The sequence below is a fragment of the Acanthochromis polyacanthus genome, chromosome 1 (genome assembly GCF_021347895.1).
Source record: "Acanthochromis polyacanthus isolate Apoly-LR-REF ecotype Palm Island chromosome 1, KAUST_Apoly_ChrSc, whole genome shotgun sequence".
NCBI classification, from domain to species: Eukaryota; Metazoa; Chordata; class Actinopteri; family Pomacentridae; genus Acanthochromis; species Acanthochromis polyacanthus.
Window position 1 is genome coordinate 45,529,225 of NC_067113.1, and position 72,089 is coordinate 45,601,313.

A 72,089-nucleotide genomic window follows, 5' to 3' on the forward strand; every position below is an offset into this window, starting at 1 on the left:
CTAAAATGTTAACTCTGAGAGGAATAATTGAAAAATGGGCCTCTGATGAAAACCAAAGAAAGTCTTTATAATGAAGTGAATACTATTTTTTTAGCTACTTGGATGATGCAAAAAAAAAAGCCCTATCAGATTGCTAATGTGTTAGCATTAACGTCCACAGTGCAGCATCAAATTACACTTGTATTTTCACCTTTAGCTAACTGAGCTCACACTGAAATCCCCACCTATACCACCCCAGTTACTTCACTCAAATTTCCACCTTTAAAACTTTACTAAACCACACTGGAAACTTGTGAACTCTGTCAAAATGCCCACGACTGAGAGCTTTCCATCTTGTACGGATGAAAAAAGACAATGATCTCAGCAGAACAAGTGTCAAAGGTTCCCACAAAAGGGCTGCATGTGCATCAGTACGCATCAGACTGTGGTTTATCTCAGTTTACGTCAATGACGGGAAGAACACAACATCTGTAATCGCCTTCAAAGATGACAAAACTATCCAGTAAACAATGACTGATACTATTGATAAAAAGACAGCTGTGATGACACTGACAGGTGCTGATGTTATAGTCTACGGTAAGAGTGTGTGGGAGAAGATTGCAACACAACACCCAAACATCCCAGCTTCACCTCAGCTTGTGGAGGAGATGTGAACAATGAGGCGTGGTTTTCTCAGTGTTGCTCTTTGTTGAATATTCAAGGTTTCATGGCACTTATCCAGGTCGTTTATTCCTGACTAGATCCTTTGTTGTGTTGTGTCTACTCTCAGATGTCCGTCACTTTGGAGAAAATCTTCTGCTATGTGAAACTGTACAATTGTAGAAAACAAAAGTGGTCATAACTTGGAAGTTATGTAGACACGCAATGTTGCTTTCTCAACATTTTAGCAAGACATTTTCTTTAAGTTGTGGTTTGTTTCCTTTGTTTTCCAGGAGCTTGAGATCCAGGCCCGAGCACATGGACTTCCAAACATGGCCACAGCTTTGGGAACAGTTGAACTGTCCTCTCACCTCCTTAAACAACAACAACAGCAGCAGCAGCAGCAACAACAACAGCAGCAATCACCTCCCCAGGCCCAGCAGCCGCAGCAGCCGCCTCTCTACCAGGAGGACCCCAACGGCGACTACCTTCAGAGGATAGCCGTGGTGACCGGAGTGCCGTCCATCGCCACCGTCAGCGGGCCACAGGACCACATCGCTGGCGCCGACGCCTGCACCACGTTCTCCGACCCATTGTCCCATTTCACAGACTTCTTCACCGCCACTCTCAAGGAGGAGCACCCGCTGGACGAGATCCTGATGGATGACCCGCTGTCGCCGTTCGGCACCGATCCGCTGCTCTCGGCCGGTTCCCCTGGAGCTGCATCCAAAGACAGCAGCCGCAGGAGCAGCTTCAGCTCAGCCGAGGGTGATGACCTATAAGGGTGCCACTCAGGCTCTTGTTATCGCCTCATGACAACCCGGGCTGTAATCCCCAGCGGTAAAGGGCATACACAGAGCCTTAAAAAAGACTGACTGATGGCTCCAGGCGTACACTTATGACCACTGCCGGGGGGGTGGGGGTGGGGTGCAAATCATTTAAATGACAGCTGACAGCATCCCTCAAAGTGCCACCTGTGTATAAAGTGTGTAGTTCTTGTTGATCAGGTCCAAAAGCTGACGTCCTCCAAAGCTAAGCGGGACCAGATTCACCCCGTGGACCTCCTGCTCTTTTTATCTTCACTATAGACAATTATATTTCTCTGCCTCCCAGACAGAGCACACTTGTAAGAAAAAAAGGGAGACATTTATCAGTACATAATGTAAATGACTACTGTATTCTAGCAAACACTGTGGTGGCTTTACACTGAAATGTATGCAAAATAATCACTAAAAACATTCCAGAACTATCCTTTGTGAATTTAAAACTACCAAACCAGACATTTGCATTGTATGATGTGCCTTATTTGAAGTCCCAGTTTTGTCGAACATATAATTAATGTACTCTCCTCGATGCCTAACATGTCCTCTGCCTTGTCTGCGTCTTTTAAATGTTAATGTTTAATAAGAGTCTTTGTATTTATACATGTTTTAATCCATGTATTCATAAAAAAAGATATATATTGTTATCTAACATGTTGCCTTTTTTATTCTTAGGAGGGGGGGGAAACTATAATAAACCCCTTTTTTGATATTTGTAACTTCCTGTTGTCATCACAAAATACAGCAAAAACTAACACCTACATGCTATATTCACCAAATTTAGTCACTAGTTTTCAGAAAATAGGAGAAATGAATCATTTTGTTCAGCTATTGGGTACCAATCACAAATATATCGCACACTTTTCCCACACTTCGACACTCATGATACAAGATACAAAGTGACCGGTTGTAAACTGAGCGCATTAAAGTGATATTAGCTGAGAAGAGGAGTGAACAAAGCATGAAAAGTTTACTAGAAGGTGAAGGGCTGCCTTAGAACGTGGCTGATTGGAAATGAGTGGCAGAAAGATAGAGAGAGAGGAGAGAAATTGGATAATAAAGTAGAGGAGTAATAATTCTGATGAGCCCTTGAGGACGGATAATGACGAGGGGCTATGAGTGCTGTTAACCGAGAGCTAAGAAAGTTTCCTTTGAGGTAAGCAAGATGCGTAGAGGAGTGCGATCACAAGCGGTTGTTCACAAAGTTAGAACAAGAAAGTTTGCTTGTGATGATAAAAATCTGATTATGATCACAAACCCTAAAACATACTGCTCTAAGTATCAGAAAAACCATTCATCAACACGCAGCTTTCTAATCTTGACGTTAATAATACAACAAACAGACGAGTCTAAAAACAATACGCCAATACTTCCACTCATCAAAGCTGCTCTGAATTAATGCTTCAGAGCGTTATTAGTGTATGTTTCTCTGCGCTGGAATCGAAACATTCCTCACTTGCATCTCCTCTTTAGCCGCAAATAAGACTGAACCAATCAATCACTATGGAGCACAACCACTCCAACTACAAAGTGGCGAGTGATGTTTATGGGTAATTGGCCAAAGCAGTTATGGAAGGTAAATATAGATTTTCATTATGCTTTAAAAAAAAAGAAAAAAGATGAACATCTATGAAAGAGTCAGCATGACTAAAATTAAATTTCAAACGGCTCAATTTACATTTCGATTTTTCTGTCTTCCTTATCCTTCTTTCTTGTATGACTAAAGTGGGGGAGAATATACAAATTCAATTAGTCTTGCACATGAATTGATGAAAGTAGGGCAAAGAGTGGCCTTTACTGTAACGAAAGTATTGACAGAATACATAAAAAGGAAAACAATAAAGCACCTAAAAGTCATGTAACATTCACATGAGTCAAGAGACAAAGTTATGCGCTGAGAACAGAAAGTCAGATTATACTTCCTAACTAATTCATTCCCTCCATATCAAAAGTTATCATGGGCAAAGTTCAAGGCCAGTTATGCAGAGGCTTCAAAAGGAAATGTGGTCGGATGAGGCAACAGTGACATCAGAACAAGTGACTTTTTATTTGGAATATCACAGTTCATCAGCCCACGGTTCGGAAACTCACAGGAACTGATGTGTCTGCGTCGCCGGATCGAGAAAACACGCACGTTAGAGAGATTAGCCGCACACGGTAAGAGGAGAACGTAAATTTGAACATGTAAAACAAATACAGGAGAATTTGTAATCGTTCAAACCTCCCCTTCCCTTTCCTCTCACATCCTCTTGCACTAATCTCCTCATAAGAAGCAGATGGGATTCTAGCTTCTTGCGACATCTGCAAAAAAAGCGTAGTAAAATCATCTTTCCACTCCTTTTTTGTATTACTACTGCATGCACAGGAACATGGTCTCCCTCAATGAATTACCTCACTCCCTTGATTTGAAAAAAAAAGAAAAGAAGAAAAAAGGGGTTGCTAGTGCACATTTCCAACAGCAGGTGGCACCAATGAGCTGCGTTTTATTTTGTGCAGTAATGACGAATTGGAGCAAGACTGTGGCACAACAGAGGACATTTGTGCTGGATTTTTTTTTTTAAACCTACAAAGACAAATCATTTAATTGCATATGAATTGTTGGTAAACAGCACTTTCACATATGGAAGTGGCAGTATATGGGGCTGCAGTTACTGCCTATACTTCCCAGGTGTAAACTGACAAATCTAAAGGAGGCAAGTGATGTCGTGAACCTCACAGGGAAGTCGTTCTGTCACCAAAACAACGTTGTCAGACCTCCTGCCACCCACCAACACTGACACCAACCACTGAGCGGGAGAAGCTGTCACCTGTGCAGATGCCACAGCTGCCAACGTGCTACAATGCGCTCACCTGTCGAGCCTGCCATTGGCAACTCTTAATCACCTCCCGCCGAGGTGACTCACTTCGCAGCAAGCAAACACACACACACACACACACACACACCACACACACACACACACACACACACTCACACTCGCGCACACAAACAAGCCTAATCAAATGCGCTTGTGTGCAAACCCAGCAACAAACACACACCTATGCATCCAGCACAGGTGTGTAGTGAGGAAGAGGAAGGAGGGTAGAGAAGAAAAAAAAAAACACCTAAAAGCCTTCATCAGGATCTGGACTGTGACAAGACTTGTGCACAAATTAGGTGAAATTTGAGTGGGAATAACAATATGACAGCCGGCAGTGAGGCACCAAACATCAAGTGTCAAATCTATTTTCAGCCATGACTCAGAGCTGTGTGACAAACAACACCATGCAGCTTCTCAATCAGTCAGCCCCGTCGACTGGAAATGTGGCAAACTAGGCCCCCCGAATGAGTTTTCCCTTTAGGAAAAATAGGAAATGATCTGAGGCGGAGGTCAAAAACTAAAAGTGAAATTAGAAAAACTTCGCCAAAGTCGGAGCGTTGTACACGGAACGCTTAGAAACTCCTGTGCAACACGATAATTCATCCCATGATTCCTCGGTGTGTTCGCCTCAATGCTGCTTTTATTAAAGGACCACACCCTGACCAGCGCTTGACAAACTCCCACGTCACCAGACCAGTGAGGCCCCCACGCACATTAACAATGGAACGCAAGAGAAAGATGAAAAAAAAAAGAAAAGAAAGGGTCCTTCTCGAGATGCTATAAAATTAATGCGATTTCCAGAGTTTTTATGAATCGAGCCAGATGCCAAATACATAACTTCAAACAAATTGACTTCCAATTATTGGTGCCGCACACCACTTCCAGATGTGCAACAGATGGAGTCGGGGCGACCAAAGGTGTCTCGGTCCGCGCTTTGTGTTATTCCCGCAGTAAAAACAGCAGTGCAGTTGTATGTGTTTTAAATCACAGTGGGCTGTGGGCTGGAGGTGAAGGGAAGGACATGGGGGATAGTGGAGGAAGAATGAAAAGCACATCATTAGGAAAATGTAAATCTGCACAGCACAGACAGTGGAGAGCCATATGTAGCATTAATACGGCTTGATATTATGTAAAGGCAGATGAGATGCTGGGGCTGAAAGCTGGAGCCGTATCAAGGAGGTGGGGGGATTCAGAAATGTAAATGTTAATGTGATCTCTCCTGTATCTTCCAGTGCTGGGATTAAATGGTAAAAAGGAACAATTATGGGCCTTGCTTTTTTTGGTGCATATGTTAATAGCTTACAATATCCTTGCATACATAAGGAACATTAGATATGATTAGAAGATATCCACAGTACATAGTTTTATACACTAGAAGGTTTTACAAAAGTCATAAGAAGCGGTGCACTCTGTTCAATTGTTAATAAAGTCTCTGCTTAGAAACTTTAAATAATTTGATTAGTCACTGTTAAGGCTACATAAAAGTAAAACAAATGTGATTCGGAGCGAGAAAAGTAGCTGAGCACGGAGTTCTTTTCACTGCAGAGGAAACTAATAGAATATCCAATAGCGGTACGGTGTCCTGGGAGGGTCATGGCTCTGATCCCATTATTACCACATTCTCGGGCCCGGAGGGAACCAAAATGGCTGTGTATTTTTCCCAGAGCCCATAGTGAAGCGGTCTGCTGGGGCCCTATCTACTTCACTAGCAGTCTGCTCCAGCACCACAGGTCCTCCCCCTCTGATCCTCGGGGCCAAAGGAGCTTCTCCTCGCTCCTTCGCTCTGTTTTCACGTATCTTAGGCTGTCTATTCAAATACAGCAGAGAGAGAGAGCAGGAAGGGGACCGTTTTTTTCCCCCTTTCTGCTTGGCCATCGTACCTCTGTGCTGCCTTTAATTCCCTTCGCTCTGCCAGGGTTGTATGCTAATCCAACCAGTGACTCCTCCACCCACCCCTGGGTCTCGCTGCATGCACCCACGTTCAGAACACACACACTTTAACCTTGTGTAAACTGGTGACCTTGGACTGAATGGGGAGCGGCATAAGTCCCTGATTGATTTGTAATTCAAAAGAGGAGCGATGGCCACTGTGTCCCCTCAAACCACCAACATCCTGTCGACCTCTTCGACTCCCAAAAAAAAAAAAAAAACTAAACAAGAAAATGGTCGCACAAACAAAGATGGAGCGTAACATTTACTTGCATCTCTGTTTCCTCATGTTGGGCAGCAGGATGCTCGGTGAGGTGCAGGAGCAGCTGGGTAAATGTCAGATTTAGGCATGGGGATTGAGGGAGGCTGATGGGGGAGAGCATCAAGATGATCATCATTAGCAGGGGAAGATAATTGGCACTGCGTTTTGGGTGCTCTGATGGGCAACTTTGCTGCATTATTCATTCACCTTCCCTCTCTCCTGTTCTCTCCCTCTCTCGACCCGGGCCGGCACTGGGCCATAGGAGCCGGACTCATCTATTATAGATGGGTAATTGTTTATTAAATGCAGGCCTGACCCTATTATGCCTATTACCCATGTGCTGCACACCAGTGTGGCTGGCAAGTGTCTGCATTTTTCCATATTCTAGAAGATCTGACAATCCCCTGTCGAGAATGTGAGGCCGCTTCAGTTGAGAGTTAGCAGCAACGGACGAGGAAAGGGAGAAAAAAAAGCTCGGAAAAGAAGAGGAAGAAGGAGGAGAGGATGATGAAAAATAAAGCAAATGCCTGTGTGGCTGCCACCGGCCAGAAAAGTATCTCCTTCTCCTCCAAGGCTCGATGGAAGGAGGCAAAGACAAAGGGTGAGCTAAAGAGATGCTTTGCCTCTCATTACACTGACTCCTAATCTACCTCTGCCCTGTCCTGGACAATCCCTGCTGCAGGCGTTTGGAGGCTAAAGCTTCAAACTAGGCAGTTTGTCCAAAGCGGATTCATTACCTTAGATAGGACTACCAATGAGCCTTTTGCTAAAATGTCACATTTCAAACTCAAACAGCAGCCAGAGCTCAGCCAAACTGACACTAGAGGTCAGTATTGTCACAGAGTTCAGATGCCACACTTAGGCGGGCAAACAACAGCGAGCTTAAGGCAGACACAGACGTTACAAAAGATAGGGGAGACAGGAAAAATAATTCAGGTAATGGAAATGAATTGAAATGAAATGATTAAGTTCAGTTAATTACTCGGTAGCTTAGGCAAATCAGCTTAACTTATATCAAAATCATTATTTCAGCCAGAACGGCAGATTCACCGAGAAGATATTTAGCCAACATGCACTTAAACCAGTCTATGTAAAGTAGGATCAGGCTAATGGATTAGATCTAATACATGTGGCACTCAGTATGGTAACAAAAATAAATGTGCTATTAGAAATTCTCGTGCTGCGGGGAAACATACAGGATCAATTTAAAGCCACAGATGGTTCAGAAGTGTGCAGGGTTGGTGGTGGTGGTGGTGGTGATATGTTTCTTTGTCACTGTTTGAGTATTTATATCACCTCGCTATCACTTTTTTTTAAAATGACAGTCCTGCTAAACAGAAACTTCCTGCTTGGAGAAAAACAGATAAAACAGTTTTCTCTCATCCTGTGAAAGAAGTCAAAATACTTACTGAGATGTCTCTGGTACACAACAGCGAGAAGGAAGGGAAAAGTATCGCCTTGGCTTGGGTGTGCTGCTGTGCTGTGCCATGATGAAGTGATCTGCATGATGGCATGTCACTGGTTATTGGCTGGGTTGAGAGTGATTAACATGGGGTGTTAATTAGTGGGTCGTCAGGAGTGTGTGTGTGTGTGTGTGTGTGTGTGTGTGTGTGTGTGTGTGTGTGTGTGTGTGTGTGTGTGTGTGTGTGTGTGTGTGTGTGTGTGTGTGTGGCTAACAACACGGCACCGAGCAGCTCAGTCACACATAAACACACAGCACAGTTCAGGCCTGCTTTTATACAATTAAAATGAATTCAACAATTAGCACGGAGTAAAAAGTCAAAAATAAATAAACAGTGTAAATCACATATGTCAGCTTTAATCAAATGCAAGCAAACAAACAAACAAAAAAAAACACTGACACACAATCAGAGGAAGAAAATTCCAGGAATAATGTCTAATTATGACTATTATTAATATAAAAGGATCTGAATTGTCAAATCATACATTTTCAGCAACAAACATAAAAGAATATGAAGAACAATGCACCTTTTTTAAGCTTTCAGGAGGTGCAAAACTGCTAATTCAAGAGTATTATCACTGTAGTTTTTATATTGGGTGAACTACTAAAAACAAATATCAATACTGTGCTTTTCATACGTCATCAAATGCAAATCAGCAACACATTATTTGCAACCTTTTCTAATTTAATAACACAGAACGAGAGGCGGCCAGCAGGAATTCCAGCTGCAGATTCGCCGTAACGCTGCTGAGTTGATTAGAAGAGTGAGAGCAGAGTGACGGAGACAGCGAGTAAGAAGAGAGGAGGGAGTGAGTGGCTCGAACCGCCCCTCTTTCCCAAAGATTTATTTATTCCTTCGGCATCCAGCCCACTGATTAGACAGTTCTTTAACGCTTCGGCACAATGAAACGGGCTGCAGCAAATTTTCAATGGGCTTATCTGTCGTTCGGTAAATAATGCTGTCGGTGGCCCTCAAACGCATCATCCACGTTGCTAATGCTACGTTGGGATTAGCTGTGTTGAATGAAGGCTTGTCACCGAGCAAAAGGGGGAAGCCGTGCCAAGCAGCCAAACAGTTTACAGGACCCTCCGCCCCAAGTGGAACAAACAGAATGTAATTAAGGCGAGATGAGAGCATGGAGGAGGCGTAGTTAGACATGGATGCACACACACTGGCATTTGCAGACACATTCACTCTTTCCTGCCAATGCAAATGCTTCTTTGTTAGTTGCTTTTTAATACCCAGAGACAGCAAAATACCTTTTTTTTGGCATATTATGGAATTTGTCATGTTCAGTTGGAGCTGTCATAGCTAGAACAGTGTGCGCTAATGTGTGTAATCTGCTTTGCAACACATCAATTATGATGGATATTGCTCCGCCGCCATGCTTCCAGGGTTTTTATACAAGCCTGCAGGGGAATCCGTCTTTTCTTGTTAGGCAACCTGTTTAGTAAATAATGATCCACTTTGAGCCCGGCTGATGTCGTATAATGTGATGTGCGCGCTTGTGTGTTCACATGTGTGCGCAAAGTATGGCGCGTGTGTGTTAGCGGTGCTTTGGTGCACAAGGAGCAGAGCCGACTAGATCAAAAAACACTTAGGTGCAGGTTGGAATTCAATCATTCCCGTGCCGTGTGAAAACCGACGTCACAGAGAAACCCAAGCTGTTTCTGTTATGAGCCCATATGTAAAAACTATAAATATTATCAATGACTGGTAGGAGTATTTCCAGAGCTGTCTGAGCTTAAAGGAGACAGAAATCTAAACATTTAGATCTGTGTCTAACAAAATCCAAATTTTTTCCAAGTCCGATTTTTACCAATCTCTGTTTTGTGTCTAATTGTCTGTTTTTCTCCCTTCATTTCCACTCTTTTCCGTGCACATTCTCTGTTTTGCACTTCAACATCAGTTCATAAATTCCCATCGCTCACCTTATAAATTATGTTCCATACTTCACACTCTCTCTCCACCATGCTGTCTCCAGGACAGGGCAGCAGAGAACATGGAGAGAGTGGCACAGATTTAATCTTACTTACTCTGAAAACCACCGAGTGCACAGAGAAAGCCCTATTTTTGATGTGTGTAAGTGTGTGTCGACCGCACTCTCGAAGAAGGCCCGTCCACTTCAAACAATTCCTAACTTTTCCTTGGCTTTGAATCGTTCACCTCCCGGCTCGCTCCCCATCGCAGACGCGGAGGAAAAGGGCAGCAGCATTTAGTTACCTTATCCAAAGAAACCTCCCATGACCCAAACTGGAGGGATAATGGTGTTTCTTTTTGCCGAAGTACATTTTTACAAAACACGCGAGTACTTTTTTGGACTTTTCAAAGTGAAGGGACGAGGCTGTCTAAACGCTGGGCCACCCTGAGCGCTGGCTCTGCTAAGCGGGAGCAGTGTTTTGCCAATATGCTCAGGAAAGGCTTTAGCTGCGGGTCCTCTGGGAGCTCCAGCGGATCACGTTGAGATCCCTGTCAGATCCCCCACTACACTACACTTCATTCAGTCAGTCAGTCAGTCAGTCAGTCTGTCGGCAGGTAACAGACAGGAGAGAGAGGCCCTTCACTCCAAGATGAACACATTCTTCAGTGTCAGCATAAAACCCCCTGAGCTGCACTGGGACCTGCTCACAAACACTGCTGTCTGTATGGTCTTTTTGTTGATGTTTTTCTGCATGTTGAAAGTGTGAAAATGTAGACATTTGGTGGCTTAACCCGAGATCGTGTCTGGATATTCTATTTACTCCACGCAAGCCGGTCCCCGATGTCCCATAAAGCCCCCTGGACTCTGAACTAAGCCGGTCAGGGTTTCAGGGTTAAAGCTCTCCAGCGACGACAGCCCAGAGTACCTGCCCGGAGTGTGCTGTCAGCTTGTTTATGTGCGTCTGTCTGCGTGAACACACAAGTCCTGTCCCCCTGCCTCTCCCCGGGTGTAATGGCTTTATTTATGAAGTGGCACCGGCAGTAACAGACAGGTGATAAAGGGGGAGATGAAGTGAAGCCGCATGCCATGTCGGGGTCTGCAGCCCCGCTATCTTTTATGGCTTTTAAAAATGTGATACTATTTGATATCGTGTGGTCATCATGAGAGTGATATGGGGGAGAAATGACGTAAATAATGCTCCTGGAGAGACAGGAGGAGGTAAAGGAGGTCGTAACTCTCTCTCTGGAGGCATCAGTTTAACTCAAATGCTGACAGTTGAGGGATTTTTCAATAGAAAGGAGGTTGATATAAATACACTGTTACATGACACTGAATGCATGAACCTATGGAAAGAGGCTGAAATAGCTAAAAACCTTAGTTTTTGCTTACTGAAATGACCTGTTCTGCTCATTTTCAGGCTTTTCTGCTTCCATTCTTAATCATCTCAAACAGGCATGTGTGACGAAATAGCTACAAATTGACTGATAATCATTTTTTTCGGTGCTTTAAGCTTTGTAAAACGACTAAAAGTAATTAAAACAACTTCAGCTTGTGTGAGGAAAAACTCACACATTGTTCTTATGAATGGAAGACGTCACATTTTTCAATGCATAAATCTATGTAAACAGGGAAAGATAGCTGAACTGACTTGTTCTGCTCATTTTCAGGCTTTTTAAAAAATTTTACATGAAGAATTCTGCAAAAAAATCTCCCCAATTTCTCTGTAAATATGCTCCATACTAATAGTGTAAAACAGCTGCAGATTTCCTCACATTTAGCCAGAGAGATTGCGTGGGATTTAAGCTAATCTGCCACAAAAAGGTTTATCCACCAACATATGGCATGCAACATAAGCACACTCTACCGCAGTGCCCATAAAGGCTCCATTTTAATGTATAAGCAATCATATAAATACTAGTTTTATATGATTATGTTTACCAGAAAGCATGGTGATAAATGTCAGACTATACAGATCTCTTTAAAGCTGTCACAGTAACCATTTAAAACCTACTAAATAACACGCTGCTATTCTTATTTATTCCAAACAACACAATCAGGCTAGTGTGCGGAAAAGGTCACAAATTGGTCAAGATTTTCTTAAAAACCCCACCTGCACCTGGGGTACTTTGCGAACACATGCACATGCACTGAGGTGTGCCTCCAAAAACAGAAAATGAGGACATTTCCTCAGTATTCCCCGCGGCGGCGGCCTGCTGGCCAACGAGACCAGCAGGTTTCCTCGAGATGCAGAAACCTGTTGGAACACACAGAGCTCGTTTCAAACTCGTCTGCCTGTCCTCTTCCTCTTCCCTTTTCTTCTCTTTCCAAACACTCTTCCCCCTCCTGCCCGCCGCACTTAAAGTGGGTGCGGGTGACTGAGAGCATTGAACTCTTTACCACGACCTCTGCTTCAGCGCACCTGTGCGGCGGGTAAACCCGTCATTAAAATTTACTTGACTTGCCATTAAATGAGCACATTGGCCGTGTTTTTCTTTCTCGTCGTGCCATTGCGAGGAAAACTGCTTAGAGAACTCAACAGTTCTCTGGGGTACCATTCCTGAGTTGTTTACCTGAATAACTAATGTGATTTACTGTTTCTTTCAGGCCCAAAGACACTGAATTGATGGCGTCTGACTGCGGCCAACAGTGCATGACAGCAGAAACAGCGATGCATTCACAAGCACAATGTTAAGCCTGGGTTAATGTAAACCAAATGCCCTACACGAGCACCGCTTCTGAGCAAAATACCTCCTTGAAAAGTAGATTTGCGAAGCCAGGTTGCTGTCATCACAATCGCCCGGTGTGTGTATCAGAATAGACAGACGGAGTAAAGAGAAGACGAGGTGAAGACACTTTCTCTCTTCTCATGACTCCTCAAAGGCTAAATATAGCGTCTGGCTTTTGTAGCCACTGTTAGAGCCCATATTTCAGTCTGACCCCAATCGGAAGACAAAGCAGGAGCTCGCTGTTTCTCCTCTTGTCTCTTTTTGTTAAATGAACTGAATCGGTGCCCGAATTTACAGTTAAGACAACAGAGCGCTTTCAGACATGCCATCTCAGTAAACAGCTCGTTTGTTAGCGGGGATGTTAAACTCGCTGTCACACCGGGGTCCCATCTTGTTTTGCCAGGTGGACGGAGGCCGCTCGGTTTTGATCCGAAGCAGCTGGTAGGACGCGATACCCCGTTTAGTCTGAGAAATCAGCTTGTACAAACAAACACCTCGCTCACTCCGCAGCCCAGTGCATCTGCCAGCCATTATAACCTCATATCTGCCTCGTATCAGCCTCCTTCTGCAAAATAAGCCACATCCTGTTTCCAGTCCGACAAATAAACAAAAGAGACCACAGGCATGATTTTTCATTATTAAAGATGATTCGGTGGGGAGGGTGGCAGTTTACAAGGTACACCTGCAACACCCACAGAATTCCTGAGTGACCCAGTCTGCCTACACTAACTCACATGGGAAATGCCAAATGTTGCTCAGGTGCATCTTGGTTTTCCATGCCACAGCTAACAGGGAGGTTAAGAAGGCATGTCTTTAAGATATGCCATTACCTCATATAGAATTCATTCATTTTTATTCATTTATTCATCAAAAACAAAACTGAAAGTTAGCGTAAGGTGAGCATAACCTGTGAAAACTCCAACTTAAGGAGAACTCTTGTAGTCTTCCTGACACATACAAGATACAAACATGCAGCTGATGGCTGTATGTTGTCAGTCATTCCAATGCAAAACTGCCAGGCTGATGAAAAAAAGTGCTGCGTTAAGCAACTCCGGAGTGTCACGGCGGTTGAAGTTAACTTGTAGGCCTACTGAGCACTTCTCCCCGGAGTACAAAATTGTTACAAAGTAAAGGAAGCGCTTTTGTGTTGATGGAGGGAAACTGAAAGCCACTGCGGTTGGTTACGAGAAACTCGGAGCTTGAAGAGACCTTTGCTGCACTGCCGGGAAGAAAAAAAGAGGGAGCAAGAAAGCAAGAAGGAGGGCAGATTGAAAGATAAAGAACGTGGAGAAAGAAGGGAAAGAGGCACAATGTTAGACACGGAATGGGGAGAAGAAGTGTGCAAATTAATGTGGATGTGTTTGAACGGGTGAAGGGGAGGGAGGGTAATTTTGGCATGTTTTCCTTGGCACACCTGCCCGGAGAAGCAGCCATGAACAGGAAGGTCTAAAAGTTAATTACATCAGTTGTCCGAGCCAAAATAAATGTCAGCCCCTGATGGACGCTGCAACACCTCCTCAACTCTTGTTTGCTTCTCTGCAGGAACTCCACCTGCTTTAAGTTAAATACCTGACCTCAGAACTGATCTTTGCAAAACACACTATCTCCCAGAGTCCCTGTATATAAGCTACATACGCCAAAACATGCATTTTTTTTAAAGCAGAATGCCCCTGTCTTAAAACTCTGCATGTTTTGTCCATTTCTGTTCATTTGCCTGCATCTGTTTCTCAGAGTGCCCTTTTGCATGCATGTGAATCTTCTACCGAGTCTCTGCAGCGCTCTTTTACCCCGCTAGCCATGTTCATTAAGTAAGCCTTGCTCCAAAGCACCGCTCCTGGTCCTTCTCCCTTCGTAATCATTCTTAATTTCACATAGCACCTAAGGGTTCCTCCTTGCTTGCCCACTTGCTTTCACCATTTCAGTCCCTCTGGCCTCCCCTCGTCCTGGTCATCAAGCCTCAGCTCCTCGAAAAGGCCGCCAGTGCCAATCCAACCCCAAAGCCCTCCACACCATCCGACCCTCCCAGCGATGTGGACTTTTTAAAACGCGTTATCTCCCAGTACACTCTGATGATCCCTGTAACATTAACATAACTTAACCCGGCACCTCTGGTCAGCCTTTATAAGTCACTACAGAGACAGAGAATGCTTTGACACTTGGCAGAATATAATGCACTCAACTGAGGGATGATAATGTAGAGAAATATTTGAAAAACTCTGATGGAAATAACATGTATTTGGTGCGTAAGTGTACTGGGTGCATTCCAAGACATGATATATCCCACAACAGATTAATAATGATCTCCTTTACCCTTTGATACACAAATATGGTGTCAGAAGTGACCCAAATCCAATGGAAAATGGGTATCTCCTGACCCATACCGTGCATCAAACGGTTAATACTGATTTGAAGTAACTACATTTCTACTTTCATGCAAAGAGATTGGATCAAAAGTAGCAATGCACTGGACTGGTCAAGCACATACATACTGTTAGTCTACTTAGTTTGCACTTAAAACATGTTGCACCCCACAATCATCACAACGTCAAGCTACCAAAGCTTTAAAAAAAGTGTCTCATAAACCACCTATTTGGGCCTCTGGCAGCTTTCAAGCTCATAAATGTATCACTCAACCTTACAAAGACTTATTTCATCTTCTCAGCTGTGCTTGGAGCAACAAGACATGGCATGATTTCATCCTTTCTCTTTAGTTAAGAATTATGAACATCATTGCCTTATTTCACATTTTAGCAAGCATGCTAATTGAAAATGCTAATAACAAGGGAAAAACTTGGGCTCTAAAAGTCCTTCCTATGCAACGAAGGAGAGGTGAAATGCTGTTTTGCATCTGGCACATTGAAGGAAGTGTGGGTGGGCAGACGATGGAAGGCGGCACATCTTCCTCGTGCTGTCACTTCTAGCATCTTCCTTCCTTCCTTTTCCCGTCGTCTCTAGTCTCTCCTCTTTCCACTCTTGGCGGGAGCAGTGCGTGGGAGTTGCTCAGGAGACATCATCATGAGCCACTTCACTCGAGTGCTGCCTTCAATCAGCCCTTGAATTAATATTAATCATTTCTCCATCCTCTTCCCCACCACACCTCCCACACACACACACAACAACAAGCCCTTGGTCTCGCTGGCTGCTGATAAATACTGATGTTAGAAGAAAGCAGCAAATAAAGCGTTTACGGCCGCGCGTGGACATATGTCGACGATCACGCCTCGGCAACAGGCGAAAACCATTTGTCTCTTTCTTCCTATGTGTTTCTGTGCCAGTGGCTTTATGGTTCAAACTGGTGCTCAACACTTAATTGTCCCTAATCACAGCTGAAGGTCATGGCTACTCAGCAATTCATCTCCCTCCCCTCTTTTCTCTTACCAGCACCCCCTTCCTACATTCCTGCCTTTCTGTTTTCCAGACACCGGAACCAGCTGTCCATTAAAAGAAACAAAACAAAGGGCTAAAAAATGTGATTACAACCTTTGTTCTTTGGACTTTTTCCCCCTTCCACAATAAAAGAGGATGAGTTATCAGCTTGGAAACATCTACAGCTTCGCTATTACCGACACGCTGCCTCACGGAAAGAAAAAAAACTGGAGAGAGAAAGAATGAGAGATGGGAGGAAAATATGAGGCCCAAAATCAGAAGTGATAGTCCGGAGGAATGTTTGTGCGAGAGCGAGCGAGAGAGCTGAAGATGGCTGAAGGTCGGGGAGACATTGAGGCAATCACACTAATGAAAACAAACGAGGGATGGAGTTGGAGAAGGAAAGAGGGGAAGGGATATAGGGAGAGATAGACACAAAAAAGGAGAGAAAGTACAGTGTGTGAGAGGAGATAGCCTGCCTTGCCTCAGCCTAATCAAACACAACACAGTGCTACAAAAGCCTGGTGAGAATGTACAGATACATAAGCAAACTCTGAGAGGCTGCCATGTACTGTTCTTTTATTTACATGCCCCCCCTAACCTTTAGTGAGGCTTGAGGACACACACACATATACTGTACAGACGCACAAACACATGGCAGTAGCAATATGTGAAGGTTATTCCTGCAGAGGGATGACAGTGTTTATTCAGGGCTAGCAGGCAGACTCTGTGACATTCAGCTTGGAGAAAATGATTAATGCTACAATATACATAGGCACGAGGAAAAAAGAAGAAGAAAAGTGTTGCACTGTTCCTTCATAGAGAGCAGAGGCCTTTGCAGCCTCACATGCACCCAGTTGTCTTTTCTTAGCGGACTTGTGCTACGTTCCTGCAAGAAAAGGTTGAAATTATAGTGATTATGAAAAAAAACTAATCTTGTCCAACATGTTTACTATAAAGCGACAAGAAGAGATGGAAATACAAAAGGAAACAAAAGTTTAAATCTGAAGAAGAGACACGGAAGGAGAGACGTTACATGAGATGTAAGTGAATAAAACCTCGATTACCAAACTGAATGTAAAGGAAGTGGGCTTTTAATTAACATCACTGCTAATTAACGAGTGGTTACAGATCAAAGCGAGGGAGATACAGAAGCGCACGAGGATGGAGCGAGACGCAGACACTCAAACGCAACCATGAAAATTGCCTCAAATATGTAATCAAGTTTGAATGGTTCACCTAATCACACGGCATCCGAGTGATCAGTTAGCATGTGGACCCAGCGGCTTCCCACCAATAACAGGAGGTGGAGATCATTGAGACATTAGCGGGGATCAATAAGGAGAGTAAACCTTCCCAGAGGAAAGGCACTGCCTCAGGCAAAGAGGCGCTGCACAACAAACCATGGCTAAAAACTGGGAAAACCTAGATCCCCAGTGCACAGAAGTTGCTATCAAGAACTGTTTTGAATCCAGATGCATCTATTCATGAGAGCATCTTTTGTAGATAACGTTTAGATCATTTGATTAAGTAGAGTATTCACAGCTTTCTAGAAAAAGTTACATAAATATGCACACTATGCTCTTGTCTTGTTTATTGATGTTTTCTAAAAAAAAAAAAACTTGCAGAGAAGAGAATCCAGACCCAGCAGTACAGCATGCACAGGAGTGTGCAACTGAAACCTGAAAAATTATGACGTCTCCAGGGTTGAGTGTAAAAGGGGAGTGATTTTAGGAGTGAAACACAGCGGTGGTTTATTGTAAATCGCGTTGAAAGGGTGAAAAGGACAGAGAGGAATTAGTGGAGCAGTTAGCTACATTCCTCTCCATGCAGTTAAGATGTTTTTATTTTGGTCCCTGGAACAATTCGGCGCATTACAAAAAGCTTGATTCTATTGCAGCGCAAATTCATTACATTTTGGGAATACAGTGCAGAAAAAAATATGACAAACTAGAAACATTATTCCACCAATAAACAGAAAGTCACTTGAAAAATCCTGAAAAGTTCAGAAACAGGTTACTTTTAATGAGAAACAGCTGACAGTTTTGTCACTTGTTCCAAGAAAACACAAAAACTAAGGCTCTAAATTAATCATTTAGGATGATAAATGCAGGACTTATTTGGCTGATTGGCCCAGTCAAACAAACCAACCGGTCCCAGTCGGTTACTCAGTCAATCCAGCAGTCAACAAACCATTCATCCTGTGAGCGAGTCGCCCGGGCGGCCAAACACACTGACTCAGCAGCTCTCAGACAGCATCCTGGCTTAGCTGCGCTGCTCTGCTCTGGCCTATTCCACTTCAGAGGAAGCCCTCTGGTTTATTTTTTCGCTGAAAGGGGATTTGGCTGCTATCAAGTGGTAGCAGCCCAGTATCAAACGCACGTCTGGCTTGTAAACAGGCAGCTGGCAGCGCTCCAAGCTCCCCGCAGCGTGCAGCAGGGCCGAGCCGAGCGGAGTGGAGTTGTGACACTGATCCCACCCCTATCACTCCCCGACAGCCTGCACTAATAGACCCTTCAAATACTCTTACCTCTATCTATATTTTATTTGAGACAAGTCTGTTGTGTGTTTGTGTGTGTGTGTTTGCGACTCCGGACGTGCATCGGGTTGTGTATGTGCAGCCTCCTCCGTATCTCTCTGGATGAGGCATCTTCTTTATTGCTTGTTGTTGACATGGATCCCTTTAGCCCTTAACAGGAGTCAGCGGGAGGGTTAAGCTGCTAACCACCCACTCTGAGGCACACAAACACACACACATACACGTGCAGACACTCACACATTGCACTGCTCCACCAGTCTAAAAGCATTATTCAGCAGGTCAACAGCCACTCTCACTGCTAGGGAGTGTGAGGGTGTGTGTATACAGTATGTGCGTGTCTGCTGGATTTGTGTGTGTGTGTGTGTGTGTGTGTGTGTGTGTGTGTGTGTGTGTGTGTTCAGCGCTTCAGGCTAAGGCACTCAGAGTGAAATTATGTTCTCAGACTGGCTCCGTGTTGCCCTCTTTATCCTGACAGGTGAGGAAACAGCCACAAATAAATAAGCAGAGAGCTCTCTCTCCCCAGACGTGACCGCCATGGCATACTAGCACTCCAGAAGGCGGCGTGAAGAAAACAGAATTGTATTTTATTGCCGGGGTGGCAGAGGACTGTGACTTGATAAGCATGGTGTATTTGTTGTATTTGTGCCACTTAAAGCAAAGCTGCTTCTGTGGGGAAGGGAAAAAGATGTTAAAGGGGTGTGTGAGGACAACAAGCGTGGAGGAATTTGTTCCTCCAACCATTTATTGCTCCAGGCAGTTATTTTTAAGGCAATAAAATGACTAAGATTATGACATATTATAAAAATGGGATTTAGAATTGATTTAATGCATTGAAAGGGAGGTTTAAATGATTTTCTTTTTCAATCTTCAACTGATTTCAAAGCTGAAATCTGCAATACTTTTGATGCCTTTTTGTGTATGGTGGCTAAATGGTAGCTAAATGCTAAATATTAAGGAAGTGTTCTCACTTATTCTGGCTAATTAGTCCATTGCTCTGGTTGAAGTTGGGTGGAGTTACACGAGGTCACCAAACTCCATGAAAAGTGCAACTTTAAATCCACTATTTGAATCGTTACAAAGTTGACATCTGCAATACTTTTGAAGCTGTTTTGCATATGGTGGCTAAATGTGAGCTAATTGCTAAATATTAAGGACTGTAACCATAAACTACTTATTCTGGCAATGCTAGATGAAGTTGGGTAGAGGTTAGGAAACTCCCTGAACCAATAAGAACAATGAAAATGAAACTTCACATACTATATTTCAGTAATTCCAAAGCTAAAATCTGCAATTAAGTCTTTATCAAACCTGACTATGATGGTTAAATGTGAGCTAATTGGTAAATATTAAAGGACGGCAGTGCACAACTACAAAGGTGTTTTCACTTATTCTGAAGTTGAGTGGAGTCACATGAGGTCACTAAACTCCAAAACCAATCAGGACAACTTTAAGTCCAGTATTTACCTCATCTCAAAGCTGACATCTGCAGTACATTTGAAGCTTTTTTGTATTCTGCGGCTAAATACGAGCTAATTGCTAAACATTAAGGGCTGTGCATAACCACAAAGGTGTTTTCACTTATTCTGGCTACGATGGTTGAAGTTGGGTGGAGTTACTCAAGGTCACCAAATTCCATGAACCAATAAGAACAATAAAAGTGCAACTTCTGGGGCCCTAATAGGTGCAGCAAACAAAAAGGGGCACCTTTGAGCTGTCGATCAAGCACGCAGAGGTCTAATTACTAGAGGTAAGTGAAAACATTTGTGTGGGTGCAGTGGTTTTAAACCTGCGTAGTTTTCTAAAAGGTCAGGTCAAAGCCTTAAAGCCTGTCAGAGTCAAACTTTTATCTACAAATAATTCAATATTTTCTGATTTCTATCCAAATACAGTAAATCCTGACCCAGAGCTGGTATCAATACTGTATTAAAGTCAAACCTTCATCTTTACCCAAAGGGGTTTCCAACTCATCATGGCTCTAAACAGCAATAAGCTAATGTGATGGCAGACCTTAGTGGTTATGCAGTTCATACAAACAAGGTCTTGTCTGAGACTTATTGAGCACACAACGGCAAAAAGGCCAGCAGTTTCATAATGAGCAGCCATTTTGTTTTTTTGCTTTTCTAGCCAGAGGGAATCTAATCGATTTTTTTGTGTTGACAGCGGTTTTATTTAAATGTCCACAGCCACGGACCAAAAAAAAAAAAAAAAAGAAAAAGAAAAAGTGAGTGTTCAAATGGTGGTTGATGATAATGAAAAGAAAACCCCTCCCCAGCTGGCCTATAAAAGACTTGCAGAGAGACATCTTTGAAGGTTCTCCTTCAAAGCCCCGGCTTGCCTCCACGGCCGCATCAGGGGATTTCTGTTATTAATTGAAGTTAATTTTCTGGGATATCAGTTTGCTGGGCACGTGGGAAAGATTGATAGCCCCCACGCGTCTCCCGAGTGTTGGGATGTGGAGGGGGACGGGCGAGAGGACAGAGAAATGACACTGTTCCCTCACCATCCCAGAACCAGGCTTTCACTTTTATCATCCCCAAATCAAATTACAAACATCGGAGGCCAACCTTGGCTGGAGGAGATTTCCATAAGATTAATTAGGCCGGCTAGCCAAAGACAGAGTGGGCAGGGAAAATATAAAATAATAAATATAGGAAGGGGAGGGTGGGGGGTTAGTGGATGTGGATGGGGGTGGGGGTGGGGGTGGGGAGAGGGGATGAAATGTGTGTTGAACGTGTGTGAGAATGGGCAAGTCAATTGGACAATGGGTAATTAGTGCAAGCAGCAGAATCTCAAAGGCACGAGGAGGACAGCCGAGCGGGGGCTCTCCATTGGCCCCGTGATGTGGAGGGCCGTGCAGCGGGGCCCACATTTAATTAGCGCCACTTTGATACCCACAGGAGTGCCAGGGGCCCCGGGGCAACCTAAACAGTGACTGACAACCCCACACCTCCGGACGCTCCCTGCTCTCCAATTATAGATGCACCAAGCTGAGAGGGCCCGGTGTAAACCCTCATACAGAGGAACTCACGTGTGCACGCGCGCACACATGCCGATAATTACACACCTTTGTACTGTATGTGCACAAAAATGCCCAAACAAGCCAGCCAACCCTGGTGCAGCCGGCTCCAGCCTCGTCCTATTTGTGTGCTACAAATTGGCATTTGGATTAAATGGAGCTTGAGATGCCCCGAAGGCGGGAAGAGAAGACAATCTCTCACCTGGCCTGATCTGCTAGCAGAGCAGACGTTTAAAATTGAGGATTAATTTTCGGTAGGGGGGGGTAGGGGTGCTTGGAAGCAGGGATGGATGGAAGGAGAAGAAGAAGAAGAAGAAGCAGAAAAATCCTTCTGTTTTCTAAGGCAAGGCGCATTAGTGAACCCAGTTGAAAACAGACACACGCACGCAAACACACACAAAGCTTTGTCGTGCCAGCGTACAATCTGCAATATTAATGTGTGCAAGCGAGTCTGAATGAGCGACTGGAATGCAGGAGCTTTTGCTGTGTTGCACTAGTCTATTTTTAATGTGCAGGGATGTGCTCGACACCACAACATTTTGCAACGCTCGACTTACATGAACAAACAACTCCTGACTGCATGAATTATGCAACCGCAGTGTTTTCCAACCAACCCCAAAACACATATTTAGTAAACAAACGACTTACTCTTTAGCTAACAAGATGTTTGTGTAAATAATAGATATTCAAATCTGTTCTCCCGACACAGAGGAAAGGAAAAGTTGAAGCGTAATTTGTTGTATTATTTAGCACGTTGGCTTTTCATCTCGCTCTCCGACTCCCTCGTCGGCAATTTCGCGGCACCTCGTTGACAAATACATAAATGAAAACATCAACACGGCAACACGGTTGTTGTTCTTTCACAATATGGCTTGTGAAAACATTTTCTTCTTCCCCGGTAACAAGCCCTGCCTGTCATAAATGAATTACCAGACTTTGAAATATTAATCCGCATGACACACATCCTTCACAAAGGAGGGAAATATGAAGATTTTCACACTGACAAGCCGACGCTGACTGCTTAGATTTTTAATCAAAAGAAATCAATAGGATAAATATTGTATGTAAAAGATGGCAACACTGGCAATATGGCTTCTAATCACATGTCTTTGCTTGTGCTGTCACAGATAATTCCTCTGCAAGTCTCTTATGGGAAACCACAGCGGTGCTTTCAGTCGTGATGAAATGTGGAGACTTTTTTAGCTTTTTTTTCCAGAACAGATTGCAGCCGTGTTTTGTTTATCCAGAGACCTGCAGGTTGTGTTGTTTCATCAATAAAGCTTGTTTGATTGGGGATAGGCTTTTAATCGATAGAGGAAATCAAACAAACAGACAGTGCTAACGGCTGGATAATCAGTGACGGAGATCAGAAATCCACTAAAAGCCCAGGGTTTTGATCCTCCTCGCATCTCAGGGCACAGGAAGGAGCCCGGAGAAGGTGACTTCATACAAACGTCTACCTGCACATGAATAAAGACGTGTGCAAAAAGGTGATAAGACACGCAGGTATTGATCACACAATAAACACAAAGTCTCTATAATTTGAATATTATGTTTCTCTTTTGCAAAGGTGGTGGTTGCAGCAGCGTTGACAAATACACCAAACATTTTCAAATGCTTATCAGTTAAGTTTAACTTCAGGTAACTTCGACCTAAGCCTGACTCAAGCTAGGATTAATTCTCCGAAGCCCAAAAGCCACAAGCAGAATTGAAAGGCTTGTTTCCTTTTGAAGCAGTTGCCAAAATGATGCCATTTCACTGAAACAGAAATATCTGATTTTTGGCTTTTCAATACGTATCGAGCATATTATGTGTGATGTGTAATTTCCTCAGTATCTGTAACAGCTGACAATTGTGATAGTTCAGTAAAAGTAGTAGTAAAAACTCACCTAAAATGTGCTTGTGCTTACAAAACGGAGCAAAAACATAATAAATGTGCATTCTTTGGTGAGACCAAAAAACCATTATTACCTCAGCTGCAACCAGAGGTCACATGACAAAAAATTCCTTTTTTTTGCTAAACTGAATTTTTTTGGCTGAACTGCAGGCGGTGTTACCACTGAACCAAATTTTAAAAATCCGCATTTTTGTCCTTTTTTTTTTTTTTCATGTGAGGCGCTTGGAAACATGCTGTCGATATCGATTACATTTTTTGTGTGTTGTTTTGTTGCATTATTTGTAAAATAATCATAGAATTTCCACTTTCATTTTTCTTTTCTAGAACTTTTGGCATTACAACTGTCATGCTGCCAAGAAGACACTTCCAAGTCATCTCTGCTTCTAGACATGCTTGTGCTGTTTCCATAGAGAGCCAGGACTTTATATTGCAGTGAAAAATGAGCCCACATTGAACAAAAAAAACCCAGGAACTTCTTCGGGCTCAGACGGTTGACATCTTATTTGTGGCTAAAGATGAGTATTTGAATTTTGCTCTTTCTCAAAACTCTCTGCATCCCATTAAAACCAGACAAATGCACAAGCTATCACAATAATAATAACACAGCAGCGGTTGGAGTACAATGTACATACTAATAATATATCCTCTCTATGATCACAGGCTTTAGTTGTAGCAGACATTTTGACCTAATGTGTTTAATAAAACCAATAATAGCTGCTTTCCATTCAGGTCAGCCAGGTGAAGAGCTCTGGTATTGCGCATGCTGGCTCAGTGAATGGATTTCTCAGACACTTGAGTGGAATCATTATTGTTATTACTTACACATGTGCTTTGTCTGCTGAAGTTAACAATGTCTGCTGAGAAAGGTCCATTGCACAAACCGGGGAACACGTTGTCAGTAAATGACTGCAGCGATGACTAGTTTGATGTTTGTGGTTTCACTTCATGTGCAAATGTGGGATTTTCCAATGGGATGCCCACATATAAGGATAACGTGGGTGGCCGTTTGCCATCCTAACGGGGAAAATACACCCTTTTTTACCAGTAAAATTAAGTTACTGATGTAAAATAAAATGGACCAGCCTCCACACAAACACATAAGGGTGAATGTCATGCCTACCCATCTCCATCACTGCACCGACATTCACCCAAATGTCACACTCTGGGCGCCTGAGGTAGTCCATAGTCCACACTCTTGACCTCGACACTCTCTCACCCAACTGCTTCCAGAGCCCTGAGGTGTCCCTTCTGCAGCCACACAACACCCTCAAAACCTTCCTCCCCTTCGCCAAACTCTCCTCTGTCTACACATGGAGCCTGGGGAACCAAAAGCAGCGCCAGATGGGGCCTCTTGTTACCACAACAGGCAGTCCTCCATTTGTTGCAAAGCAGTCGCCTCAGCCTCTCCGTTCACCTTATACATATTGATGTCGAGAAACTTGGCCTGACACGTAGAAGTTGACTCAATTCATGTAGCCTCCAACAGCTGTCAGACATTACATCCAATCATTTTGGCTCTAAGCAGCCAGTGGGCAATGAGCCTAGACTGTTGAGCAACAATGGCCTTTATTGGAGACGACAAATTGGGCTTTCAAAAAAACTCGGCCAGTTGCCCTGTGAGGCAATTTGTCACCGCCTTGCTGAGGTTTTTTTGCCGGTCAGTGACGGTATGTTGCCTTTCCTCGAGGACACGTTTTTCCATATATACATTAGAAGTTTCTGCTCTCAAACTTTCATTCAGCTTGTGTCCGTTAAAGGAATTATTTTTTTCTTGTTTATCTCCCCTTCAAATCCAGATGTCTCACCTTTCTTGAGTTGAGAAGAAGGAGCTGTGACATAATGCATCCATCCATTGGTAATTTGTTGTTAGAACGGGATATACATGCATAAAAATCAGTGATTATCAAGTCACCAGATGTTCAGGCTTCCAAATGTAGATGCAGTTATCACACTTTTATTGTTTTAATGCGATTCTTTCAGTCGCTGCCAGGTATAATTAAGGCTGTGGGCGGTTCAGAAATCAAAGAAATCAGTTCGTTCTTGCATGAATTAGCAGGAGCTAATCAATAGAATGGGAGCAGGGAACCATCTGTGCATCAATCAAACATTTCTTATTTTTAAATTAGGTTTTTCAAGACATTGTTTACTACAGTTTTAACATGAACAGCGGCCTCACTGGAGTTCACAGTTCTTGATTTGAACTTAACTCCCCGCTGAGCTTCTTTGAACCCCCTCAGTACTGTACTCACCTTCTCATGGTAATTACAAATCTACCACCTAAATCCTCCTGCCAGTTTACCCATAACTGGGCGGAATAAAGTAGCCATAAACTTCCCATTACGACAGGTAGTGGGCGAGGAAACAACATGAGAATTGGGCACACAAGTCATGTTGAAGCCATCAAGTCATCGGCCGACACCACGCCTCATCCGTCCCAACACCTGCAGGTCATTATCATTGGTTATAGATTCTGTATATCAACAAGGAAAACACTACATAAAGGGTTCCATATGGTCAAGCAATGCCATTTTGTGCGCTGGACACTAAACGGTTTGGAGTAATTTAACATGATCCCTTTGGAGAAGGAATTTCGGCCCCCACTTCCAGGCGAAATTTTCCAGCAAAAGACACCAGAAACATGTGGTGTTGATGCATGCGAGTGCAATAACATTTACTCTGCAAATCACTACCACATTGGACTGCGCTCTATCAGGTAAGGTGCCTGAACAAAAACAGTTTGGACAGTAAATTGTGCATTATGCTTCTATTAATGAAGGGATAGCAAGGAAACGATAGGTAGATTTAAATCCACCTTAAGTTTAAATCCATGTCTTTAGAGAGAAATTGAGCAATTATCAGAAAATGTGTTGCAGGTATTTGCAGTTTGAACACACGTAGCCAATAATAAATCTTCATTAAAATTATTGACACTTAAGGAGCTTAAATTAACCCACATACGGGTTTTATAGTATGCATATTTCACTCTAGCAGCTATAGCACTTGTTGAGTGAATTTATCTGCATGTATTTGTTTCCTGGCAGGCCTGTGTGATTCAGACCTGTTGCATCTTGGCTGCTGGTGTTGGCAGGTGCCCAGGACTTCCAATTAAGATGAAATGCCAACAGCAAGCAGTGGCACTGGCTGCCGTATCATCACACGTTCCAGACAAAACGGGGCAGCCGAGCCTTCGCTCCGTGATGCTGCGCAACATTAAGGCTTTAATGGCTGTCAGTTCGTCACTTAACTGTTGTAAACACCCTCCCGCCCTCCTCCCTCCGTCTGTGAACGGTGAGCAGCCCTCGGCAATCTGTTGGTAAATTAATGAGGAGGGGGGCATTCCTGCCCAGCGCTGGCACTGTGCCAGGCTCAGGCTGCGGAAGCAACAGGCTGGTATGAAAATGCAGGAATGGAGGGAAGAGCAGGTAGAACACAGTGAGTGCAGGAAGGAAGGGATGCAGGGGAAACTGATGAAAAGAATGTGGAAATGGTGAATGAAAACAGCTTGTGTTCCTGTCACATTTTTCTCACTTTGGCCTAGTTTTCATTGCAATATAAAGTCCTGCACCTCTAGAGAAACAACACAACTATGACAAATGCATAAATCATAAAAAAGAAAAAAACTGTGGAAAATCTTTGATTACATATGTGATAAAAATAAAAAATTCAAGGTCCCACAGACATTACCAATACTTGGGAGAAAAACAGGGGCTCCACATAGTATCTACATAAATTTACTACTTACTTTTAAAAAAAATTCTTTACATTTACATTTGGTTTCCATGCTTGTCTCTTATCTGCTCTGTATAAACACACTCTGCAGTTCAGCCTAGTTCAGTCACAAAGTTGTTGAATTTTTGTCAGAAAAAGCTGTCATGATTGTGCTGAAGACAGAATTTTTCGTTTTTTACAGAATCTGGTTAGAGCATACTGTCTACTATAGAGCAAATTTACAAATGTGATGTGGAATTAACACATTTTTGATGAAATGTCAAGACTTTACGCTTAGATTGGCAAGATAATAGTAGTTCACAGACTGTTAAAAAGTCGAAAATTCAACAATTTTTTTATTTTTTTTCCAGTTTCTCGCTCTGATACATGGCGTGATTTTGACAATTTTTAGAAAACATAACATGTTTTTTACACCCTCTGGCATATTTTGAGGTTGAGAATGTTAAAACTGTTAATGCTGTGCAGTGAAGACAGAAGAGGAATAAAGTGAGAACATCTACATAAAAGCTCAAATAACTCTCCATTCGACTGTCACTGCTTGGTAGTGTTGTGTTGACCTTTCAGAATATTAAACATTCATGTTTCCATTCAAAAAAAATGCAGCCAAATTAAAAGTACACTTGAATGTGACTAGCTGACAAAAGCCAGTCTTGGACTCTGGAGCAAACACAGCTCCGAATGTACTAAGAACTGTGTCAATAATCAACCCGGCTGAATGAGTGCGGTTCAGATTTCACACTGAGCAGATTCCAGCCTTTGCCAGTGATGCTTCTGCTGAGCTAATTTACTAAATAGCCTGTGTGAACAACCCCTGGCCCCACTCCACCCCTTTTTCCTCACTTCAAAGAAACTTTATTAGGGGAGAGATTAGACTGCACTTAACCTCTAATGATGGCATACGAGAGGCTGGAGAAAGAAGTTTCTGCACGACACTGTTTTATTTGATAGTTTCAATATGAAGAAAGGGAAGGGGGGAGCGGCGGCGGCGGCGGTGAGGGGAGGGGAGTGTTGGGTGACAGCTCCATATCTGAAAGCGGCGACTCCTTCCCCACCCTCTCTGATGATGTACAGCTGTTTCCTTTCCTTTCCCCTTCACCCTTTTATTCCTCTCTAACCTCCCACTGTCTCTTCTGCTAGTCTCCCCTCTTCCTCCCCCCGACACACACAAAAAAAAAAAATAGGCCAAGGTAACTCCCTCCCTTTCCTTTCCTTTCCTCACCCCTCCCTCCCTCCCCGGGGGTTTGTGTGATATTTAACTACGGCTACAGTGGCATTTACTAATTTTATATGTGCAGAATTTATGTCAGATTCTTATTCAGCGAGAACAGGGGAGAGGAGCAAAGGTGGCTGGCTCCGTGTCCACTGTGTATACACTGGTATTATGTGAACTATTCACAACACGTCCGCTGACATGAGCATCGCTATTTTGTCTATAACTCGGCTGCTTTCCAACCCAGGTGCCACAATTAAAGCCTAACCTTAGCATTTGGAGAGGAGGGAGACATGAAGGAGCCAATTTGTTGTCCACCACACACCCCAGCTTTGATAACAGAGCGGCGAATAAAGGTTTTTTTTTTTTTTTTTCCGGTAAGAGCTTTCAACCCAGCGGCCACATCTTGTTGACAGGGGTGTGAGGTCAGTCAGATTCTACTGATACAGCGACGCAAGACAAAGACATGCAGGGACACACACACACACACACACACACACACACACACACACACACACACACACACACACACACACACACACACACACACACACACACACACACACACACACACACACACACACACACACACACACACACACACACACACACACACACACACACACACACACACACACACACAAAAGCAAAATGACACATACGAAATACTGCAGATTATAGCAGGCGATATGTATCACTTCATTATGTGCCCTAATTCCTCACTTTACTAAATTAGTCTGTATAAATCACTAAATGCAAACGTAAAGCTTTGACAAATCCATTTCCTTGCATAATATTAAAGCAAGACATATAAAAAGAAACCTTCATGTGACATTCACTGCATCAATTTCCAAATTTCTGCATGCACAAGAAGAACAGACAAGACAGCAGTGTTGTCAACAACCGAAAACATCTCCTTAAAACATGTAAAATTGAGTTTATGTATGTATATCCTCAACATCACTGAGAAATCAAGAATCCAACTCAATCCAACTCAAATAAAAACGAATAAAATACAAAACAAAACCAAAAGCTACAAGCAGCCACACATTCAGTTAAAACCACGAGTGAAATGCCAAACGATCAGTTCCTCAACTTCTGAGCGACACATGAGCTGACAAACTCTTCAAAATAAAGATTCCATGCAGAAGCAGGTCACAATAAACCCGCATGTACAGTCACAGTTCTCAAAAACTGTGAGTGTAAAGTACGTTCACATGATCTGAAATGAGAATTACATGTTAAGCATTTAGTAAAAGCAATAACTTTAAAGGCACACGTGTGTAGATGGTAAAAACTACCAATTGAGTAAAGAAAAATACTCTTTTAAAAGCAAGTGAAATCATCAAAATGAAGCATTTATCGCCATTATCAAATGTCAATGTTTTGGTTGTTATTGAGAGACTAAGTGGAGCTACGTTGTATTATTTGATGTCAAAGTTATGTTTGCAAATGAAAACTAGTAGGGATGTTCATTAAAGTGCGACTTTTTCAATTTGCAGCTGTCAAACTGTAGCACAACTGAAAATGTAAAAATAATGAACTGCAAATGAGTGCAAAAGTAACTAATATAATCAAGAAATGCCATTATGATATGCCCAGTTTGAACTTGTGAGTGCTGCATATTTTGATTTAACCACAAACCTTTCAAGAAAAGAATAAAATCACACTTTTATCAACAGTTTAGCACAGTGAAAGTGGAAAAAGAGCGAGCGACAATGAGTCAGAGATGGCAGAAGAGAGAGAGAATGATAGAGACTCTGGAAGCTAAATAGAGACCTGAGGGATGGGGAGAAAGAATGATAAAAGGCAGCACCTGAAAAAGGGGTTCAGGAGATTGACCTGTGGGGCTTAAAATCAAATTGCAACGGTATTGTATTCCCTCCCATTTCCAGTACAGCTAGTAAGCTCCTTATTGATAGACGAGAGATGAGCCCACCCATACCTGGGGCTCATCCTGCTGTCAGTGAGCAGGACGGGCACCAGGAGGAAGGAGAAATCACACATCGCATGTGGGGCCCTTTTCTATTTTGCAGCCAAAGCCAAAGCCAAATCCCCGGGGTGGGATCCCGCCTCGTCCCACAACTCAATAAAATAATTAGCTTTTGGTCGGCCCTGCCGTTAATCAAGCTGCTCTAACATATGCAAAGGCAAAAAGAGGAAGAGAAAAAAGAGATATATTCATTTTTTATCCGTCTTTTCACTGGGCGAGCCGTGGCCCTTTTATCTATAAAAGTCGCTGATGTGAGTTCTTTTTTTTTTTTTTTTTCCAGATTTCTATAAAACATACAGAAGAACCAGATTGCATTTTAATTTTATGTTTAGTCTACAGGAAGCCAGATTATTGCTCCCCGGACTGATGGGGGTTGAGAAGTAAATGAGAGAATCAGCACAAACTGTTTCGCTTCAAATAAATCTGCGAGGTGCCGGAGAGAGGACATGTCAAGTGAAGATTTTTGTTTAAATAAACCCCATGCTTCTTCCCTCTCTGCAAGATTCCTCGGCGTGTAATTGTTAGTTGTAAATGAAACATCTGTTTGGCTGCGGGACCGTGGTAGAAGAATGCAGCCGTAATTACAGCAAACAAATAAGTAACCGCGAACGGGAATCAATAAAAAAGCAAAGGTTTTTATGGTAGCACTTTGTCAGGAATCCAAACAGCTATGCAAACATTTGTAATAACTCGTCTGGGATTACTGTTAACACGATGTAGCTGTAAATCTATGAAAAGATGCAACCTCAAAACAAAAGAAAATAGTCTGAAATTCAATGCAGATCTTATGCAAATGCATTAAAAGTGATGCAGAGGTGATAGGAGGCTGTCTGACAACAAGTGAGATGCCTCTTGTCTGTGGAGGCCTTTGCAACTGTTGAAAATGGCACTAAAATATGGAGCGCTAATTTAAGGCCCGACACATTTCAGTGTCTAATTTTCCTATTGCTACACATTACAATCAGGAGGTTGCAGATATGTGTTTTACACTCACCCTTCGGGGGATTAATCAGTATTTTCTCACCTTCTGTATATAAGGGGCAATTGGGTTTAACCTTAGATATGCAAATAGACTCTGTTCTATACATGCAGCACTCAAGAATGTGTTTCACTTGAAAGCTAAAGGTCACGCAGATGACTTCTAATGTTAATACGGTCCAAGCCTGCATTTGTCTTATAGTTATTCTTATGCCCGGCTGAAATGTCATAACAAGATAAAGCAACAGTTTGGAAGAAAGAAGGTGGAGAATATAACTGTCAGGCTCCTAATTCCTGGTGGTCGAATACCTCACACTGTCAAAACTGAGTAGAGATTCAAGGAATAGCTTGAAAAAAACCCCACAATAATATAGACAAACCTGCTGGAGAAAACAAGTCAATGTGCAACAGTGAGCTACATCAGGGAGAACAGAGCTCTTATCCTTGAGAGGGAATCTGTGAGAGCTCTCATGGATTTTTCTTTGCAGCAAGCAAATACCGAAATGCTAAACAACGACGACGTCCACACAGCTCCCTAAAACGGAGAAAAGCAGCCCCCCCAACTTCTTCATCTTTTCATATTTTCTCGCCAGCCCCTCGTCCGAAGCTCACATCTCTAATACATGAGCCCATCTCCAGGCATTGTGGAGGGCTGCAGCATCAACCAACAAAGTGTTCAATAAAATATGGCGGCGTGGCGTTCAAAGCCATGCTAAACGCACCTGACATGGGGGAGAGAGAAAGCAGGACGTGCAGCTTTTGAGAAGGGCTGAGAGAAGCTGTTGGAATATTGCAACTTTCTGATTCCAACACTTCCACTGTGGCTCTGGGAGCAACGGTGGTACACTTACACTGAATTTGATGTGTTTGAGTGAGTGTGTGTTTAGATTGTTGATTTCTGGATGGTGTGTGGCGTGATTTAACGCAGCAGTTAAATTCCATCCTGATTAGTTTCGCCATTAATAAAGCGTACAATGGCTCCAACCGCAGTTTTAGTTTACTTAGAGGGAATGTGATACTTAAGAGCGAAGGTCCAACTCTAAATTCTGTGTAAAGGTTGTTTAAAAGACATTTTGGGGAAAATATGGTTTCATTTTCTTAGTGGGAGCTCGATGGGAAGCCATTAAGGATGTAGTTGTGGCTGGTTAGCTTAGCTTGGCATAAAGAAAGGAGACTGGAGGAAAAAACACGATGCGCATGAACACGGTGAAAAAGAAGTAGAAATCCTTGAAAAACCTGGCAGCTATATTTCAAGAATAAAATTACTATTTCTGAGAAAATAAAATTACAGATGTAGCTGATATTTTTGCTGACTAAAACACAATAAACAGTAATGTAATTTTATAATCAAATGTTGTAAAAGAATATATTACCATTTGTAAAAATACAGATTTTTCACTGTGCATGTTATTTACAATTTCTATCAGTTCATTTGTTAGGTTTTTTAATCAATATTTGTTTCTGTAATTTTACAAAAAACAAATGTATGTGTTATTTTTCCATGATCAATATATATAATTTCAGTTTCAAATAATGGCACCTATCTGTAAAGTAATGATATTTTTGTTTTTTAAAATACAATTTAAAAAGTGTAATTGTACAGTCTAATGTGTAAAAGAAGAAATTATTATTTTGTAAAAATGCAGACATTTGATACAGATGTTATTTGTAGTTTTGGCTTTTCCTTTTTTAGACTTTTTTTTTTTTTACAATCAACAAGATACTTTTAATATATATACTTTTATTTACTTTCAAATAACAGAAAATATCTGTAAAATTATTCAGCAAAAAAATAGCCTAACTTTGCACTCCAACATTAAATAAAAATTCCCATGAGTAAAAATAGAGACTTTTGACAATTTTAGACTGTTCTTTGTTGTAAATGTAAATTAACATTTCCTTTTAGTAATTTTACATTTATTTACTTTTTTCTCTCCTTAATATACATTTTTTAAAATAAAATAACAGCACACATCCTTAAAATAATGCTATTTTTGCCTTAAAAAATGTGCAATTTGGAGAAGAAGAAATTACCATTTGCAAATTATTAATGTGGATCATATGTAGGCAACAAGTAAACTAACATTTCTTTTCAGTGACTTTACATTTATTTGCTATTTCCCGCTCTTCAATATACTTATTTTTTCTTTCAAATTACATCTGTAAAATTATGCTAATTTTACTTTTAAAAAGGGGTAATTTGTGAAAGAACAAATTACAATTTGTGAAAATACAGAATTTTGTTGTGGATGTTACAGTGTTTTTGCAGTTAACATGCAAACCGATCTGTTTTTGTGCGGTTTTACAAGTTATAATCTGTATTTGAACATTCCGAAAACTACAGCTTAAAACTGTTAAAAAAACTTTCATTGTTTACAGTGACCTGCCGACATGCATCTCTTAACCTTCCTTTGTTTCATGCATGTAAGAACTGATGTCTGAAAATGACCATTTCTGCTTCACTTTGGTTTTATGCACACATTAACTGAATACAATAATACATTGTATGGTAATTACTAAGCTTCAAAAGTGCTGGTATGTCGATTTTGTTGCAGATGGACATAGTTACGAAAGAAAATAATAAAGCAATTTCAGTTTTCCATACTTTTAGGAAGCCGCTCTGCTTTTTGACACCACTAGTTTGCATGGAAATGTGTGTGTGTCTGTGTGTCTGTGTGTGTGTGTGTGCCGGCGGGTCACTGAGGTAAAGAGAGAGCAAGAGAGACAGCAGGAGAGATTGAACACAGCCGACTGTGTGGCCAATGATGTCTGCAGATCATCATGTATCATAATTACCCGTGGTAGAAATTAGAGTAGGGATGTTGAAATTTCCATCATGTCTGTTTTCTTTGGGCCTCGTGCACCTAATCACCTCCAACGGAATGCGGCTGTCAATCATCGCATGACTCCTGTCCTCAATCCATAATTCCAGGGTCCCCCGAGTGCCGCTGCCTGCCGGACCGAGCTGCAGAGCAAGTGCACACACACACACACACACACACACACACACACACACACACACACAAAGGTACGTGCGATTTCTTGAAAGAAAATTACAAAAATCACCCACACAAACATGCAAAGATCAGCAAGATTAGTTAAGAATAAGAGGCCGAAAGCAGGCAGTCAAATGAAATAAATAAATAAGCAGATAAATAAAATACAAGCTGGTGTTCTCATAAATTTTAGATGACAGGCTTATATTGATTGGGCTGTGTTTGAAACTAAACAAGTTATATCCATAGCCCAGAGCACTGAACATGCACTCCGTAATAATTATTTATGATATATTTGGAGAAGGGGGCCAGTGATGTTTTGGTGTAATAAGATGGAGCAGAGTACAGACTGTAATCACCTGGGCTATCCTTCACTACCGAACACCAAGGCCAGACAGAGAGCTCACTTGATCAGAAATACAAACTTCTGTTTTCTTCAGCGCCTGCAGGGATCTTCTCTTAGTTTCGGACTGAACTCTATTCGCTAAAGATGAAAAGTATAAATGATAGGGAGTAATCACATGATTGATGTGGCTTGACACGAATTTTAATCTACACAAGAGATCTTGATTCGTGCTCTTAGCCGCTTCAAAGAAGACTATCAACAATAGATCAGATGCATAACCAGACACCATCCATACATAACCGTGGCGCATTAAAGCGAAAATAAAACCGAGGCCATGCTACCGGAGGGCCTGAAGAAGAATGCCAGATGGATGATCATCCCATTTAGTCTGCTCTGTGTCATCCACCAGCTCATAATATCCTCATATCATAGATGGATGCTTGATACCGCAGCATGTAGACTATCTAAATCTGATTTGCAAAAAAAAAGAGCCTGTTTTGTGTGTATGTGTGTGCTGATAAGCCCCAGCAAGATGAGACTGGGACCTGTGGGTGACAGGTGAAGCACTTCACATTTAACAAGCTTACACTCCAGTGTGTCTGTACATACAAACAGGGCGTAAGTAGCTGGGAAATCAATGGCCTCTACGGGGGGAAAGAGCAGTGCCACCCCCGTCCCTCTGCACTCCCTCATGTCTGGCTTAGACATTGCTAATCCATGTTTAATATCAAGGAAGTGTGGCATACAAGAAAACACACAAAAAAAAACCCTCAGATTTCCAATTTGAAACAAATAAAAAATTGAACAGTAATGTATCGCTAATCAGGAGCCGCTGTTTACATAGCCGTGATCTCCTGACTCCATGTGTGATGATGTTTTCCCATGAGACCTTGCTGTGTATGGATGTTTGTGTACGTGTGTGTGTGTGTGTGTGTGTGTGTGTGTGTGTGTGTGTGTGTGTGCGTGTGTGTGTGAGGATCATAGTGGGCTGTTTGTGGAGCAGTTTCCACCATCCACAGATCACTCTCACATGTATCCCAACTTGTCTGGCAGGAAAATAGCCACAGAAGCAATGTCATTTCCTGGTTATCCGCATTATGTGAGATGTCCTAATTACCTGGAACAACTTTTGGATTACTCAGTGGACAATGTGTTCCACATGTGGAGGGCCTCGTTCATCTGATCATCATCTGCAGCATCTGAAAATGGCACCGCTCAGCATTTGAAAGCAGAGAATGTGTGTGTATGTTGTCCTGCAAATGTTCCAAAGCAGGAACTAGCTTTGAGCGCAAAGAATGTGGCAGAAAATATTCAAATTCCATTAAAAAAAACAACTAAAAGTACACAGATCAGATCACAGTGTGCACTGTTACAAGTAAAAGTCATCTAATTACACTTTTGCTGAAGTAAAATTACAAAACATGCCATCAAAATACACTTCAAGTGCCAAAAGTGAATACCATATTTCAGGCAAATGTATATTATTGGATTCTGAAGCCAATAAAAGTAATTCAGCTACTTGAGATAGTTTTTCTGCTTGTGACTTGCCCCTAATAGATCAATAAATCTTCATCTAAATCTATAATACAGCATAATATATTTATTCATTGTATTTGGTACTATTAAAACTAAATCTGCAAAACAACTGGTGACTAAATGTAGCAAATGGACATAATAGAATAAAAAGTACAATATTTTCTTCTGAAATGGAGTAAAGTAATGCTAAACTCTAAAAAAAAAGTTTTTATGCAAGAGTTTGCATCAATCATTTTGAGTTGCGACAACTTCTAAAGTAATTATGTTCAATCATCAAACGATATTGAGTTCAGGGTATTAACTTTTCAAAGGTGTTTATAAATAACAGTCTGAAGTGTCTAAAATTGGCCAGGTATGTTAAGATAGAACAGCAGGCTTAAAATCCTGAACTCGTACTGAAGAAAAATCAAACTATCAAGTCAAATTTATTTAGTTATCTCAACTTGAAGTTAATTTAAATCAAAAAAGTTCAGTTCAAATCACACTTAATATTAAGTTGAGACAATTGCTAGTGTCTTAATGTCAAAAACAACAGTAAATTTGAATTTTATCTTGCAACTTGCATTAAATGAAGTGTTGGGGACAGGTTCCTTGAATTATTTTTTTTAAGAACGTAGAAGGTACTTGAGTACAGCACTAAAGTACTTCCATGACTGCAGTACTTTCTATGTTGTACAGTTTGTCTTATGATCATTTGCTTCAACTAGATGATTTAAATCGCTGCTGATTAAACTATATATCTCTCAAAAAGCTTTCAATGTAACAGGGGCTGTAGTTTCTCAGAGGGTCTGAGTATTTCCAGCAACAGAATGGAGTAAAATGAACCACAGTGTCCATAAAGTTAAACAATGCAACTCTGTGGTTTCATTAACTTAACCAGACTTGTTTGCAGCCGTCACCAACTTCAGCGTTATCTTCTCTACATTCTGACTTTCCTGCGCAACAAAACACACACTCGGGCAACACACACACTCAAACTACACAAGAGAGCTGAGGGAGGATCCTGCAGAGGTCAGTATAGCAACACCAAATGATCAAAGACTTCACGAATGCGTGTGTGTGTGCGCGTGTGTGCGTGCGTGAGACTGTGTCACGTTGTGTTTGTATGCGATTGTGTTGTGGACAAGAGTTCAGCATTGCCCACCGCCAAACAACCGCTTCCCTCGACAGACTACGCCGTCGACAAGAGTTAAATCAGTCAGGCAGCAAAGAGAGAACCAACACCTCCAGTTGGCACAACAAACTTCACTGTTTCACCTTTTTTATTAAATTATTATTCTGTTGGCAATACCTGCTATCATAGGAGGAGAAACTAAAAAGCTTAAATTATCGACTTCGACTGAAAGCAGCGGTGAGATTTCCTTTGTTAATTAATTCCATGCCTGCCATTCTCGTAAACTCTGGATTTCTAACACGTACATGTGTATCGCACGTATGACAGGAAAAAAAAAGACAGAAAAAAGGAGCCCTGAAAGGTTGTGTTGCTGATAGGAAGGCTGGAGGAGGAAGAGGGGTGTTGGTGGCGGTGGTAGAAGTACTAGAGCATTCTTCTCCTCCGCCTCTTCTCTGGTTTTAATTGCAAGGTGCAAAAGTGAAATGGCTGTGCTACATGATAGTGTTAGAGGAAACAGGGGTGTCAATGAGTGAGGGGAGGCAGTCGGGGAGGAGGGGGAGGAGGAGGATGACGGGCAGACGGCGGCGGAGGGGTAGATCGGGCGCCGGGAGGTGGGGTGGACCCGGGGTTTGTGTGAGTGTCGAGGTGACAGACAGGAAAAGCAGAGTCCCCAAGGTGCTCTCTGAGGAGCAATAGATAAAGATTCTCTGGGGAAATTTCTCTCATTAGTCCTCAGACACAGTTCAGTAATTCAGCCGTGTCAGGTTACTGTTTGTCATGAGACTAAAAAAAGGAAAAAAAAAAAAAACAGCTAAATAAATAAATAAATCTGTGTAAGAAATGATTCCCAAAGCTTCTCAAACTACTCATCAACTACATTCCTCAAGAAGGCAGTTGCAAACTAAGATATTTATCATCTCACTCGGCTGAAGTTGCGCTGCCTTAGTTAAGTATTTTAAACCAGCCACTTTATTTGTCCCCAAAGCAGGATACAGCGAGATGTCTGCTGCCCTGTTTACCGTCCACTACAATGAGCACAATCAAGGCGTGAACATGCAAAGAAAGAGCTTTTATGGTGACACCATAGTCAGACAACACCCCCGTCCTAACTGGGCAACATATTAATCTTGCCACCAAACACCGGCCCTGCAGTTATCTCCTCTGTACAAGAGCTTCTCGTGGAACAAAAGAAGCTCTTCCTCAAACAGCGTTGCTAGTTTTGGACATTTTTATTACGCTGTTAGCCGCATCAATTTTGAGCAACAAAAGGAGCTCCGGCTTGTGTGTCACCTCCTAGACAAAGCTAAACCAAGACAAATGAATTCCTCGGCATGTGATTGTTTAAAAGGGGGAGAAAGGATCTTCTTTTTTCTTTTTTTTGCTTGACACAACAGTACAGATACAACAAATGTGCCCTTTCGGAGACAGAAGACAAGACAGACATGCTGCTGTGACAGTCAGGGAGGCGACCAAATGTATGAGGGAAAGCTCAATCCTCATCTCCAGTTCATTATATTTTCAGCATCGTAATCAATAATCACAGACGTCTGCCTGCCTCTTCCGCCTTTTCTTTTTCTCTTCTTCTGTCTGGGAATTAATGAATAATAGAAACATCATGAAATTCATTTTCCATATTTCTAAAACCTGCGAGGACTATTAGTCTGAGAATAGATGCCGCTTGCTGTTGGCCTTTTGTCACCCTCTGCAGCTTCCTGTAACTCTCTGGCTGTCTGCATGCCTAAGCAAGGAGGCCAAGGCCTTTTACTCCATTGTCAGATGGAAATGGAAGTCTGTTTCTCTCTATAATTGCTCCTCTGTGTCTGTATCATCTATACCGACGAGGAAAAAGAGAGAAAGCAAAGACGTGCGAGAGCATGAGAGGCCTACTTGGCCCCTGCTATAATACCATCAACCTCAACAGTCTATTATACCTGCCGCTGCTCATCTCACTCATTATCCTCATGGGTTAAAGGTCAGAGCGTACCCATCCCGAGTGGTCATTTAACTCTTCTTAACACAACAAAGAATGCAGATGACATCGCTGTTGCATAAAAAGGTTATACACCGCGCAACCCAAAGAGGTCTCCGATGGCTCGCTCATTGCATATTTTAAAAAAAAAGAGGGAGAGAAATAAGCACTTCAGTTTTGGCCCTCACCTCCAGCTCTTGGAATGACCGCCGGTTTGCCTCTCACCGTGTGCGGGGGAGAATAACAGTTCAGCCTTGTGGTGACCTTGGATATATCCTGGGCCAGTGGTGTTTTAATACAAGCACCGCTCCCACTTTATGGATGCCTTTGTATTATTAATACTATGAGAAATGAGAGGTGAGAGGTGAGAGACTGCGGGCTGGCTTTATGGATACTGTAGCGCCCAGCAGCGCACACTCACCATAGGAGGAAGAAGAAGAAGAAGGCTGAGTAGCGAAATAATTCTAAAACCACATAAACTTTACTGTTAGTGAATACTGAATAACAGAGGGGCTGTTCTGTGCTCAGGGCCACACACCAACAACATTAGGTTTCTAATACATTTTATCGTTCTTTTGGGATTAACATTCGACTAATATATCACATCCTTCCTTTCCAAATTCCCGTGCCAACATCAAGTTTAATGAAACTGGAGTTGCCTGTAAATGTAATTTCTCGAGCAAGGCAAAAAAAAAACAAAAAACCACTGATGCTCTTCAAGCATTGTGCCTAACCTCTGGACTTCCAGAAACCCACAAAATAGAATTATTACACCCCAAGTAGTCGGGTTGGAGTCGGTCATGCGCTGCTGAAAAGTCCTGCGTCTGCCAGCGATGGCACATTGATCAACTGTGTGTCCTCCGGCACAGCTGGGCTAGCCAAGCAGAAGCAGCGAGAGCTTATAAAACACTTCTCGCCCAAACTTCAAGGCAAATCAGGCTGAGGATAAGCACATTTCAGAGGAGGGGGTTTGTGTGTGTGTGTTTCTGTCAGTGTTTGCTGGTGGATGTGTGAGTTTGAGCTGCAGGCGAAGATGTGTCAAAGCACCTCGAGGCCAATCTCAGAAACTTGAAAGTGGGACAAGCCAAAATGTACGACACAACAACTTCATTTGGAGCGCCACAAAGTCAGCGGAAAGTCATCCATGGTGCAAGACGTGGTTCTGGCGAGCGAACAACAAATTAATCTTCCTATTGGCTAGCGTGCACCCGGCATTCATCACAAAACGGGCGATTCTGACACGCATAACAAACCCGATACACGATACACAAAGAGTGGATATTGAGAGGGTCCGTGTGTGTGGAGAAAACGCGCACAAGAGAAGCAATGAGAGACAAAGATGTAACATTGTAGGAGATTATGACTTCTCTCTTCATTTGAGTCTGCACTCAAGTTGAATAAAGCTATTTATAGAAGTGGCTTTGGAGCTGCTCGGAGAATTATGTAAATTCAAATAACATATTCTTTATATCGGAGTGAAAATAATGAAGGCCCTATAATGTGTTCCTTGTAACAATGAACGAGTTTGAGGAAATTTTCTTCACACCCTGATCTTGCAGAACAATGCCTTGTTCATGGACAATTAAAACAAAGAGCAATGGGGTTCTGCTGGGACGCAGCAATGAGCATAAATGTCCTTTATGGCGCGTGCAAATTGTCCCTTTTTTACGACGCTTGAGCAGACTCGACCTTAAGGAAGAAAAATCATACAAACGCTCCTCTTCATCTCGCTTATTTTCCACTTCTTTTCATGTACGGGGTCTTTCTCGCTTAGAATCTTCTTGTTCCATCCAACTTTCACCTGCACATTTTTGCACCCACCAGCTGTTTATGATACCTGATGGAATAAAACACCTTCTTGCTTCTTTCATCTCCTGCCTGCTTTCCCATCTTACTCTGCACTTCTCTCTTTACAGGCTTGTAACGAGCCACGATTCATAGCACATTTATTTTAGATGCTATCCAGTGAATCAACAGAAAAATCGATGAAGCTTGTACTTTCTTAGTTGTTTTTTTTCCAGTTTGTTACAAAAAGTACGAGACAATATTGATCCCGCATTTTCCTAGGAGTATTTACAGTGTATAAGAGTGCAACGGCTCATAAATGAGTGTGCGTTTTCAGTCACAAAGCCATAAACCCAACAGTCAGGAGAGGATAGGAATGACTGTGTACCCAATAACTTTCTAAAACTGTATAAAAATCATGGCGGTTGGTGGAAGTAACATCAATAAAACATTCTTGAGTCACAGAATGCTGTAAAGTTGAAGCAGTAAACTGTGCAGCATCTTAGTTTTGAAGTATTGCGAAATAGTGGGAGAACATGAGGCAACAACAGGCCGGGAAAGCAGATAGTTGGACAAAAGAGAGAAGACATTCACCATTAAGAAACCAAAATGTTGGGAGACAATTCCAACCACTAATTCCAACACAGTAGGGTTACCACATACACTCATCAACCACAACATTAAACAAAGTGTGGTGGAGTTTCTCAAGGCAAAGTGCGACTTTGCCCTGAAATCACTGTTTATCCTCTTTCATCTCAGTGTCCTACTAGAAAACTTTGTTTCCTGGCATTCATGTGGGTGTTATTTTTGACACGCATCACCCACCTAAACAGATGAGACACACTTCCCCATGGCAACAGTAGTCTAGCTATTGCTGAACCCTTCCAATTGGCCCAATGGACACCTAACCAATATGAAGCAGGTGATCATAAAATAGGGATTAACCAGAATGGGTTGAAACCAATAGATACAAAAGCTATATTTTACCAAGGAATCTGTTATTAACTAGGCTTCTTTATTAATAAGGATTGATACAGCTGAATATGCAAGCTGGCAATATGATTATATAAGAGCATGACAGGATGCTAAATCACTCCTGCTTTTACTGTGAGATCAACTCAGGAGTTCGTCTCAAGCAGTCACGTCTGCTGTTCTCTGTTTTCTTAATCTTTCACTGTGCTATCACTTTAATTACCCACTAAGTGTCATATCTTAAAGCACTATTAAGTATTATTTTCCATACTCTGTTTCAGGTTAATCTGTGGCTGCCTTCTAACTTAGCAGCTAGGCGTTAGCATAGCCTTATCCACTATAAGAGCAGCTAATTTCTTGATTTGCAGTGACAACTTGTTTCTTGCTCAGTTTTGTGTGGTTTCTGCTAGAGAGACGCTGCTGAGACAACTGACAGTGAGAATCAAAGTAGTGCATTGAATTGATCGAATATCTGTTGATATAAATAATGATGCCAATAATCAGGGAAATGCCAAATATCGTCTTCGATAATGGATCGGGTTGACAATCTATAAAGTCTTAAGAATATGCCTGATCAATAAACATAGGCTAAACAGAAGCAGCAGTGCTAGAATTGCAGTCTGGGGACACAGAATGGCAATTTCAAGTGAATAATAAACAACACATTATAATAATAAATAAGTACAAGATGTAGCTTAAAAAGTTTCAGGTAACTCAGGCTGTTTAATGTTCAGATCCTGGCTCATAAGTGTGTAAGCAGGTATGTAAATATCACAAATATCATTCAAATTGTCAATGCAATTCTCCTCATTTATATCACAATTTATGTGTTGTAAAAATCTAAAATATCTGGAGGTGTTCCAAACAATCAGATTGCGACGTTTGACTCTTCCTCGTGCTTCCACAGTAGATCATGTTTTGTATTCATTACACACAAACACCCCTCCAACAGTCACTTTTACACATAATTACAACTGGCCTAATGTGAAGACCTTTCGGCATTTACGATACGGCAAAGCATGCGAAGGCCGGATTTGTGCCTTGCGATTGTGATGTTTTTTAATTAGTGTTTACTCTGTGCGTGCTTGATGAATGTATGTTTGTGCATATCTGCATATTTAGAGAAGAGATGAAAAGGTTAATACAGATGTGCAACCATGGATGACAGCGACAGAGGCTCGGCGTACTGTATGTCTGAGAGGCAGCAGAAAAAAGAAAAAAAACAACAAGGGGCCCTCTCCCACCTCTCTCCTCCTGTCGTACATACCTTGCTCATTTCCCCGCTTTTTAAACCTCCACATCATCTTCTGAGGAAGCCAAATGACCTCCGAAGGGCCCTCGCAGTCATCAATCCCCCTCAAACTGCTGGTTAATTAAGAGAAGCGCAGTTTAGGCTTTTTGCTAAATAGCCCGATACTGTAATCAAACCGTGAGATCTGACAGGCTGCGATACAAGCTGCTAAGCAAAGGAAAACCACTTGCTTGCTCAGAAGTGGAGCAGAGGAGAGAAAAAATAATTACGTTAAGCCTGACCGGTCCGAGGATGTGTATGTGCGAGTGTTGTGTGTGATAAAGAGGAAGAGCTGGAGAGGAAAAACACTCGGGTCAAATCAATTGTTGGCTGTTTGGTAGAGAGATGCAGACAGAGGAATGAAAAAAATTAAAAGAGATGCTGACCAACAGCTAAAGAGATGGAAAAAAAAAGGCGAGAATGTGACCTTTCCCTCTGGCCCCTCCCTAGACATCTCTTAATTGCTCTTATTGACAATCAACACCTTGAAAAGGTTACAGGGGACATTCAGAATCATTCTTTCATAAGCTTCACTGCTCAACATCTTTTTCTTTTTTTTTCCCCCCTCGCCCTGCTTTTATATCACTCATGAGCAAGAATGAAAAGAGAAAAGGAGTGGCAAAAAATATAATATGGCAATTTAGCTAAGTAATTACAGCATTTTACTCTCAACTACCAACCACCTACCCGCGGCTCCGTTGGCAGAGAAAGCTAATAATTCAATTTCTCGGTGACAGTAATTGTCAGTCGGTGTACCTAAAGGTCATATCAGTCACCCAAGAGAAAGGGAAGGGAGAGCCCGATGACACAATCACACAAGAGCAATTTAACATCAGAGCTAATGGGAGGAGTGGAGCCGTGATAGACAGGGAGAATAGCGGAGAGGTGGAGAGCGAAGGAGCGTGATCTCATGACAGAGACGCTCACGTGATGTTTAGCTGGTCAGAAAATGTTCAAGTGGTAGAAAAAAACAACAACTTTAAAGCCGTTTTTATTGAAATGTTGCTTCCAGATTTTGCATTTTTGTCATATTTGTCAAAGACGTGTTCATGTTTTGTCAAAAGACGAATGCTGTTGCTGTTATTTGAGCTCCATATTATCACACAAGACATTTTAAGAGTCATCCCAGTTAATAAAAATGCTTTGATAGCCTTTACTAAAGATTGGAAGAAAGCTTATTTTTATGCTACAAAATGGACGAACGCAAAAACTTTCATTTTTTGGGTCTTTTTTTTCCCCCCTTCTAAATAAAGCAGGTTCAATAATATACAATAAAAAGTCGATGCTTCATAAAGCAATAAGTCAGGACTGTGGGAGAGGTAACGAGAGGGCAGCCCAGCCTTTGAAGCAATTGACTAATACAGTAGCTGGTATTAAAGTCATTGAGTGCCAAAAGGGAGCAGGCAGCCGCTTGACCCTGAGCCACTTTGGACTAATCTAGCATTCAATCCAGCGTGTAATGACTGCTAGAGCTGTCAATCCTCTGGGCTCTCTTTCTGTCTCAGACACACACATGAGCACACACTCGCATGAAAACTCCCACCAGCACTCCCAAAAGTACATCCACACACCCTCGTATAGATATATACATATAGAAGCAAACCTCCCATTCTTTCTCTATGTGCCTTAAACTACATAAGGAGAGTCTGCCGGACAGATGACCCGAGGCTTGGGTGGATAAACCCGCTGATCTCAGGCTCTTTAGACCACCACACAATAAGGGAAAAAGTAGTTTTGTAGATCTCGACTTTTGTAACTATACTTATGGGGTGCTTCATACAAATAACTGCATTAAATGTTTTAATGAAATGTCAAAAATTGCAACGCTGACAGTAATTTTACAAATATTTAGCTGATAATGACAAAGAAAAGCTGCAAATATTCTCAAATATCTGGCATTTGATTTGAGATTCAAACTGCAGCACTGACTTAATGTTTAATAGCCCTCACTGCTGCTCAATAATAAAGCTGTGAAACACACAAGTACAAACTATAGATGTTTTCCCTAAATATAAGACTGAAAAAACTTCCAACAGCACTGTTCAACAATCTGAATTCATTAAAAGCAATGACACACGCGCAACACAACAGCTCCATCATCTAACAGTTAACTACTGAACCACAAAACCTGCCAATGGGATTAAAAGGTATGTTTTCCTCTAAAAATATGCCAAAATTACAGCATTTTAAAGAGCCAGAAACTGCAACAACAGATGAAATAATCAGATTTTCAACTTTACAACAACAAAAAATAATCTGTGCTGTACAGCTGTGTTAGGAAAACTTCAAAATCTAGTTTGGTTTCTAGGCAGTTCCCACTGTTTGCTTAACCTAATCACCTGGCTCAGAGTAGGTGATCAATAGCATTAATCCAGGTTGTGATATGTCCATGAGGGTAGCAAAGCAGACACAATAGATGAAAAAGGAGAGGAGAGGATTTCAAAATTAAAGTCATCAATTATGCCTCACCTCAGTTGATTGCAGGATAGGGCTGGGTATCAGTAGCATGACTGATGCTTCGACTTTGGTTTATTATCCAGTGGAGGAAAAATGGATTTCCCATTTTCCAAAGAATTTCTGCTCAGAAAAATCCCCCTTTTCATGAATTTCTGCATCTCTGGCAATGTGGAATTTGACCTCATTTTCTTTTATATCCAGTTTTGGATGCAACAAATGACTTTTTCCAATGAGATGTAGAGTTCTTACGTATTTGTAGCTTACCTGATGCTACTTTACACTTCCTCTCCACTATATTTAACTGGCAGTATGGTTACAAATTAGTTTTAAATAAATATTTAACAGAAATGCAATGATCAAGTTATAACATATCTTGATTGTTTGCAAATGAAACTGCCTGAAAGTATATAAAATACCCAAACCCATCACCTAATTGCATCAATAGAAGTAATCCAACAATAAATCACATACTTTCAACCCTGTCTCTGAAAAAAAAATAATATATTGTTACGTTTGAAAGATTTTCTCCAGTTTACGTAAAAGTATGTTGCAGTACAAAACTTTTCCACTTTCAAATAGTCACAAAAGAGGAAATGGGATGGCATAAGTCAGACACTGAATATCAATGCAGGAGACTTGGGTTCATATCCCAAGTGGGACCATTATTTTTTGACTTAAGTTTTCATGGTTTGGGGTAAAATACAACTTTTAATAACATGTGTGAAGCTTCTCTTCTTCCATTCTCTGGGTTATCAGAGTGACAAGTCAGCCAACCATGTGGTTGGTCGGCTGAAAAGGAGTAACAGTTGGAAAGCAATACCATAAATGAAAAAGATGTACAGATTTGTGATACACCACAAACAAGCATAATCTGGAAAGAGAGTTCCCAAAAACAGAAGTAAAAATACACTTAAGTTGACTTCAAATAAAAGCACTGAAAAGGTTAATTTAACACTTTCAATTCTACTTTTATCCAGCTAAATCACCATAGGTGCTCTTTTACAATATGCAAACCAGATCTTTAAACAATCCAACACAATCTTGTTGCTTTTCCACCGATAGTCACCTCTATTTGGTGAAGACTTGCTTGTCTTGTTCAGTGCGTGACTTCAAATCTGCATGATAAAATGATTTATAAAAGCTGTTTAGTTGCAAGTTTTCCTGACAGAATGGATGAACACACAATACAAACAAACTGTTCAGCGAGTGGTCTGCTGCACATCACTGCAGCAGCGATAAGATACTCAATGAACACTTGTGCTGCACTATGAGGAGTCCGTCAACCATCCACCGACTCTCTGCAGTGTCTGCAGGCCTATCACCACACAAAACGATACCTGTCACACTACCTGAGCAGCAGCTTAAAAAGAGAGAGAGAGGGCAAGAGAGGGAGGAAAGAAAGCCAAAGAAACAGAGGCACTTCACAACACTGTCATTGCCATTCATAATACGCATTGACGTATAAAGAGGGCCATTAGGGGCCCCAACCTGGGAGCCATTAAATCATTTTAAATCGTTGTAACATCCCATTAGTGTCAGTAGTAGGACCACATAATAGTCTGTATTAGAGGGATAACCACAAGACGCTCCATTTGGACTGAGTCACTCGGGTCCTCTTGCCTCTTATCCTCGGCTCTCCTGTCCCGGTCCCCAGACCCTCACCTCCGTCCCGAGGAAAGTGAAGGGTCACTAGTGACTTGAAGTGCCAACTGAGACGCATGGGACCCAAGTGGGGGTTTCTAGCCTGTTAGCTGCTCCCGCTTTGTATCACGAGGATGAGGAGGCTGCTGAATAAGGAGACGGTGCAATACCACCCCAATGAATAAAGCATGATGCAGGTAGCCTGTAATAGGCCCATTATGCTGCCTTTAGCAGTGTCAATAGGAAACAGGAGAATTAAACGTTGGTTTGCTTTGTCTAGGGGGAGAACGTCTGTGAGTCTTTATGCTATGTGTGCTATAAAAGCAGTACTACAACCATAATACAAAAAAATGACGCAAAACTAGCTTATGTTACGTAACAGATTTAAACAATGTACATGCAAAAAAAAGGCTTCCCACTCAATGTACTAAAAAAAAAAAAATGCTGCTGAACATGCATAGACATATCGAGACACCAAAAATAATAATACACCTTAAAGAAATAAACTTCCCACTGTCATATCTGATGGTTAGCTTAGCATAAAGACTGGATCAAAGGTAATTAATTAGCTATATCACCTTTGTTTCAGTCACCGCTACAGTCACTGCACTGGCCAAGAAACAATAGAGAACATCACTGTAAAATTGCAACTTGTTGCTGGTCTGGTTTTTGCACAGATTAAACTGAAAGATCTAACATGTTAACTAGAAATCCTTTAGAGGTTTTTACCTTTATAGACCCTCTGCTTCCACTTCTATGTTCATAGCTGGCATACAGACATGAAAGAGATCAATCCTGTCACATCTAAATCTCAGGAGCACATTTCCCAAACTAACTGTTCCTTTAAGCCATTAAAATGCTAAGCAGCTACAGGACAACCATGCTACAGATCTCATGAAGTTGTATTAACCTAAAATATGCTTTGTCTATATATCATGGAAGGGAAGCTGTGTTTCTACAGTGTGAGTTTATTTGTTGGAGTCAATAATCAAACAGGTAAGTGTCCTTGCTTTTCAACATGATTACTGTTGGTATAAATCACACAGGTGACAGGGACTCCTGTAACAATACAACCTGAAAATATGTCAGGCTATTGTAAGCTTTGAGAAAAACTCTGTGTGAAATATGCATCTCTTCACTTCTTTCTCTATTTTTCTCCGCTGGATGATAAATAGCCCATTCGGCGGACCCTTGGCATGCCCTCAGAGTTCTTAAAGGAACAAAGCCATGATGAATGGATCAATGCCAGCGGTCCGGGAAAACAGCTCTTCCGGCCGATAAAAAAGATTTGCCAATGACAACTGGGGGACAGCGGTGACCCAGAGAGTGGGTCTTTGGGGTACAGCCCCCCCAGAGGGGCCCCAGTGATGGAGCTAGGATCACCATTAGGGGGAAGATTAAGTGGCCCCGGCTTCCTCTCTCACTTAATTATACATGCAAGCCCCCTCTGTATGGCCCGCTGCAGCACCTCAGAAAAAGGCAGAGTGCGCCTTTGTCTCAGCCACTGGCCGCCACTTTGATTGCTTATTGGCTGTCTCTCCTGACAACCGCCGGGCACAGAAACAACTCCCATTGGCGAAGGTGTCAGGAAAGCAGGGAGAGAAGGATAAAATAAGAGAGAGAGAGAGAATAAAGAGAAGAGAAAGAGAGTTGGATAAGACGGAGACAGCGAGGGAAGATGTGTGTATTTAGTTTTCATTACACCGCCGGCTTGAAGAAGATGGGGGAGGAAAAAAATGTCCTTGTCAGAGCGGGAGTCTCTGGAGGTGCCGGGGAGGCGTGCCGGTGCCATCCGCTGACACTCAGCTGACAAATATGGAACCCCTCAAAATAGAGCAGTTCATGCTTGAAAACAATGGCTTATGAATAAACAACAGGGCCTGAAAATCCAGCTAATAAACAGAAAACATACCACTAGGGGCTAGAAGGGACAGGCATGGCCTCTATTAAATGCTAACAACATGGACCATACATGTATTAGGCCTAATGGATGAGTGGAACCAGCCAAAACCTCCCTTCAATTCTCGATTCTTACCACTACAAAAAAAACAACCAATTGCTACAAATAGGGGGCCCTAATCTCTTTTCCAGATCCTGCGAGGGCTTTAAAGGCACTGATCAGAGGCAAGGCGAAGGGTGCAGTGTGGCTGTTAAAGCACCTAAGTGAATCTCAATGATGATGACTTCCATTCATGGCTTTCTGTGGTTTCAATTCCCAGTCCATACCACATGCATCCCAGCCAAAGTGTTCTAACATGTTGACAAGAAACAACGGCTCTCTTAAGTAACAGCAGGAACATATTTTTTATATAAGAGGATTTAAAAAAAAAAAAAAAAAAAAAAAAGAGGAAGGAACACACTTTTAGATCGGGTTGTGCAAAGGACAGTGTCAATAATTAATCCTTCCGGCTTCAGTGTACTCATCATGTTTTTAGAACCGGAGACGCTGTTAATATGTAATGCGCCTGCAAAGATGCTTCCCACCACGCAAGTTTTTCGTGGCAAAAAAGGGAAGAAATCAACGTCTATGTCCCGAGGCAACCTTGAATCAAACTCAGACTGCTGCTGTCAGATGTGAGGAACGTTTAAAATGGATTACCTGGTGTTAGTGGGTTAATAGCTAATCAATACCTGGTCCATGATCTTGGGTCATGGTCTAGTCCCGGTGGTCTAATCCACCTAATCACATACAGTAGACAGCTGAGGGCTGAAATAAAAAAAAAGTGGGAAGGTGCTAAGAATCTATATATTGGAGATTTAAGAGGCTAAAAATTATCTTTAAGAAACCACAAGCCATGACAACTACACTCCACAAAAATGGATTTCTAAGATCTTAAATCAAGTGAATGTCGTATCAAATACGTCTCCTATCGCTACATAACAAGCTCTGACGTGGAAAACCGACAGTTGACTTTCGCTTCCAGGAAAAGGCATGTATCACAAAGTTGACTACAAACCAGTGCTGACATGTTATCTCAGCCTACATTAGCTAAAATTGCTTTTAGGGGGACTAAAATCAATAATCAAACTGACTGTTTAGTATTCAAGCAGATGCGGTTAAAGCTCAGAGCGGAATGAAAGGAAGGCGTTTGGTCGGGACTAAGAGGAAAGTTTGCAGAAGAAGTTGTGAGCCTGCATTCACGTATTAGGGATATTTTTTGGCATCTGCATGGATGTGGAGTAGCTCTCTAAATGCTGAGAGGTTAACTAAGGCATGTCATTTTCAGAACATAAAATTCTATGCAATTCTGCATTAACATTTATGCCCAAAAGCTATCTATTATTAAATATAATTTGCGAATGATGAGCTGAAAGTGACATTAATGGCAGTAACAAGATTGATATACTTGGATCCAACTTAGATAGAGGCACATGAATGCATCCGTGCACATGCATGAACACACACACACACACACACACACACACACACACACACACACACACACACACTGTCATGTCCATTACTTCAGAGGACATTACACTGACTCCCATTCATTTACTAGAGACCCTAACTACTGCTTGCCTAAACTTATCCTAACCTAAAACCAAGTCTCCACTCTAAGGTGATTAATTATTACACTGCAAAACATCCTAATGCATTTCAATTTCACATTCAAATTGAAAGTGAAGTACAAAGAATTTCATTCAAGTAACTACTTTCATATGATTTAGGAAAATTGATTTATGAGGATAATTGTTTACATAATTCATAAGATGATTATCACATTACGGCGCATAAATTATGCCACTTTAATCATGATCCAAACGCAGCACACAGCGTCTGAGGTTTATTTAATATGCATTACAATCGTAAATCAAAGTAAGCAACACTAATTTTGACACGCTGTAGGACTAATCACTGTCTGGATTCTATCATCAAACAACGGATGCGTGTTCCCGTCTTAACCAGAGCCACAGAGACACAAGGAGAAATCAATAGGAGAAAATCAATTAGAATGTGTTTGCATGTATGGATTGACACCTTGAATCATCAGCGCTATTGATCCCCTCCGCTGTGATCTTCATAAAACCCATTTGTTCCATCTAAAGTTTGCATAATCAGCCAATAAGTTGTTCTTTCTGCTCGGTTTGCATAAACAATAGTAGACGGGTCATAAAGAATACATTACAGGACTTAGTGAAACATATATTCCGCATATTCTGCAGAGGAAAACAAACATTTGAAAACTCACACAGGGAGAATTGTTATAAAAAAAAGCTACAGCTCTTGGATTTGAGGGTAAAAATGAGCAGATTTGTTGAACCAAACCGACAAACTGAGTGATGACTGAGTGCTAAACTGCTAACCGTCCCAGCCTAAAACAAAAAAAAAGCCCTCATGAACATCCTTGTGACTGAACTGATTGCAGTTAATTATAAATTATGCAGTCATTGTGGGCCCACAAAAGAAGACATCCCCACTCTGCAGTCAGATGTAATTACCAAAGTCAGACGCACTCCACTGTGTGTGATCCGTTCCTGACAGCCGGCGCTGACTGATGACCTTCCTGGGTAAAGACTCCCTCGGTTGGGTCGCTGAGCACAAGACACACCCACCATGCCATCCCCCCCCCTCCTCCTCCGAGCTCTTTTCTGAACTTCTTTCCTTCCTCCAACAGGAAACATCTTCATACCTGCTCAGACACCCACATGACCCCCTGAAGCTTTGCAGTTACGGAGCTATTTACAGTGTGAATCATCAGGCCGCCCGTGGCTTGTCCTGCCTATCACTCACAATCAGGGGTTTATCACTGCACGCCAGTATGTAGGGCAAAGAAATATGACTCCCCATCAGCGGGTGGCAGAAGGGGTTGGGCTTTGGAGGAAGGAGGAAGGGGAGGAGAGGGCTAATTTGACACAGCTCGCTTGGCTTGCCATAATTGCTCCGTCACTGTCAGTCCTTGAGAGGCCTTCTCGCGGTACAATTTGGACGCAATTACCGGCCGTTTACCAGTGGCCGTTATGCCCGTCGCCCCGTTCCCCCTCTTCTCCCCCCCTGAAACTCCGCCTGTTCTCCCCCGTTTGGCCGGTGGCTAGGATGTGCCATGCCTCATCAAACGCGGATGCGGCCCATTAATGAACACTGTTAGCATTTCTCTTAAACTTCTCCTGCCTCTAATAAACATGCAGTGTTCCATGAAGGAGCATTGCCATCCTCGTGACATGATATTTATTGTCTCTGCTGGTGGGAGGAAAGCGAGGATGGGAGGACAGAGGTGAGGGAGGGGCGGGTTTCGAAAGTGAAGAGAGATATATCAGCGGTGAGTAGGGGGCAGGAAAGAGGGGAGGGAGGGAGGGGAGGCGTACAAAGACAGATGAAGAGGGAGAGATACAGACTGGAACATCTCTTTCTGCCGTCACGCCATTAGCAGCGACCACTGGCCATAAACACTCACCTCAGGGCGGTGTCGCAGTTTTGCAATTTACACAATAAACACATCAACTCTTTGTCGGAGCTGATGAATTCCTTTTCTGTAAAACGGATTCTTTAGCATAAAAGAAACAGAAATGCAGTAAATAAAGTATTCATTTGCAAGTTTGTATTCCTGCAGCGGTACAAATTTCCAATCTGCATCAGGATAGCAAGTAATAAACAGTGTATATAGAGAGAAACAGTTGCAGAAAATTATTTAACCTGATGTTTTCAGAAAAAATAAAATGCATTCAGACATATTCTAATCATAGGTTGAGATGGGCATTCGCCAGTTTAATGTCCTGCAGCTACTTCATAGTAAAAATTTCAAATCTGCGTCAGGATAACAAAGTAAATAACAGGGTATATACGGAGAAAAAGTTGTAGACAAGTGACAGAAAATTCTTTAAGCTGATGCTTTAGCAAAAAAAGAATAACTGATATGGAATAAAAGAGATTCAAATTCAAGGTTAATACAAATATTTGCAAGCTTGTATTCCTGCAGCTGTATCAGGAAAACAAGTAGAAGACAAAGTTTATACGAAGAAAAAGTAAAAGCAAAAGGTTAATACAAAAAAAATTTAAGGAAAGAAAACACAGTTTATACAGAGAAACTGTTGCAGATCAATGACTTCATTAAGAGGTAACCCAACCAGTTTAAGTTAAACTACAAAAAAAATGATTCTGACTAGCTTACAAGGCAATCCAACTGACAAATTTCAAGATCTGAGTTTGTGGTTTCACTACATTTCCTCGTATACTCACACAAAGACACACTCAGGTTCATGCTCGCACAACAAAGTCACACTCAGCAGGTACATGATATCATTCCTGTGCAGTCTAACACCTGTTCTGTTGCCACCGACAAACACAAGCAGAGAGCCAAACAGAAAGCGCAGGGAGAGGGATGGAGAAAAAAGCGCGAGAGGCTGAGAGAACAAGGAATAAACAGCAGCCAGGACACCTGTGGTGACCTAATGGCGTCTGTGCCCTCTAAAGAGCCTCTCATTTCCTCCTCTGGCCCTGGGGTGGCCACTGCTACTGAACGAGAGGGGGTGGGGTCACCATCTATCATTGTGCACCTGCCTCCATTTCCTATTCTCAAGTAATTACACACCCAGTGGATGGGACGGACGGGTGGTCACTGTGGCCAACAGCTGCAGGCTAACAGATATACATAAACCAAAGAATGCAGTTCTTAACAAACAAAAAAAAGTGAATGGAGACAACAATGTTTAAAATACATTCAAAAAAGTGATGATCAAGCATCAGTTGTCAGCTGTGTTGTGTCCCCAGAGACAAAAACTCCACCATTGCCTACTCCCCCCTCCTCTCTCCTCACCTCTGAGACCTGCAGAAATTAATGAAGCCCAGTGCAACTGCAGTCAAAGGCACAAAATGGCCGCTCATTAATAGCCCGCTGTCACTGGGGCCATTATGACACAGCTAGATATTAGAAATCAGTGAAGCTTTATTCTGGCGGCCACTGGCGATAAACAACAAAAAAAATGATTGGGAAAAAAATACAGTATTTTCCAAAAATGGTCAATCAGAGCAGAGCACATTTGATGTTAAAATGTCTTTGTAGTGTGTTTCTTAGCCTATTTGCATAGCTTTAAAATCAGCATGAAAACAGCACAATGCTTTTCCGCGTGGCCGTCTAATGCAAAGGACTGTAAAAGCGAACCAAAAAAAATAAAAAATAACAAAGGGGACACAAGCTCAGACAATCTCACATGCAGTAACACATGTGCATGCACAAACTCAGCGCGCAAATAAGCCAGACAACAAAGTAAGACTTTTCATGTCTCTGTGGAGATAGGAGCTGGCATCGTACTAAGTGTTTGGTTGCTCACCGAATAAACTCATTAATTTGCTTAATTATAAAACTGCCTATCAATTTCTGCCTCCCCCCCCCCCTCCCTGGGAAATGTTCAGTGAAGCTATGCAACAACATAACACATTTAGAGGCTATGGTCTCACTATCACATTATAAACAAACAGAAAATACACCAGGGCCTGATTAAAGGCCTTTACACTACAGAGCCGCAGCGAGACTAAGAGAAGAGACGGTGTTTGTTTCTCTGCTCACAGATGAAATTGTTTCAGCTTGTTTTTGACAGCTACAGCTACAGACATGCTGGCTATTATTGAGGGGGGTTGGTTGTAATAATTAAAGAACACCACTAACCTGAATAAATTAATGCTTCTGCTGTACGTGTGTCCATATGCGTGATTGTGTGTGTATGTGTGTGCGTGTAAAAACCGCATGTTCAAACAAGCTTTGTTCGTCCTGATTAATTTTTGTTTCTTGTACTGTTTGTGTTCATGTGTGTGTGACTACTTGCCGGTATGATAAAAGTAATGGATGCTGCATTGTGATGCAGGAGCTGTTTGCTGTCTTCGCATGACTCACAATTCTTATCGCATGAACACAAATTAAAAGTTTTTAAGCGCGCTGCTTTTCGTTTTTTTTATTTTCCAACGTAATTACAAAGAAATACGGGTTCAAACGAGTGCAGAGCTTCTTCTTAGACCAACAGTTTGTAAAGTTACTGCCAATACAGTGCTGACCCAGTCTTGTATCCAACATTTGCAGGATATACGACCAACGCACAATGCGACATTTTATCACTTAAATTCGACTTACAATATGTAGTTGTGTGTCTTTTAGGGAATCTGAATGCACGAAAACAACAAAAAAGATGATTTAATGTTGAAAAATTATCATATTTTAATGAAGCAACATGCATCAGGGCATTTAAACACGTTTGCAGCAACATTTTTTATTCAATTGAAATCAAATATTTTATCCTATAACGCCTTTTACTTCCACTTAGAACCAGCTATGCAACCTTTTAACCCACATCGGTGATGCAGTCGTGCATTTAGCCTTGATGTTGCTAGCATAATTGTGAAACCAGGAAAGATGGCAACATATGCACCTGCAAAGTCTGTCCATAAGTTAGCTGTATGTATGAGCTACTCACATTCACGCACACATACACACAAAAAAAAAAAACCTGGAAGGGTGGGAGGCTCTCATCAGACAGGATAAATCCCATTATTTGGCCCTCATCCCAGAGAGTGAATTGAGAGTCAAGTAGGATGCATGTGGTAACCACAATGAAATTACAGCTGCTGTGAGGCCGAGCGCTGCTAATGCACCCCCATTGTGTCCTCGAGTGCATCTAAATAAGCAGGGGTAAAAGGCAGCCTGCACCAGGGCTGCCAGGGTTACAGGGTGTGTGTGTGTGTGTGTGTGTGTGTGTGTGTGTGTGTGTGTGTGTGTGTGTGTGTGTGTGTGTGTGTGTGTGTGTGTGTGTGTGTGTGTGTGTGTGTGTGTGTGTGTGTGTGTGTGAGCAAAATGGAGGCCCTGCCTGTGATAGAGGGCTGTATTTAGGCCTAATGATGGGTAACCTGCAGGGACCACCTGATGCAGTTCTGTTGTATGTGGGTTTATGGGTGTAAGTGCTGCTGTTTATGTGTGCCTGGGATAATTCTCTTGTCCCATTTTTGAAAAAAAAAAAAAAAAAAAAGGAAATGATTCACTGTCTGTGTGTACCTGTAGCTCAAAGCCTCCAAATGCTGCAGCGTGACAGTGACACCAGGCAACTCGAGCCTTCTGTGGTATTTTTATCTGTAATAAACCTGTAGACGGTTTCTTGTTTCATGCAGAAGTAAGCCACAGATCACAGGATTTTGCTCCAAGACGAAGGGGAAATACCAGCCGCAGTCTCCAAGCAGGACATCAGCTGGTGGAAAAGGAGGAGGGAAGAAAGTAAAACACTAAAACTGTCAGCTGAAGATGCAAAACAGAGATCCGGATCCATCCATTATGAATGAGATATGTTTGAAAGGTGCAGGCTGAATGTGAACAGTGAGGAGGAGGAGGACATTCACTTACCCTCCCATAGCCTGCGAAGCTTAACCCTCTCGCAACCTCCCCTCCTCCTCTTTCTCCTTCCCCTCGGCACAAGCTCTGGTTCATCAACAAAAGCCTTTGTACAGTCAACAGGGCTGTTTTTATTCATGTTACATTTATCCTCAGAGCTGTCCATCAGGCGCAGCGGGGACGGCTGATCTAAAACAGAGCCTTACACTCATGACAGGAGGATAGAGCCGTAACTCTAGAATACTAACCTCCACTGTTATTTGGCCCGCAGAGAGATCGGCAGAAAGAGAGAGAGATACACAGCCTAATGACAACTACAAACATAGACATACCTTTGTTCCAGCTCTATAAAACAGCGGGCTTCAGTGGGATTGCTGCAGCTTCCATGGGCCCAATCAAACTTGTGTTATTTAGACTTCAAACCTGGCCTCCGCAGAGAGATGGCGAGTGAGCTAGGTGTGCGTCTCCTGCTAATAGCTGCTAGCATGATTCGGTTAAGCTGCTTATTTCTGACATAAATAATGCATCCAGACAGATGCGCTTGACTTTTGTTGAATATGAATCGCTCGCGTGATTGACACCAAGGTTTGTTGAGCGCTGAGTTGATTCTACAGTCTCACCTTTGGAAATAGGCCTGTCTCATTTAATATCCCCTATGTTAACATAATTATGACAACCAGCACTGATTCATGCACGTGTCTGTGTAATATCCATGACAAAATTAGGCTACTATGTTTTTTTTTCAGGAGGAGGAGAAGGAGGAGACGGGCGTAGGGAGCAGGAGGATAGATTTTTTAGTAGAGTATCAAAGGCAACTAGATTGTCGGCCTGTTTAACAGCTAAGCCAAATCAAATCAGAAATAAGAGGACTATCTTCGGTTTAATTCTGGATACTTTCACAAGACACCCTACTTACCCACCCACTAACTCTGCCCCCTCTTAGCCCCATTTTTTTTACAGTCATTGATTCCAATCAATCAACGCTAATTAAGCAGGCACCTATACACATATATGTCATATGCTAATAGGGTAATGATATGGGCATTTAGTTGGTGCTTTAATCTTATGCTACTTGCAGCTAACACATAATGACACTCTCTACTCAGCCATGGGAATATTTGTAAGAGACTGCTGAGAGCATGTGGACACACACACACACACACACATACGCTGCTACTTCACATTGCCTCACTGTATTAAACCTTATTTACAAGCTAACAGCTATAACCATTACAGATACGGTGGCAGAGAAACCGCATTAGGTTCAATGGGCCAACAGCGTGTAATCCAAAACAATAAAATGTAAATTTGAGTCAATCTCACACAGTAAAAAAAAAAGAAAAAAAAGAGCACACATGGCTCATCTGCAAACAGATGAACATCTCTGTGATACAAGATGCCCCCATTGCACCCGACGCCCCCTTTTCTTTTAAGACCTTGGCGCATCAAGGAGGGAATGTTCCTCATTTCATTTCTTTTTTAATCCCCTTTCGGTGCTAGGTGCTGTGGATAAATGTATTGCTGACTCCTTCCTTCGCCCTCCCCATCCCAGTGAAAATTAGCACAACAAAATGGCTTGCAGACAAGAGCAGGCAGCAGACAGTGGATGTGTATGAATCCATAGCTGGCCAATGAAACTTATCACTTTGTTCCTTGCAAAAAAAAGTGACAATCCTGAGCTTCTTAGTCATGCAAAAGCAAAAATTAAAGCATATAGGCCTGTCTGTGTTTGCTGCAGGCTGCTGCAATGTTGCTTCACTTATTTTTTTTTTCCCTCATTGCCATTTCTGCATTTCATGGTTATTAGACAGCGCAGAGAGTCAAAAGTCACGATTCAAACATGTGACGTCATAAACACACAGTATGCTCATTCTCTACCCCCCCACCCTCCACCCTGCTGAGCCAGCAGGACGCCTCGGGCCGATGTACTTTTTCCATGACAATACTGTGGAGAGGTTCAGGAGGAGAAAGGGAGGCTGAATCTGATCCAGCAGGAAGCACTTCACCGACCGCGCTGAGTTGTTATGACTGAGTCGGGCGGCGGAAAGACAATTTGACGAACAAGAGTTCAGATTTACTTCGATTAAAATGAACACTTCATTGCAAATATCCCCCGTGATGACACACGATGTTCTAAATGATTTAGAAAGGCCTATTTTCTTAATATAACAAAAAAAGATTCACTGCCGTCTGGTTCGTCAGGGCTTGGACAGCCTTATTTCATGCACGGAAATCTTTTTTTTTTCCCCACAGAGAAATCACAACGACCGGCTTCTAAATCTATAAGATTGAAGATGTTAATTGTTTGGAAGGTAAAACTAACTTTGACCTCTATAACATTTGCACTGCCACATGTCCAGATTGCCTTTTTTCTGAATTCTTCTTCTTATTTGTGCAAGATAATGAAAGAGTAACTGTAAGATCATCATCTGACCTGCAAAATCTTAATTAAAATGGGCATGTTAAAAAGTTTCCTGACTTTACGTGCATTAAAACTACTCACATGCACTGTCCTTGCAAGCCCTTACTTGGGTCTTTGTTGCTGATAACAACCTGCCTCTGTGCCAGCTCATCTCCTGCTCCACTCTGTTGTGTGATATGCAGAAAGAACCTAAGGTAAACTCAGTGATGTTTGTAAGGGAGTTCTCTCTCCTACTCCCAAGCGATAATTATTTGATCTTGTTTAGTTCATTATTCATCTTGAGGGAGCCGGTTGCGACTTGTGGATAAATGCCATATGAAAGGCATTGTGCGCCGAGGATGCATCCTCACTTTTATCCTGGCTCCCAAAACAGATCAATTAGTAAAACTAAACAGTAAATTATTAATCACATTGCTTTGTGTCCCCGTTCCATCACCGGAAGAAAACAGTTCATTAGAGAGAAAGGGAGAGCGGGGAGGAGGGAGGATGGCAGCGTGATTGAGAGGGGCTTTAAACCGAGCTGATGCTGTGTGAACATTTGAAGAAAAAAGAGGGAAGAATTATCAAGCGTGTCCATCATTTCAGGTAACTTCCAAACCAACCAACCACCCACCCTCCCCTCCCACCCTTCAACCACTTCATGGCCCCTCCTAAAGTGACTCATAAAATGGGGCCAAGCAGTGGAGGAGTTCAATGTCACAGCCATCATATATGTTGCCCGTTGGGGTGCGTGTGATTAAAATAACACACAGGGATGTTTCATGTCATGGTGAGCAATCAGACCATATTTGCAAAAATATTCAGATCAGATGAATTTTAATGAGGTGTACACTCGAGGGGGATACCGCTGCCTGAGCGCTGGGGATAGAAGGTGGAAGCAAGAGGCCCGTCCTCTTATTTGCCAGAAGATAGCGAGGTACATAAACTTTTTTCACCCCCCTTCTTACCCTTAGATGGAACGGGGGGAAAAAGAGGCAGATCCAAATTCAGGGGTCCACTCAGTGTTCAGATTGCTCTGCTGTTCTGAGTTGGGCAATTTGAATAAATTATTCCAGGAAAAAAGAGAAAAAAATCGCTCAGTGGGGTTCATTTTGTGAGAAATTATATTTTCGCAGGAAAGGTTAATTTTGAAGGGAGCTTGAATGACTGGGAACTTGGGGAGGGAGGTTGGTGGTGGGTGGATGGTGGGGGGGAAGAGAGGCAGAGACAGAAATGGGAGGGAGGGTGGTGGTGGTGGTGGTGGTATGAGGTGGGGTGGAGTGGGGGGGGGTCTGCACGGGAAGCATTGGGCGTCAAGGAAGAGAAGGGGCGAGAGAGGGAGTGAGGGGAGGGAGGGGAGGGAGGCAGTTATTAAAAGCGATTGCATTGCCTCCCGGATGTCTCAGGAGAGCAGAATCAGTGGAGATGTTAAACCTTGCTTGACACCCCAGTTGGATAATTGTGGGTGTGGGAGCTAATCAGCGGAAGATGTCTCCTCAATTTAAATCTTGTCAGTTAGTGAAGATTAGGCCCTCCTGTCCCGGCCACCATTAGCTTTGTTGCATGTCAATGCGCCGGTGAGGGTGTCCGCCTGGTCCGGCAGCAAGGGTAAAAAGGCGAGCGTGATGGAAACCAGCAGATTTATTCCAGCTAAAACCAGTACGCCATCTTCGGAAAAAAAAAAAAAAAAGAACCCATATAAGGGGGGAAAAGGGAATTTATGCAGCCTTTTTGAAAAAGCATTTGTTACTACTGACCTAACAGGGGGACTCTGTGGAATAAGAAATGTAGTGCGGGGATGTGCTCCAGATTTTTCTGCTAGAAAAACAACAGCGTGGTAGTTAAATATGAACATAAACTAGAGACGGGAGCAGAACATTATTTGTGTGTATTTGCGTAAAATACATAAAATTAAGGGGACTTATAATTTCAGTAAGGCAAACTGAGGTCATTAAATGGAAGACCGCAGTACACATACTGTATGTTAAAATGTGGAGTTAAGGGATAAATGTGGGCTAACGGAAATCATTGGATCCTGATGTTAAGGCTATTAAATGACTAATAATCTGTGACAGTGTGATCTCATTAATAAAAATGTAGGGGTATAATTTTAACCCTGGTTAAAAGGGATGGGGGTGGAGGTGGCTAATTCAAAAATGCACTGTAGTGATTTTTACAGCTCGAGTCTGGCTGGCTGCAGGCCACGGCTTTGCATTCCCCCCATGGTAAATATTTGTAACAGATTTTTCCGACGAGCACAATGGCTCCTTTCACTAATGCAGGTCCCATAACCTCGGAGCAATCGCGAGGTCAGGGCAAATAAACAAGGCGGCCGTGCCAAGCTGAGCAGCTCCAGTGATTCCTGGGCCGGGCCTGCTACATACCGGGCCCTCTGCTCTCTGCTGCTCACCACCGGAGTGCTGACAGATGTTTCAGGCTCAGCTAAAAAGGAAAAAGGGGAGACGGAGAGAGAGAAAACAAGGGCGCTTTCCTCTCTTTCGGCTCGCTTTTCCCCACATTTCCACATCTTCTCATCTTACCTCAAGTGCGTCCAGGTTCCCGGTGCTGCGTCCGACACCTTCAGACACCTAAAATACAAATCCAGAAGAATAATAATGAGAAAAACCCTGTATGGAAGCGCTATGATCCACTGTGTGCAAACTGTGAATCAGGTTCTAATTAACAGCTGCACTGCAAAGCTTCAGGTCGAGAACAGTTTTCGTATTCGTCTGCAAATGCACACACATCCAGGTACACAAAAATTCTGATGTTTCAATATCACTGCTTCCCAGAGCCCCCAGACCGCTTCTGTTCAGCCGAAGCCATTCGCATTAGCAGCCTCAAAGAAAGGAGCTACCGCTGGCTGCCACGAGGTGTAACAAGTTCAAGGCCCCGCTCAGGCCCGAGGCGGCAGACGGTAAACAGTTGTTACTGGCTGTTTTCTGCCGAGCCCAGACAAAGCCTCTCTGTGTGAGGAACAACAGCTACAGCTGGGCTGAGCAGAGTGAGACATCGATCCATAAGCTCGTTCCTTTACACCCCTCCGAGCACTCATCTGGCAGTCAGCAGGAGCAGCAGCGCATGCCAGAGCTGGGCACTGCACTGCAAAAAAAAAAAAAAAAAAAATCCCTCTTAACCAGTCGTTTAATCTGGTGCTGAGTCTTCAAACCTTATAGTACTAAAAATACGAGGGCTAAAAAAAATAGCTGTCAGCAGTCGGTGACGTCAGGCAGGTGGGGCTGTGTTTAAAAAAAAAGACAGAATAATTGCTTAATTGCTGAAACAAACACATTTCAAAGCTCACTGCAACACACTAGAATACACAATATCAATTGACTGCTTGTCTTTTTGTTCTATTTTTATTATTTTATCATTTAGTGCACTGCAATAATTGCATATTTTCTAAAAAGGCAATAAAATCTGAATTTAAAAATACCAATATATTAAAATATATATATTAAAATCCACTTTGGTATTCTCTTTAAATATATTGGCCGAGAAGGGCCCGGTTAAAAAGTATCAAAGAGCGGAGACAAGAGACTGGCGTTTAATCTAATCTATGTTCTAATAGTTGGGGAGACATTAATTATTGATAAGGCCGGCAATTGATTGGTTAATAAGATAATGTAATTGAGAAATGAAAATCATCAGAGTCGAGTGGGTGTGTGTGTGTGTGTGTGTGTGTGTGTCGACTCCAATCTTGAGCCGCATGGGGGGGTGAGGCTGCGGGGGTGTGTGTGTGTGGGGGGGTCTTAGGGGAATGCCCCTACATAGGCTTCCATCATTACTGCCACACTATAAAAGCAGAGTGGTGATTAAAAGGACTTGATTGATTTGACTCTCATTGGGATAAGCTGTCCTCTTCCCGTCACTGGGCTCCACCTGCAAAAAGAAAAGTCTGTGTGTATGTATATATATATGTGTGTGTATGTATATGCATATATAAATGTGTGTGATCATGCAAAGAATGAAATATTCAAGCAAAAACGTGCAAATTTGTGCACATTTGAAGCTGGTAAGTGTGATTTTCTGAGTTGATTACAAACGTTTCTGTGCATTTTGCATATCATTTAAATTCATATTTTCACAGACGTGTGTATTCTGTGTCAACATGCATGTGTGTATAGGTATGTGCGTTATATAAATGTCTATACGTGTGAGTGTGGAGCAGCAGCCCAGCAGGAGGAAGCACATGTGCGTGTCCGTGCATGTGTGCGACTGTGTATCCATGTCGTCAAAAGGTGGCCCCACTCCCCTAGTTTTCACTCGCCTTTTGTCTGCACTCTGTACTGTACTCTGCTGCTCAAACACACACTCTCACAGACACACACACACACACTCTCAGCTCTAACCCACCCGGAGAAAACGGAGACAGACCCTGCCCGCCTGACACAAAAGCTATTGATTTTACTATCTGCTGCAATGAATGATCTTCCTTAGCCAATTTCTGAATTTAGAAATGAGTTCAATACTAATAATGATAGTGGAAGGATTCTTTAAAATGTTAGAGTTGAGATGAGAGAGAGAGAGAGAGAGAGAGAGAGAGACAGAGGGAGGGGGGTGAGGGAGGGGAGGAAATTGAGAAGACAAAAAGAAGAAGGGCAGCGAGTTGGGGAAAGAGAAGAAGAAGAAGTGGAAGGAAGTGAAGATTTGTGTGTGTTTGGCTTTAGAAAAAGAGAGGATATGATTTCTCGCCATGGGTGAGATTAAATAAAGATGACACCAATGATTTTAACAGTCTAAATTACTACATTCTACCCTCAAATACAATTACTCTTATTTGGCTTTCCTCAATGGGCTGAGAATGGAAGAAGTTAGTGGTGGGATTTGTCTCTCTCTTTTTTTTTGATACTTTTAACAACTCCCAACTTTTATACGAACAGTTTTCCTCCACCTATTTTCCGGCTTCGCACCGCTCTTGTGCTTTTTATGACGCAATTTTCAATATACAGCATTTTGCGAAGCTTGCTCCCTTTAATCCATTCATGTATTTCATGCGCCATAAAGACGCGACTATTTCGGCTTTCTATTTTGCATGGTGGAAATCTTCCATAAAATAAAAAACAGGCACATAAATATTTAACGTGGCCTCTGTTTAGGTGAGGGAAACTATTTGTGTCAAATTAAACAACAGATATGCACGGAGTGGCTCGAGACTTCTTCGAATATTTTATTTCCGGGCGCACATTATTTTCCCGGTTATTCAGGGGAAAAAGTGCTGTAAAACATTAGGGGGAGATCAGGGGGGAAAAGATTGTGAGAAAAATTACAGGTGGCTATATTTAAATATCTATATATATATGTGTGTGTGTTCATGTTTGCATATGTGAGCATCAGAGTCTCTTCTCTCCTGGTCTTTTATATGGGCAGGCAGGCGGCGGCTTGGTGGGGTGATGTGTGTTAATCAGAAGCCCCGTGCCCCGTTGAGGTGTTAATTCAACCCCCCTGTTAGAGAGAGGTGTAGATTAATAGATAAGGGAGGTCTGAGCGAGGGTCAGCGCGATACGGCCCTGACTGTGTTCGCCCGCTTGTCAGACACCTGCCTGGATTAAGCCGCTGGCTTCTCTCTCCGTTGTGCGCAGGTGAGAGGTCAATCATTTACCCAGTTCACCGGGCTCTCGCTCAGTTTTTCAAGGTGGGGTGGATCTGCATAAAGGCTTTGGCATCTGTATGCTCCGTGGGGTTCGTCTGCACAGGGGGTCGGAGCGAAACATGCCGGATCCGCCGCAGAGGATTACGGTAAATATACTTTGAGACTGCGGGAGAATTTTTATTTATTCCTTTTCTTAAAGATTTCAACTCAACAGAATAGGATTTTTTTTTCCGATTTTTTTTTTATATTTCACTCTCTTCAGGAATTTTCTTGGACTGAGAGGATCCTCAGCAAACAGGAAAAAATATATCAAAAAAGGGGGGGATTAAACCGGATGGGGAGGAAGGAAGGAAGGGGGGGAAAATGCATGAAACATGAAACTCTGCAAATTTGACTTATAACAAGCAAAATTACACCCTGCTGTCATTTAAATTATGGCTGCCCTCTATAAAGGTGTCTTTTAGGTGCATTAATTGAATTCGGCACTATTTCCCAATAATAATCTGTAAAGTTCAGCCGTCCATCCTTCATGAGATCCCTGCCGCGTACCAGAGGAGTATCTATTTCAGTGGCTTAATTTATTTTCATGATTCGCCGATAATGACGGCCATGCAGGCTGTACATCAGAATTAACCTTCATTTCACTGAGGTATATTACGATGACAGTCCCCGACACATTTCACCTACACAAAGGGCATTCTCTCCCTCTCTTCTCCCCCCCCCCTCGTCTTCTCTTCCTCTCACTTTCTCCCCCTGCCTCCTCTGTCGCTGCCCCTGCTGTATAATCATCCTCGGCAGACCAAGATTGTTTGATAGCCGATTAATTTTCATAGGAAATCAAGTGGCCAGCTCTTTCTCTCTATCGCTCTTTCTTTATTTCTCCCTCTTACATCTTGTCCCCCACCACCACCACCACCGCCACCTCCAAACACATACACTCGCTTCTTCTCCAACACTGGCGTACAGCGCTTGTGCGTGGTGACTTTTTCTGTCAATTAGGTATTTTATTTAATCTCATCTCACTTTTTTTCCCCCTCTAATAAATTGCATTCCCCCCCAACATAGCCACCATCGCCACCACCCCTCCACCTCCCGCCTTTTTCTGATATCTCCGGCGTGGTTAATTTATTTTGGACGATGCCGATGTAACAAAAGTGCTGTAAATTAATCAGGGGACATCAAGCGAAAGGGGGTCTTTTCGCTCGCTCTCAGTCTCTAATTTCTATGCAAACCATTAAGTGTCAGATATAGATTCCACCATTTGCTATGGTCTCAGTCAAAAGATTTCATTAGGGACCTGACGTCACATTTTGAAGGCAGCGCCGGATCATTTCTGTCCTATTTTCTCCCTCATGAGCTCTTTGTTCTTCGCCCCTCTGTAGGATCCTGCCACTAAAAAGGCCCCTATGCAAATGACAATAATAGATTTCGCTAAGCACCGCCGCAACGGCATGATAGCCTATTTAGAGAGAAACCAAAGAAACATTCAATTTGTGGCATTAACCAGGGCACATGCAAAGGTTGCCAAAAAAGTGATTAAGAAATTACAGAATTGGTCCTCTCTGCTTGAAGTTCTCTTTCTCTCGTTTTTTTTTTTCCCCTCCCTTTCTCATTGACATGGCATGTGTAATGAGGAGGGCTGTTAATTAGAATATTCTGGAGAGGTGAGCCCTGCTGGAGCTGGCAGCCAGAAGACTGATCTCTCTCTCTCTCTCTCTCTCTTGCTCTCTCTCTCTTTCTCTGTCTTTTCTGTATTATTTCTTTCCTCTGTCATAAGGGCTTGGACGCAGAACAGACAGAAAAACAGCTGTCTGATGACCAGACTCTCTATGGATGTCTCTCACTCTTCTTTGTGCGAGCGTGTGTCTCTCAGATGAGCCGTTCACAGCTCCTCTGCCAGCAAATAAATATAATCAATCTGCCATTTACATACAAATAGGCTTCTCCCCTTCATCCTAATAATCTGCACAGCATCCTCACAGAGCGAAAATAATATTCACTCCACATGGCAATTTCATATTTACCATTAGATGGCTTTATTGATTGTTGTCTTTTTTTGTGCCTTCTTCTTCCTCTGATAACATTTTTTTCCACTTCATTTTATTATAGGATATTGAAGGCATGTAGGGCTGACACGGCACACACGCTTCATTATTTCCTGCCCAGGGACGATTATGGTTATTGACACTGTCACGTCTCCCGGCTCGTCATCAGTTATCGCTGCTTACCGCGGCGAGATCCAGGAAGATGCAATACGGCGGCGGTGGCGGCGGAGGGGCCACAGGCGTTCGGAGCATTATCGCGGGCATTTAATGGGTGTAAACTACAGGGGCGCCTGCAACGTGTGCGCGTCGCTAATGTGGCTCATTCCACTTTGTGTCATGTCGATGATGGGGGTGACCGGCGGGGCCCTGACTGAGTGTCAATCCCACTTTGGACAAACAACCCTTCTGTCAGCGTGATCACTAGCGCCAGGGGCATCCAACACATCCATCATACGCAGAGGGAAGAAGAAGAAGAAAGCAAAGGAGAAACAAGAGAGAGACAGAGCCGGAAAAACTTGTTAAATACTAATTACTTATTCCTATCTAATTAAAACTTGTCTGAGCAGAAATCTAGATAAAATAGAAAGAAGAATGCTGACAGGTTTGTGATCTTATCAGTGTAGTGCAGGTCTCTTTAAAAGAAAAAAAAAGATCTTAAAGGTGCACTGACATTGTGATCTGGATTTGGTTTTGTTTGTCTTCTGCTGCTTTGACACATATTTCTCCCCACTGTGGGGTAAATGTCTCCAACTCGATCGCTTGTTTGACTCTCAGATAACCTTTTAGGTGTCGAATGTATGCAAATCTCACTCGACTTACAATCAGTGATGTGATGTATAGTGACAAACACCTCTGCAACATCTACTGCATAATAAAACACATGATGTTAACATGCTTTGTGATGAGTAATTTAGCCTTCATAGCTATTCTTAGGGGCCGCTATCAATAACAACATCTGTTAGCCGAGTTGATCTTCGGAGCACAACTTGTCACATAATTATCTTGTCACTCGTGAGCGTGATTACGTTCACAAATAGGACTCCTACACTTTCCTGGATCGTGCAATTTCTTATTTTCCCAAGCACGAGGAAGAAACCGTGGAGTTTGAGTTACAGCTTCTCCAAGATCCCTCCTCTGCCATGTTAAGTAGGTCTTAATGACCATTACTGACCCGTTAACAGACATTTGGGGATTGTGTGGAGCTGCACCAACATCTAAGAAATCTAACGCCACCCCTATCACTGACATTCAACCATCTGACTATCCAAATGAACTGCTGCTTGGTTTGCGATTAATTATCATGCATAACTTTAGATCCAAACCACACGCAAGTTTCCATCCAAATACTGTCAAGGTGAGGTGTTGTTTTCAGTGAGCTCAGAGGGTTTGGCAGGACAAATATGATGCGTTTTGAATTACGAACACTTTTCTGGAGCATGAGTAAACATGAAAACATTTTTAGGACGTGCAAAACAACCTTCTCCTCCCTCCCTTTCTAAGAACTGGCTCGGCTTAAAAACCGATTGTGTAATCCTGAGTTTCCTCGGAGATGAAACGCAGTCAGATCAAGTCATCCCAGCATGCGCGCGTGTCGTCTAAAACAAAAGAGACGGCGGCGACAGAGCGCTGAATGAAGGTACGGTAAAAGACCATCAACAGGCGCTTGACAAAGTGGTGCAATTAAGATGAATTGGGATCTGAGGAAATGTTTGTCTGAGGTGTAAACACGCGAGTCAACAGCGCTGGAGATGCGACGGCGAGAAATAGATCATAGCGTTTAACAGCTTGTCATAATCAAACAAGATCATTAAAAATGCAGAAATTCCACAGGAGACGAGGCTCCTGTTGTGGGGGGAAATTGGGCATTTGTGTTGATAAGTGGAGAGAAAACAAGCTTTTACATTGCAATCTTACACTGTTCCCTCTACGGTGGTATGGAGGGCAAAGAGGGTCAGGTAGAAACAGTAATATGTCAAACTGAAGACCACGAATTATCCACTAGATGGTGGATAAATACTGCTTTTACCACAGAGTAGTGCTCTTTGGAAAACACTGAAAACTTGTGTAGTGTATCACTGGTAAAACTGAGTCAAATATTTGTGAAAAAACAAGAATCCTGAGCTAAAAGTCAAAACACTACACATAACTTTGACAGCACGTGCCAGAATACCTGTCGTGGGACGATTTGCCTTCTCGCCACCAGTCATGGTCATGATCGCCTCCTGCACACCCCACCTGGAGGAAAAGAAAGAAAAAAAGTGTCATTCAGGAATTATGGTGCTGCAAAATACGTATGTTCTTTGAAGTCCTTATTTCAGCAAAATTATATATATATATACACTATATGTTTTAAAAAAAACTTTATATCTAATTAAAATGATAACTGCATTCTCATTTTTCAAACTCTCATATCCTGAGGGCCAATTGGGATGAGTGCTTTTTTCCCTCCCCTCCCTCCCTCCCTCCCATGCAGCTGCAGCCTCCCCCTCTCTCTCTATCAGTCTGTCTCCCTCTCTCCATCTCCCCCCTTTTCCTCTCTGTCTTTCCCCTCTCACTCCACTGTGGCTCAGTGAACTGCTCCTACAGCAATATCCCATCATTACCATCTCCCCAGCTGAGCTTCAGCCAGCCATTATCATGCGGCATTATTAATCTTCTTGTCTTATCAACTTGCAAATCACAAACCATTGAGCCTTATGGCGCGGTTTGGGGTGCGCCGTTATTCATTTTGTAGGTCTACCTAGCCTCCGAGTCTTTCTAATCACCTGACGATTGTCACTCTCTCGCCGTCGCCCTGCCCTTCTCCTGGCCCTGGTGCTCTGTAGCACTGGAAAGGATCCAAGTGTTTCACTCCATCTGCACCTGAACCTGTACTAAAGCTACTCTTTCTTCCATTCACCCACTGAATTTTACATATCCCGTCTCGTTTTACGTACTGATTTGCACCAAACCTCAATATTTTTGTCATTCTGACCAATATTCCAGCACTGTAAAGCGTCAAAAATTCAGTCAAAATTACCCAAAATCTGACATTCACTGATAAAAATCCTAATTTTGCCATTTTTTATTGAACATCTATAATTATCTAACACTTACTATAAAGATCATGAAGTCAGCTTCTAAAGTAGCATGTTTAGGTTAAGCTGAAATTACCCAACAGCATGTAAAATAGTCTAAACTGAGTCCACCATGAGTAATAATAATGATAATAATCCAATTTATCTTGCAATAATGTAAAGGTCTGACAGGTGCCCATCTGCATAATAAGCACTTTTTGACACTTTAAGTACATTCTGATAACAGTGGCTTTACTTAAATACAATACCTATTTTAGACTGTCATATACACTTTAAACTTTGACTAAAGTAAATTTCCACCTATGATAACCAGCACTCTCCACACCCACAGACAACTGTGCTCTGTATTTTTAATTTCTGACTTCACAGATTATTACATTGAGTTTTTACTCTACCTCTACAGACTCTCCAAACTAAAAATACAGTGCATGAGGCATTTGAATAAAATACAGCTCTGCTTCTGCGAGAAGTCAACAGCAAGTAGGATTAATTTTATTAATAGGAAAGCATTAATACTGGCCAGGGCTGACCCCACTTCCTGACACATACATCCACGGTGTTCCTGTCATCTCTGCCTCTCCTGCTCTCCCTGCTGATATTAGTATTCGAGGGATGAACAGAGTGGAGTAGAGAGGCGAAGAGAAGGAAAGTTTCTTTAAAGACACACCATTGACCCCTGATTCTTGCTCTCACTTGAGTTTGCTTTTCTTCAGGGCTAAAATATTCACCCTGGAAAATGCGGTGTGGCTATGGCTATGCTACTTGAAAAAAAGTGTATATAAGAAAATTGCAAGGAATGTGTGTTTCCCCTCTATGTGTGTGTGTGTGTGTGTGTGTATGTGCATATCTGAATTTGCATTTCCTTTGAAAACTTTGCATGATAAATCACCATTTTTCCCCCCATAGCTCATTAGGCACCATACAACAGGTAGTGAGCATGAAATATTTAGCAGAAGACAAAGTGTTTCATGTGCTCCTATGGACCCAGCTATTACCCAGGCCTTTCACATAACATCCGCTAAAAACAGCCTCCCCTTTGATCTTCATTAATATCATTTGGCTAAATATTTCAAATATGCTTTCGTGTGTTTGATTAACATCTTTCAGAATTATTCAGTAAAACAGAAATTAGCTCTGAATGTTCAACTGCTAATGATGAAATTGCGATTACCCACCCGTCACGATGAAGCCAATGGCATTCAGGATAGAGGGGTAATTTTTTATTTGATCAGTAATATATGGCAATGCATACTGGACAGTTCATGAAACTTCATGTATCAACTTCCCCCCATGCATTCAAATATGTGCTTATAAGCCCTGGGTATTAATATTCGTGATGGGTGTATTTTAGAGCACATTTCAGAGCACTGCGTGCTCGACATTGTAATTTCCAAGCTTATCTAATCAATTCTGCAAGCTCCATCGGCCTCATATCAGGCCTCGTGAAAGAAATCAGCTCAGTAGCACCTTCAGAACACTTATAAATAATGAAAAACAGCTTTTAAAAAGAAAGAAGCGCTTAAGGAAAAAAACTGTTGATTAGAAAAGTGCCTTTTATCCATGCCTTCAAATCTTTCACATTCCGAAGATGCGGAGGACTCCGGGCAAACCACGACGAATAAAGTACCCCTATCTGACCAGAAAAAAAAGAAGTATTAATTTTTGAGATAAAAAGTGCTGACAGCACAGAATGAGCCAGGTGGTATTTGGATATGAGCGCTGAAGATGAGATGAGAGCCCAGAAGATCGCTTTCATCTTGTGTATGGAGTTGTCCTTGAAAACTTCTCTGAACTCTGTGCTGTCTGGAGAGCACCATGTTGCTTGTCTTGGCATTCCACTCATTTATCTTTCTCTGTGTGCCGAGTTTGCCTGTGAAACTCTGACATGTCGAAACCAGTTTGGCCAGGGTGGTACGGGTCAGTCGATTTGCCAGATGACGACTCAGTCATCATTTACAAGCCGTATGTGCAGCCATACTGTTTGAGAGAGAAGTTGAAACTCAAGAGCAAGAGAGATACAGGGAAGAGGAAAAAAAAGAAAACTTTTACATGGTTAATGTAATGTGTCCTATTTTGTCATGCTGGTGCTATGCAGGGGTAGGTGGAAGCCAGGCGGGGTGAGTGAAAATACAGAGTTTTTATGCCCATCTATAAATTAGGAGTGGTGGGTTGATGAGCAGTGAAGGAGAGTCGTGTCTTAGAGGGGGAGAG

General features: G+C 42.3%; 1 protein-coding gene across 5 annotated transcripts in view; it reads left to right on the forward strand.

The window, feature by feature from the left end:
- tfec (transcription factor EC) overlaps window positions 1-2,112 on the forward strand; it is an 11,376-nt gene extending 9,264 nt beyond the window's left edge. For all 5 annotated transcript variants that reach the window (XM_022222764.2, XM_022222754.2, XM_022222770.2 and 2 more), the window contains one exon: window positions 933-2,112. In XM_022222764.2, coding sequence (XP_022078456.1) covers window positions 933-1,421 — 489 coding nt within the window. In that variant the 3' untranslated portion in view covers window positions 1,422-2,112. The remainder of the gene's footprint in view (window positions 1-932) is intronic.
- Window positions 2,113-72,089: the final 69,977 nt, after the last annotated feature.